Source organism: Macaca mulatta, chromosome 4 (genome assembly GCF_049350105.2).
Source record: "Macaca mulatta isolate MMU2019108-1 chromosome 4, T2T-MMU8v2.0, whole genome shotgun sequence".
NCBI classification, from domain to species: Eukaryota; Metazoa; Chordata; class Mammalia; order Primates; family Cercopithecidae; genus Macaca; species Macaca mulatta.
In genome coordinates, this window is record NC_133409.1 from 156,258,379 (window position 1) to 156,319,326 (window position 60,948).

The 60,948-nt window shown below is 40.0% G+C and overlaps 1 long non-coding RNA gene and 4 other non-coding genes across 5 annotated transcripts; 2 read left to right on the forward strand and 3 right to left on the reverse strand.

Moving 5' to 3' along the window:
- Positions 1–15,557: 15,557 nt before the first annotated feature.
- Positions 15,558–15,651, reverse strand: TRNAI-UAU (transfer RNA isoleucine (anticodon UAU)). Its single transcript has 2 exons — positions 15,614–15,651; positions 15,558–15,593 (listed from the first exon to the last, which is right to left on the reverse strand). It is a non-coding gene; the product is annotated as a tRNA-Ile (tRNA).
- A 42-nt stretch (positions 15,652–15,693) lies between these two features.
- Positions 15,694–18,356, reverse strand: LOC144340546 (uncharacterized). The gene is made up of 2 exons (XR_013416775.1): positions 15,942–18,356; positions 15,694–15,831 (listed from the first exon to the last, which is right to left on the reverse strand). It is a non-coding gene; the product is annotated as an uncharacterized LOC144340546 (long non-coding RNA).
- Positions 18,357–44,800: 26,444 nt separating this feature from the next.
- On the forward strand, positions 44,801–44,873 carry TRNAM-CAU (transfer RNA methionine (anticodon CAU)). The gene has a single exon. It is a non-coding gene; the product is annotated as a tRNA-Met (tRNA).
- Positions 44,874–48,694: 3,821 nt separating this feature from the next.
- Positions 48,695–48,767, forward strand: TRNAA-AGC (transfer RNA alanine (anticodon AGC)). Its single transcript has one exon. It is a non-coding gene; the product is annotated as a tRNA-Ala (tRNA).
- An 8,856-nt stretch (positions 48,768–57,623) lies between these two features.
- On the reverse strand, positions 57,624–57,697 carry TRNAI-AAU (transfer RNA isoleucine (anticodon AAU)). The gene has a single exon. It is a non-coding gene; the product is annotated as a tRNA-Ile (tRNA).
- Positions 57,698–60,948: the final 3,251 nt, after the last annotated feature.

Here is a 60,948-nt window from a genome sequence, read left to right on the forward strand (position 1 = left end):
ACTAAGGCTTTCATAAGATTTCATTTTACCTTTCATAGTAGGAGAACAGAACAACCATCAGACTCTCTTTTTGACTCCCTTTTTACTAACTTCTTTGGACAACTTTGATTCTCTCTCTCTGCCAACCCTTCCCCTCTCCCTCTCTCTCTCCCTTTCCCTCTCTTCTCTCTTCTCACTCTGTTGTATCTTTCCACCTTGCTCTTACTTCTAGAACCTTATTAAATTGATCTTGTAACTCCACTTAGATGATTTGAATGAGTTGAAAGAAAAAGTCTCTTCAAGGAGTCTGCTAAAAATCCAGAGAACAATATGTTAAATAAGGATAAAATTGAGGAATATCTTGCAAAATCATCTCAACATTTGAAATATTAATGCCAGAAATGCTTACCTCCCAATGGCCCTGCCCTCAAATACCATCACATTGAAGGTAGGGATTTCAACATATGAATTTTGTGGAAAGACAATCCCCCATATAGACAATTCAGTCCATAACAGATGTGATGAGAAGGGTACTTTACCTCTGTGGTATTCTGCCCCCAAACTCATAACCTTAGTTTAACCATAAAGAAACTATCTGGATGAGCCCAATGTAATCATATAAATTCTTAAAAACAGAACTTTCTCTGTTTAGAAGAAAGAGATGAGACAAAAAGAGAAGTCAGAGAGATTCTTCATGCATTGTTCATTCTTTGAAGAAGTGGCCAACATGATGAGGAATACAGGCAGCCTAAAGGATATAAGAGATGTTCCTGGCTAATAGCAAGAAAAAAGTGAACTTCAGTTCTACCAACACAGGGAACTGAATTCTGTCAACAGCCTAATTAAGCTTAGAAACAGATTGCCCCTCAGAGCCTCCAGATAAATCTCAAATTAGCCAACACCTTGACTTCAGCCTTCTAACAACTGGAGCAGAAAAGGCAGCCAATCCCACTGAACATCTGACCTACAGAATGTGAGGCTGGAGGCATGGAGCCTTAACATGGACTCCCAGGTCAGTTCTTCTGGACATGATTAGAAATTCTCCTCTCTTCCCTCCTTTTTTTTTTTTCTACCACTTACCTAACTCAGCTGACACAAGAACAATGCTCTTGTGGTTAGAAAAATATTCACTTGAACTTTAGGTCTCAGCTGCTTGTACTCACTTCAGCATATTCCTTCGCAGGGGGAACTATACTGCCCCCTCAGAAGAGAAGGGTATGCATGGAGACCATGTGCTAAACATGCCTGTTTCTTGCAGGCATGGCTTTAATGACACAACCACAATGTGAAAGTTTAAGAAGTTTTGGTTCTTACACCTCTGAGGGATACATGGTACACCTGGAGGCCACACACAAAGGTCAGGGAGCAAAGGAAGGGAGAGAGAGAAAGGGACCTGTGGACCAATGCCTTTATTGGGTCCAGAGTGTTACCTAAACAGATTTTTTTTTTTTTTGGAGAGTTTTAATTGACAGATTTAAAGCAGGTAGGAAAGAATTCCAGGAGATGAAGTCACAGTGACTGAAAGGTGGTCACTGGGCATATCCATACAGTCTATGCGAGGTGTGAGGGTCAGTGGGGCCAGTGAAACAGGCTGCATTTAGCTGTCCCATTGGGAGGTGGTCACCAGGGAGCAGTTATATAAAGCAGATATCTGGAAAAACCACACTGAGGAACTAGGCATAGGGAGGGGATAGATATAGCTGCAAACTGCGTCAAGGGTGACTGAACCCTGCTAGTATGAGAAGGTCCGGCTTATATTTTAAATGGATGGCAAGGCAACATAAAATTATAAGGATTCACTACAAGTGTTCTCAGGAGAAGTGGAGAGAAAAACAGGATAGGCAGGAGAAAAAATAATTAGCTTCCATCTGATCTCATCCACATGGGAGATTGGGATGACAAATTTTACCATGGAGTTAGTCCCACCTTCAGGCAAGGGGCTGGACTTTTCGACTCCCCTACTTCTGTGTTAGTTATTGACCTAAGTCTATGCACGGGGTGTGGGGAGAGGAGTAAGCCACATGGCCTTTCCTGTGAAACTCCTCTCATTTGGCCAAGTACAATTCTTTGGAGTAGCTGTGATTCTTTGTTGGTTTGCTCCTCATTTGAGGGATGACTGTCTACAGGCTGGAAAAAAGGATCGAGGTGGGGCACAAATGCAGTCCACTAGAGCAAGGTAATTTATCAAATGTACATAATGAAAGGGAGGAGACATGGAAGACAATACCCAGGATCATGGCTTAGAAATTGACAAAGTGATGTTGCCCTTTGCTTAGCTTTTGTCCCGGGAAAAACTGTCATGTAAATTTTAGACATGAGAAATACATAGAAGGATCTCTTGGAAAGGCAGGTGAATGTGTATGAGTATGGAGTGTATGTTTAAATTGTAGTTATCTCCGTATCAATGGCAGCAAGAAGAAAAGAAGAAAGAGATCAAAAAATGAGATGAGGGGTTTGCTAGGACAGAATCATGTACACTTACATATTTCATAATTGAAACTGTTCTTTTCTCTGAAATTAACACAGAGAAAAACCACAGACCTGAAACATGTCATTTTTATTTCTTTGTGTTTCTCAAAAGGTTTTTTTTCTAGCTCTGTCCATGATGTCAGAAGATGATTTAGAGTAACCTCATCCAGGCAATAGTCTTCCTTTTCCTTACTGGACCTGGATTTGTGGGAAACTTCCTTATATTTGTAGGACATGTATATTACTTTTGTCATGGGTTCTGAGAAAAATACCCATAGAACTTATCCTTCTTCATTTGGCTTTCTCAAATGTAATCATTATTTATACTACAAGTAGCAGAAATATAACTGCAGTTTTTAGTTTCAGAAACTTCCTAGGTAATGTTGGTTGTAAAACTTCAATTTATTTAGGGAGGGTCGCTCGGGGCCTTTCCATCTGCACCACCTGTCTCCTCATCGTGGTCCAGGCCATCACCATCAGTCCCAGGACCACCTTGTGGAGAAAGCTCAAACTATGGACTGCACGGCAAGTTCTTCCTTATCTCTTCCTCTTTTGGATCTTTAATTTTCTGATAAGCTCCAACTTGCTCTACTATATTAGAACAGTTAATAGCATGAACAGGTCTGAAATTAGACCACATATTAGTTATTGCTATATGCTACCCTCTAAGCAAATAGGTGGGTTTTTCTCACTCTCATGGCTCTTCGGGATATCATCTTTCAGAATCTCATGGGCTGGAGCAGTGGGTACATGGCTTATTGTCTGTATAAATATCACAAGCGTGTCTCCTACCTTCAGAGCTCCAGGTTTGCAAATAATTCCAGTCCAGAGATCAGAGCTACTCAAAGTACTTTCACTCTCATGACCTGTTTCCTTTTCTTTTATTGGGCAGATTTTATTTTCTCCTTCTACATAGGTTCCATCTTGACAAATGATTCTGCTATATTAATTATTCAAACATTTCTAATATTTGGTTATGCCAGTCTCAGCCCCTTTGTGCTGATCAGCAGAGATGTCTGCATTGCTAAATGCTGGAGTGCTCACCTAGGAAATTGGGGGAAATTACTTTCTGCAATGATTCCCCCAGGAACTAAGGGTGTATACTTTAGGGGTTGCTTTTGCCTGCATATGTCAGAGTATTAACTTAATCAAGGCTTTAAAAATAGATTTACTTTTTGTTTTAAGAAGAATCCTGGTACTAGGCAATCTAAGGCTTGTGCAGAGGTTCCAGGAAGTTGTAAAGACAGATTCTTTCTGGCCTTTCATTCTGTCATTCCTGTCATAGGCTTTTATCTTCTGGCTGGCACAATTATTGCTCAGTTATTTAACCAGCATTCTAAGTACAGAGAGAAAGGGTAAAGCAACAAAGAAAAATATATTATAGAGACTACATACATACATAATTTAGGAAAACAAAACTTTTACAGACATCCCTGTAAAATATTTGAATTGATTGGTAAAATTATATTACTTAGCCATCTCTAAAGGCAAAGTTGACTAAGGAATATTACTTTTATTGGGACACATTCCTTTCCTCAAGATAATTTAATCAGACAACTAGCTGTTTATATGGAGAATTATGTGATGGATAACTCCCATTTGATCAGTCACTTCAGAATGAATACCACTTTGAGAGAAAATACAAGGGTAAGACTGTTCTCAATCTGTGTTCCTGGAATACAAAAATCTTTCCTCAAAAGCTTTTCATTATCTGAGCTCTGTCTAAAAAAAAATCTAAATTGTCTGGCAGAGTGACTGATCTATCATGATACTGAATTAATTATTTAGTCATTAATACTGACTCAGGTTAGACACGGAGAAGGAAAGGAAGTTTAACTGCAATAAATACTTAAATCAAAAGCCATGATGAAACTATGGGTAGACAGGAAGGTGTGAGGTGAGTTGGGGAATGTTGTGTGAGTTGAGACATGAGCAAGTGAAGTATTGACATGGACTTGAATCCTCAGGGCTGAGCAGGCATTGTGATGTTACAGTATTCTACTACATCTACAGGGTACTACTTCTTTTGACACAGTTCGGGTAGATCTGGGGTTTCTGGGCACTGTGCTCTCTGGACATTGAAGGAATGTCAGTATCATATGGCAATTACTGACTTTAGGCCAGTATCTCAGTGCTCATAAAACATTCCCAGCCAACTTTCTTTAGTCAGAGCACTATAGCAATAATAAATGGCCCTGCATTTTATTAGCTTAATTTTCAATCTCTTGGGACAATAATTTCCTTGAGGAAAGGATAGTTGTTCCACAATGATATGACATTGCTTCTAATGACACTATGATCAATCTTTATAAATTAGGGCAAAGATAGGTGTGACCCTCGGCCTGAAGTATATCATGAACTTGTGACAGAAAATGACCATAAGAAAAGACATAAATGCAGACTCTTTCATCTTTATGAATCAAGATAATGCTGACAGGAAAGAAAAGAAACAAAAGGTCCCACTTTTGTTTCTGTATATGAAGATCAGTGTAATTCTGCACTATTCTTTGTGTTAAACTCAAACTGCAACCTTAGAAAAATTTCAATATAATAATATACGTGCCCTAATTATCTACAAAATATTTTAAAAATCATATTCTTTAAGTTTATTACTAAACTTTCTACAGTATTACTTTTAGTCTATAAAATTAAAGGCCTGTCAGTTGAGGAAGACTAAAAACATTTATTCCTTTTTTCCCCTCATAATCCACATTAAAATGGTAGTAATGGAACTAAAAAGCAATCAACAGTAAAAGGTAAGGATAATGGAGTAGCAGTAGGGTAGGTAAAATATTTCAGTAATTTTTTTGAAAACAGAGAGAAGGTGCATCTAATAGAATGAGATGGAAAACACAGCAGCAATCTGAAGTGTGAGAATAGGAGGGTATTAATAAGAGGAAAGCATGTAGTCACATCTCAATGCCTGTGGAGAATTCTCCAGAATTGTGAGAAAATAATTTCTATTGTTTAAGTCACCCAGACTGTGGTACTTTGTTATGGCAACCCTAGTAAACTAATACACTGGCCTTAACAGGATTTCATGATTTTTTAAATTTTAAGTTTTGTTTTTATTTTTTGTATGGTCTACAATACCTTAAGCAAAAAAAAATCCTTTTTGAAGCATGAAACTTGAACCCAGGTATTAGAGAATTCCCACAGATATAGTGCAATGGTAGATGCTCACATTCAAAAATTCAAAATACACAAGGAAATAGAGAAGCTGGAGTAAAAGTGAGGAGAAAGAGTGTCAATAGGAAATCCACAAATATTCATATAGTTATACATTTAGAATACAAAATATTTATATTAAATAAGGAAAAGCTGGCCAGGCGCGTTGGCTCATGCCTGTAATCCCAGCACTTCGGGAGGCCAAGTCAGGCAGATCACCTGAGGTCAGGAGTTAGAAACCTGCCTGATCAACACAGTGAAAGCCCATCTCTACTAAAACACAAGAAAATGAGCTGGGTGAGGTGGCAGGCACTTGTAATCCCAGCTACTCGGGAGGCTGAGGCAGAAGAATTGCTTGAGCCCAGGAGGCGGAGGTTGCAGTGAGCTGAGATAGCACCACTGCACTCCAGCCTGGGTGACAGAGTGAGACTCCATCTCAAAAAAAAAAAAAAAAAAAAAAAAATATATATATATATATATATATATATTTTCCATATATATATATGGAAAAGCCACAGAGACCTACTTCAAAAAAAAAAAAAAAAAAAACTACAGGCTAATATTCTTCATGAAGATAAGTGCAGTAACCATCAACTGAACATTAACAAAATCCAGAAATATATAAAAAGTATTATACACCATGATTAAGTGAAATTTATTCCAGGAATGTAAGGTTGGTTTAATATCTGAAAATCAATTAATATAAAGCACCATATTAATAGAAGGCTAAAAAAAATCACTGATCATCTTAATAGATACAAAGCATTTGACAAAATCCAATCCCTATTCCCTGTAAAAAATCTCATTAAACTTGGAATATAAGGAAATTCTATAGCCTAATAAAGGGCTTCTATGAAAAACCTGAAGTTAATGTCATACTAAATAATAAGAAACTGAATGCTTTCTCCCTAAGATTGAGAACAAATCAAGTATGTCTGCTCTTGCCACTTTTGTTTCCTATTGTACTGTATATTCTAGCTTGTACAATCAGGAGAGAAAAAGAAATGAAAGCATACATACTTGAGAGAAAGAAATAAAATCATCTATATTCACAGATGACATGATCCTATATGCCAAAAATTTCAGAAAATACACACATACACACACACACTCACACATGCACACACACACATACATTGAACAAATAAGAGTTTTAGCAAAGTTGAAGGATACAAGATCAATATCTAAAAATTAACTGTATTTCTACATTCTATCAATGAACAACCTGAAAATGAAATTAAGAAAAAAATTCTATTCACAATAGCATTCAAAAGAATATAATTCTTAAGAACAAATATAACAAAATATGTATAAAGCCCTTTGCTGAAAACTATAAAACATTGCTGAGAGAAATTATAAAAGATCTAAATAAATGAAGAGGTAGTCCATGTTCATGGAACATGAACACAGATTAAAAGACTCAGTATGACCCATATTGTTAAGGTGGCAATTCTCCTTAAATTACCCTATAGATTCAATGCAATTCTTATAGAAATCCTGCAAAAACTGGCAAGTATATCTTAAAATTTATTTAAAATTGTGGAGGATCTAGAAGAGTAGAAGCAACTTGAAAAAAGAAGAACAAAAGCTAAGAACTTAAACTTCCAGGTTTTAAAATGGAAGATCATATGCTGAGGGAATCAAGACAGTATAGCCCTGTCATAAAGGTAGATAAACGGAACAGAATTGACAGTCTAGAAGTAAACTCTTTTTTTTTTTTTTTTTTTTTTTTTTTTGAGACGGAGTCATGCTCTGTCGCCCAGGCTGGAGTGCAGTGGCCGGATCTCAGCTCACTGCAAGCTCCGCCTCCCGGGTTCACGACATTCTCTTGCCTCAGCCTCCCAAGTAGCTGGGACTACAGGCGCCTGCCACTTCGCCCGGCTAGTTTTTTGTATTTTTTAGTAGAGACGGGGTTTCACCGTGTTAGCCAGGATGGTCTCGATCTCCTGACCTCGTGATCCGCCCGTCTCGGCCTCCCAAAGTGCTGGGATTACAGGCTTGAGCCACCGCGCCCGGCCTAGAAGTAAACTCTTACCTTTGTGTTCCATTCATTTTCAACCAAGTTGCCAAGGCAGTTGGGAAAAAAAAAAACCAGTTGTTTTGTTTTGTTTTGTTTTAACAAATACTGCTGGGATAATTGGATATTCACATGCAACAACAACAATAACAAAGATAAATTTAGACCCTTAACTCACACCACATAAAACATTAACTCAAAATGGATAGAAGACCTAACTATAAGAGTTAAAACTCTGAAACATTTAGAAGAAAGAATAGGAGAAAATCATCATGATTTTAAATTAGGCAAAAAGGTCTAAGATATATACTAAAATCACAATTCACAAAAAAACAAAAATTGATAAATTGGACTTCATCAAAATTAAAATCATTTGCACTTTTAAAAGCACCATTATGAAAATGAAAAGACATGCCACAGACTAAGGGAAAACATTTAAAAATCATATATCTGATAAAGAACTTGCATCCTGAATATATAGAGAACTCATAACTCAATAAGAAAAAAACTTAATTTAAAACTGAGCAAAATATTCTAATAGATAGGCTCACCAAAGAAGACATATGAATGAGTATTAAGCACATGAAAAAAAAATCTCAACATCATTAGTCATTAGGGCAATGCAGTTGACAACCACAATGAGTACTACTTCGTACCCACCTGCATAGCTATTTTTTAAAAAACACAGGACAGACAATAACAAAGTTGGTGAGAATGTGGAAAAGCTGGAACCCTCATCTAGTGCTTGTGGAAATGTAAAACGGAACAGCCTATTTGGAAAGCAGTTCCTTTAAGATAATCATAAATTTGGCCGGGCGCGGTGGCTCAAGCCTGTAATCCCAGCACTTTGGGAGGCCGAGACGGGCGGATCACGAGGTCAGGAGATCGAGACCATCCTGGCTAACACGGTGAAACCCCGTCTCTACTAAAAAATACAAAAAACTAGCCGGGCGCGGTGGCAGGCGCCTGTAGTCCCAACTACTCGGGAGGCTGAGGCAGGAGAATGGCGTGAACCCGGGAGGCGGAGCTTGCAGTGAGCTGAGATCCGGCCACTGCACTCCAGCCTGGGTGGCAGAGCGAGACTCCGTCTCAAAAAAAAAAAAAAAAAAAAAAGATAATCATAAATTTATCATATGGTTCTGCAATTCTATTCCCAGGTATCCAAGAGAAATGAAAACACGTCACACAAAAATTTGTATGCAAATGTTCATAGCAGTATTATTCATAGTAGCCAAAATATGGATGGATGCAATCCAAATGTCCATCTACGGGTGAATGGATAGGTAAAAGGAGTGTATCCATACAATGAAATACTGCTTAGCAATAAAGTGTAACAAATTACTGATACCTGCTACAACACTGACGAACTTCAAAAACATTATGTTAAGTGAAAGAGTCCAGATGCAAAAGACCACGTATTACTTATTTCATTTACACAAAATTTCCAGAAAATGCAAATTTGTAGAGACAGAAAGTAGATTAGAGATTGCCTGGGGTTGGAGGTAAAATTGACTGTAAATGGGCATGAGGGAGAGATTGGAAATCTCTCTTTTGGGGAGATGTAAGTGTTCTAAACTGATTCATAATGATAATTGCACAACTCTGTAAGTTTACTAAAAGTTATTAAATTGTACAGTTAAAATTAGTGAATTTTATGATATGTAAATTATACCTCAATGAAGCTGTTAACAAAATAAGGAGTAGTCAGTAAAGGCCTGTCTAAAGAGGTGACAGTTGAGCTATGAATCAAATGATTAAAAAATTCTGACATGTTAGCATCACCTTTGTAATAGGATAAGGCTTGAAAGCACAGGGAATACCAACAGTAAAGGGCCTGAGGCAGGAATGAGGGGGGGGGGGGTGGCGGTTAGAAAAACAGAAAGAAGGAATGTATGGTGGTGACAAACTGAGGGAGAAAAGAATGGCAGAAGATAACCTCAGACTGGGCATGGTGTCTCATGCCTGTAATTCCAGTACTTTGAGAGGCTGAGGCAGGAGGATCACTGGAGGCCATGAGTTCAAGACCAGCCTAGGTAACATAGCAATACTCCATCTCTCTGTGGCACAGCTCTGTAGTCCTAGCCATTAGGGAGTTTGAGGCAGGAAGACCATGGGAGCCCAGGCGGTGGAGGTTATAGTGAACTATGATTGTGCCCCAGAACTCCAGCCTGGGTGGCGGAGTGAGACCTTGCCTCTGGAAAAACAAAAAACAAAAAACAAAAAAGCCCAAAAACTTCAGTGAAGAAATTAGGAAAGACAGAATTTAGTGAACAATTAAATGTAAAGGAACTTAGACCTGTGGAAGGTCTAAGTTTCCATCTTCAGTGGTAGGACTGTGGTAATTTACTGAGGAAGTGAATAGTGGAGAAGAGCAGGTTTCAGGGAGAATATTATAGATAAAGTTTAGACATATTAATTTTGAAATACCTGTATGTGATGGTTCATCTTATACTTCAACTTGGCTGGGATATGGTACCCAGACATTTGGTCAAATGCTAGTCTAGATGTTGCTGTGAAGACATGTTTTAGATGAAACTAACATTTGAATTAGTATACTTTAAGTAAAGCAGATTACCTTATATAACACGGGCAGGCTTCATCTAATCAGTTGAAGGCCTTACGATAAAGAGACTGGAGTTTCCCAAGGAAGAGGGAATTCTGCTTCCAGGATGCCTTCATACTCAAGCTGCAACATGAATGCTTTCCTGAGTCTTCAGTCTGCTGGCCTACCCTGCAGATTTTGTACTTGCCAGATACCACAGTCATGTGAGCCACTATCTTGAAATAAATGCCAATTTATCTATTTATCTACCTCTCTCTTTATACATATATATAAAATCTCCAGTTGGTTATGTTTCTCTGGAGAACCCTTAGTAATACAATGTGGAATGTGGAAGTGGAGATACCAAGAAGTAAGTCAGAAATAAGAATTTGGAGCACAAGAAGATGGCTCTCCTGAATATTGGTATAAAATGTAACTTAAACAATGAAGATTATGTAATATAGACTCACGATTCTTAATCTTGTGCAGTGGTTTACATACATAAAAGAAATACACAAAATTTTAGCAAGTTACATATCTCTGAAATTTATCAGTATAGATTTAATTTAGCTTAATATTAAAAAGCAGACCAATGACTGAATCTTGGGGGAAAACTCATATTTACAAAGGAAAGGGGAGAGCTGAAAGAACTGGAGAGTTGGAGATACCAAGGAGTAAAACTTCACCTACAAAAGATTAGTCAACCATCAAATATTGTTGAGTACAAGTTAGAAAAAAAGTCTAAAACTGTCTTGGTGAGGATGTCATCTCAGTAGCCTTAACAAAGCAGTTTGGTAAAATGGTAGGTGGATGCTAGATTGCGGTGGGTTGAAGACTGGAAGGAAAGGAAAGGTATTCATCCAGGTTTCTCTTTCTGGAAGTACATGTTGAGGGGAAGGAGTAAAAAAGAGCAGTCTCTTGAGAGTAGTCATATAGATCTTTGGATCATGCAGAGTGTGAGTGTATATGTCCATTTAAAGATGACAGACTGTGTGTTTATACATATTTTATTTTAAGGTTAAGTCATCATGGGGAGTTGGCATTTGGAGGTGCAGATGAAGAGTTTAGTCTTTAAAGAACAGAGAGACATCCCTAAAAAAATTAGGCAAGCAATAAAGCTGGTAACTGATGCTGATGAATTATAAATGTATGTAAAGAAGAGGGAAATGATGTAAATCAGAGGAGAGTCTAGATTCTTTGTGAAGTAAAATGTAAGATTATCTGCTAAGAATGAAGCATTATCATGGAGTTTGGCTATTAAGGAGATAGGGGAAATTATGCAAAAACAGTCCTGGGTGGATGAGGAAATTATTAGGTCTAAGGTTACCCATAGGCTTTGAGGTTACAGACCACAATTTTGCAAAGGACATGAAATTTGCTTGCTTCCCTTTTATTCCTCAGAAAGGGTAGGGTAAATATTGATGAGAAAATATGGATAAAGTGATATTGGTGTGTTGGAAACTTGATCCCCAGTGGGGCAGTATTGGAAAGTGGGATCTTCAAAAAGTGTTTAAATTATGAGGGTTCCACCCTCATGAGTGGATTAATGCCATTATCTTGGGACTGAGTTTCTTATAAAATGAAGAGTTCTGCCACTTCTTGTTCTCTCCCCTGCCCCCCACCCCCACCCACTCTTTGACCTTCTGCCATAAGGTGAGGCAACAAGAAGTCTCTTGCCAGATGCTAGTCCCTTGATTTTGAACTTCCCTGCTTCCAAGACCATGAGCCAATAAATTTCTGTTCATTATAAACTTCCCAGTCTTAGGTATTTTGCTATAGCAGCACAAAATGAACTAAAACAGATGCTTTTCATATTCTCTGTTCTATTCCTAATGACTTTGTGATCATGCCTGAATAATTGAATTGTGAACTCCTATTAAGATGTAATAGTTTAACAAAAACAGGGTGAAAGAATCAACAATTACTGCATAACGAACTATCTTCAAAGCTCAAGGTCACATAACAATAAGCATTTATTTCATACAGGCTTACTGGAGAAGTCAGCTGGTCTAGGCTGGGCTCAGCTGGATGGATCTTCTTCAATCTGTAGGCAGCAGAGGCAGCCAGAAAATTTTTCTCTTTGTCTCTCATCCTCCTCTTTAGACCAGTGTGTGATCTGGGGTTTGTTTTTCTTGTGACAATAGCAGAGGTACAAGAAGGCAAGTGGAAATAGGCAAAGCCTTTTAAGGCCTAGGCTGGGAATAAGCACACCACCACTTCTACCCCATTCCATTGGCCAAGGTAGTTGAGTGGCCAAGTCTAAGTCAAGGGACTTTGTTTTTCAGTTATCTATTGCTGTATAACAAACCATCTCAAATGCAGTGGCTTAAAACACTACGCTCAAATGTAGTAACTTGAAGCAACCATTATTATTTATTTGCTTATGATTTTACAATTTTGACAGAGAATGACAGAGATAGCTTATCTCTGCACTATGTGGCGTCTGCTAGAGTTGTAAGGTATGAGATGGCTTTTTCACTCACAGGTTTGACGTCTTAGAATAGTTGGAATAGTTGAGGGTTGGCAAGGAATATCTCTCCATGTCTTTCCATGTGGTTAGCTTGAGCCTCTGCACACCATCACAGTCTCTAGGCATTTGAACTTCTTACATGGGAGCTGGCTTCTCCTTAAAGGTAAAAATGTTTTCTTAATGCCTGGGCTGAGAAATCACAAAATGTTATTTTTGCTGCATTCCATTGCTCAAATTAGTTACAAACCCAAACCAAACTCAAGGTGAAGGGAAATAGACTCTACTTCTAGCTGGGGAGGTGCCAAGGTCACATTGCAGAAGGGACTGACGGATACTGTTTCAGTCATTTTCAGGAATCCAATCTACCACAAGTGAAGACAAACACTCCACCCACAAAAAGGTTGTGGATATAGAGAAGGAGCAATGATTTAATCAACTATACTGTATAATACAAATGTGTATATTAAAATGATTTTAAATGATTCTAGGGTCAGTCCCTTGCCCTGGTATCACAGTCTGGGGGATTGTCATTTAACATAATAAACAAAACCACACTGCTGAAGTGCCCACTAAAAGTACTTCAGTTTTCTTTATTTTTGATAAACACCAGAGGCTGTCATAATTAGCATAATGGAATATTGGATACTGGGTTTCTTTGATGAAATTTGTCCTTGTTAATTAGTTAATTAATATATTAGAAACAAAGATCCCATGGGACGAAGGGAACAAATATTAGAAATATAGTCTCCCTGGGTAAATTAGTGGTTCCCAAAATGAATTAAATATTTAAGAGATACTGTTCAAAGGGAATAAAAATTAAATGAGCTCTGTAGCCTTTAACTTGAGGGATGGTGCCCTAGGCTGGAGCTGTCAGTATTCCTGTGTCCTGCTGTGTCCAGAGGTTTTCTTCTTAGAGATGTTTGGCTGAATCTCGATTCTGAAATATTGTTGCATTTGCCTCAAGCAAAGCTTTTATGAAAGGTAGTTTTGGAGTTAGTAAAACAACAATGACAACAACAAAAACAAATGACAAAACCATAGGAACTTCTTTGAGCTTAGAGAACAGGTTTTGTGACTGTTTTTTGCTTGCTTTCTAATAAGTGACTATATATGTACAAAATTTTGTTGAAGATCTGCTATCACTATAACTTGTTGGTATCTTGTAGCTAACTATCCTTTACTTTATACTATAAAGTAAGCTGCTGACGGACATCTACCAAAAGCAACAAAAGTTGTCTATCACAAAATTGGCTTAAGCCAGTTCACAAAAATTCTTTATGGCAAAAGTCAACATTTTTTAAACACTCTCTGCAGATACTCAATAATACCCTCAATTGATCAGGAACAGAGATAAAATAATTGAATTAAGGTGCTAAATCTATTCAGAAAAAAAATAAGGCAAAAAAAGATATTAGTACTCTTTCAAAATAATACTAGAGCATTGTCTAACAAGCCCACTGAAGGGGCAAGTAATCCTCTGAGTTATGCAACTTTTGGAGGTCACTATTTACTATTGATTAGAAAATAGATTACAAGGTTAAATGTCATTATGTAGAAGATTAAGTTTTGAATGATTTTTACCCAGTAAAGATGCAACTAGTTTCTGTCTTTTAGAAAAAAAAATCCCAAAGGCCATAGTTTTCACTGCCCCATAGGACATTAGCTAGTTTTTTACTCAAACTTGCAATCTCTTGCATTATTTTTCCCCCACTGACCATACATTTACCAGCCTTTTCTATTGTTATTGCAATCAGTTTACCATACTCCTCCTTTCCTCATTAGTGACTTAAATAAATATTTGATGATTAGTTACTATATATATATTTGAAGATTATGCTTTGATAGCTTTTAAGGTACTCCAGTGGCTTACCAAGCGCTACAAAGTGAGAAAGTGTTCACTTTATTATCATCTGGTGCGTTCCTGAATGGGATCTCCCTAACCTTTCTCAGGAGATACTCTGTGATTGGACAATGTCCAGATACATGCAAGACCCATTTAGGAATACAGACCTCAAGAGAGAGTTATCTGTGCTCAGCTTAATTCCACTCACCTCTGTGACATGTCCCAAGTGGGACACATGTGCTTTCAGGTTTATGGCAATCTTTATAGCTAGGAAAACAACTCCAAATTACTCAGTTCAATTCCCTCTCTTGGTGAAGAGTTGGGAAGCATATGATAAAAGCTATATCCAGGCAAACCCCAGGTGTCATAGGGAGGGGAAGCATATTTTAAAGTCAAAATCCCTATCTACGTCCTACCCAACTCACCCACAACAACATGCTTATTCTTGTAATGCTGTTCTAAAGATTTCAGGCTTCTGGGTCTATTATCACTCATCCTTTTTCAAGTCCAGGTAGTTGAATGCCTGGGGACACCAGGTGCTGTTTCTCACTTGATAAAAGCTGCTAGATCGTCCATGACTGTTGATTTTATCAGGGTAAAATCAAGTGGGGGAAAATACTGGAGGGGAAACTGCCGTCAGAAATCAGTCCTCCCCCTCCCCTCAATCAGAGTTTTAATCGACAGGAAACTTTTACTATTTCCCACTTTTAAGTTTCCTTAAATGGAGTTCAATGCTTATCACCTGATGGGAGTTTCTTACCAGTAAGTATGTGCCAGGGGCTTCCCGAGGAACGATGATGGATGATCCTAACAGCAAAGTGGAAAGAAGGATGTAAAGAGATGATGTTCTTTACCTCAGATCGACATGCAGGACAAAGTGGAGATAGAAGGTAGATAACTCACTGCACCGCAATGGATTTTTTGGTAATTGGCATTGCTTGGTTCTAAAAGGGCTAAGGAAACCAATAACAATAAACTGTGTACACAATTCCAAACACGTTAAAGACGGTGGAGTAGGATTACAGGGGGGAAGGCACTTCAAGTGATGCTATCTTGGGTTGGAAAACAATGCTCCAGGTGAGGCTCGAACTCACAACCTCGGCATCACTCGCACACATACTGCCTTATAAGTACCGCGCGCTAACCGATTGCGCCACTGGAGCACACAGCCCCTACTTCCGGTCACTGGTTACACGGCCTACACAGGAACATCCGCCGTGTTGGCTCTGGTCGTCACATCACAAGTTCCTCGGCCGCGCGCCCTGAGTCCCGGGGCCGCTTCTCCCTCAGACGCGTGCGAAGCGGACTGGGTTCAGCTGCGGACTCCACGGGAGCCACCGGTCCTGAAAGCGCAGAGCATCCTTTGTTTGCGGAAACGAAAGCGAATACTTCTTTCCAAGGAAACCTGGGAAAGGGCGGACGCTCCCACTGCCTCAGGCGTTCCCTGGAGGACCTTCAGTGGCCGCCGCGTGGGCGGGCTAGCGTCCCGCTACTGCGCTGGTTCCGGAGCCCTTCCCTTGCCTCTCCCAGGGTCCTTCTCCCAGCGTCGGAGGAAGGCCCGCCGTCTGCGCGTGGAGTGCGGGTGGTGGGAATCCCTGGGAGGATTACGAAATCCTTCAAGTGGGATTTACCAAAGCCGTTCCTTTCCGCTCGCTTCCGTTCCCGCTTAGCAAACGTGTTGGAAACGGGTTGCTACTGAAAGGAAGTGGTGCTGGGCTGCATTTTCTGCGGCTAGTCTGCGAGAAACAGCCCTGGAATGGGCCTCTATTTCTTCCTTGGAGCATCCCTCCCTGGGACCTGGGAGTTGAAATCTCTAGGCTAAAGCAACTGAAGCAGGCCCCGTACTGGGCCTCTATGCTGGATTAAACCAGGTTTTTCAGAAAGTGCCTTACTAGGCTAAAGACCCTGTGCTTCAGAGTGTTTTAAGGGGAGAGGATGGGGAAAAGGGCTGTCTCTAGAAGGTAAATGTGTATTGGAGATGGGGAGTGTGTGTTTACACGGAGTATCGGGTGTCTTTCTTATGGGTGGACATTGTGGATGAGAATGAGAGATTAAGGCAGAATTAGCTGGTCTTTTAATCCCAAACAGTGTTCTAAAAATAAAAACTGTATCTTCAAGGTGTACAACATGATGTTTTGATACATGTACACAGTGAAATGATTTCTACAGTCAAGCTAATTAACATAATACATATCTTCACAGTTACTATTTTGTGTAAGTGGTGAGAGCACATGAAATGTACTCTTCACAAGTTTCCAATGCACAATGCAGTATTAACTATAGTTATGCTATGCATTACGCCTCTAGACTTATTCATCCTACAGAATTGCAACTTTGTATCCTTTGACCAACATTTCAACCATTTCCACACGTCTCCACCCCTGGTAACCACTGTTCTACTCTGCTTCTATGTATTTGACTTTTTTATAATCCACATATGAAATCATGCAGTATTTTTCTTTCTGTATCTGGCTTGTTTCACTTAGCATAATGACATCCAGGTTCATCCATGTTGCAAACAGCAGGATCTTCTTTATTAAGGATGAATAATATCCTATTGTGTATATAAACCATATGTGCTTTATCCATTCGTTGGTGGACACACACTTAGGTTGATTCTATGTCTTAGTTATTGTGAATAATGTTTCAGTGAACATGGGCATGCAGTTATTGCTTCGAGATCCTGATTTCATTTACTTTGGGGATATGAACCCTGAAAATTTGAGACAGGCCTCAGTTAATTTAGAAAGTTAATTTTGCCAAGGTTGAGGACACACCCCTATGACACAGCCTTAGGAAGTTCTGACTACATGTGCCCAAGGTGGTCGGGGCACAGCTTAGTTTTATACGTTTTAGGGAGACATGAGACATCAATCAATATATGTAAGAAGTACATTGGTTCCTTCCAGAAAGGCGGGGATGAAGCAGGGAGGGGGCTGCCAGGTCGCAGGTAGGGGAGAGACAAATGGTTGCATTCTTTTGAGTTTATGATAAACCTTTCCAAAGGAGGCAATCAGAGTATGCATCTATCTCAGTGAGCGGAGGGATGACTTTGAATAGAATGGGAGGCAAATTTGCCCTGAGCACTTTCCAGCTTGAATTTTCCTTTTGTGATTTTGGGGGCATAAGATATTTTACTTTCACATTATATACCCAGAAAAGGTACTGCTGGATCATGTGGTATTTCTATTTGTAATTTTCTGAGGAACAGCCATACTGCTGTTTTCCGTAAAGGCTGTACTAATTTACATTCCCACCCACAATGTAAAAGGGTTCCCTTTTCTCTCCATTGCCAACACTTGTTATTTTTTTATATTTTTAAATTGGTGATTCTAACAGGTGTGAGATGATGTCTCATTGTGGGTTTAATTTGCATTTCCGTGATGATTAGAAATGTTGAGCATTTTTTCTATTGGCCATTTTTATGTATCCTTGGGAAAATATCTGTTCAGGTTATTTACCTATTTTTTAATCAGATTTGGTTTTCTTGCTATTGAGCAGTCCAATATGTTTTGGACATACCTTATATGTTTTGGATATTAACTCCTTATCAGATACATCATTTACAAATATTTTCTGCCAACCAATAGTTGCCTTTTCGTTTTGCCCATGTTTTCTTCTCTGTGCAGATATTTTGTTTGATGTATTCTCATTTGTTTACTTTCACTTTTGTTTCCTGAGCTTTTGGTGTCCTGTCCAAGAAATCATTACAAAGGCCCGTGTCAAGGAGGTTTTCCCTTATATTTTCTTCTAGGATTTTTACAATTTCAGGTCTTCTGTTTGTGTCTTTAACCTATTTCGAGTTGAATTTTATGTAAGGTGTAAGATAAGGGTGTAATCTTACTATTTTGTATGTGGGTTCCCAATTTTCCCAACACCATTTATTGAAGAGGCTGTCTTTTGCCCAGTGTGTATTTTTGTCGCCCTTGTCAAAAATCAGTTGACTGTAAATGTGTAGATTTCTTTCTGGGCTCTCTATTTTGTTCCATCGGTCTATGTGTCTGTTTTCATGTCAGTGCCCTGCTGTTTCGATTGTATAGCTTTGTATAGTACATTCTGAAGTCAGGTAGTGTGATGCCTCCAACTTTGTTTTCCTTTCCCAAGATTGCTTTGGATATTTAAGGTCTTTTGTGGTTTTATGCAAGTTTCAGAATGTTTTTATTTCTGTGGAAAATATTGGAATTTTGATATTGTGTTGAATCTGTATATTGCTTTGAGTATTATGGACATTTTAACAATATTAATTATTTTGATCCAGAAGTCTTTTCATTTACTTTGTCTTTTTCAGTTTCGTTCATCAACGTTTTAGTTTTCAGTGTACAAATCTTTTACCTCCTTGGTTAAATTTATTCCTAAGTATTTAAATTTTTGTACCAATCGTAGTAGATATTTTTTAAAATTTCTTTTTAGGTAGATTGTTTGTGTAAAGAAACACAACTGACTTTTGTATGTTAATTTTATATCCTACAGCTTTGTTTAATTATTAATTTTAATAGATTTTTGGGTGGAGTTTTTATCAATTTCTACATATAGACTCATGCCATGTGCAAACAGTTTTACTTCTTCTTTTCCAACTTGGATGCCCTTTATTTCTTTTTCTTGTCTAATTGCTTTTGCTAGAACTTCCAGTGCTATGTTGAATAGAAATGGAGATGGTGGTAATCTGTGCCTTGCACCAGATCTTAGAGGAAAAGTTTTCAGTTTTTCCCTATTGATTATGATGTTAGTTGTGGGATATTAATAAATGGCCCTCTTGTGTTGAGGTAATTTTCTTCTGTACCTATTTTGTTGAGAGTTTTTATCTTGAGTGGATGTTGAACTTTGTCAAATGCTTTTTCTGCATCTATGATGATATGGTTTTTATCTTTCACTCTGTTAATGTGATATATTGCATTGATTGATTTGGGTATTTTAAGCCACCCTTGTATCCCAGGGATAAACCCCACCTGATCACAGTGTATAGTCTTTTTGATATGTTGTTGAATTCAGTTTTCTATTATTTTATTGAGGATTTTTGCATCTATGTTCACCCAGAGATATTGGCCTATAGTTTAGTTTTCTTGTGGAGGCTTTGTCTGGCTTTGGTATCAGAGTGATGCTAGCCTCATAAAATGAGTTTGGAAATATTACCTCTACTTCTATTTTTGGAAGGGTTTAAGAAGGATTGGTATTAATTTTTCTTTAAATATATGTCACAATTCAGCTGTGAAGCCATCTGGTCTTGAACTTCTCTTTTTTTGGGAGGTGCTATATGGTTTGTATGTAGTTTGTCCCCCAAAAACTCACACTCAAAGTTAATTGCCAATGTAATGGTGCTAAGAGGTGGGACTTTTAAAAGGCCTTTGGATCATGGAGGGATTAATGCAGTCATGAAGGGTTTAATGCAGTCTCAGTTATCATGAGAGCAGGTTATTATAAAGTGAGGCTGCCTTTTGTGTTTCATCTCTTTTTACACACTCACTTCCCCTTTGTTCTGCTTTCCACCATTAGTTGAAGCAGCACAAGGCCCTCACCAGATGGGATGCTTGATTTTGGACTTCCCAGCCTGCCAAACTGAGCTAAATAAACCTCTTTTTTTTTTTTTTTTTTTTTTTTGTCTTAAAATAAGTTACTCATCCTCAATTATTCTGTTACAGCAACACAAAACAGACTATGACAGGAGGTTTTAAAATTATTATTACTTCTATCTCCGTATTTGCTATTAAAATGTTTAGGCTTTGTATTCTTGATCCAGTCTTGGTAAGCTATTTATTCTAGGAATTCATCCATTCTTTCTGGGTTATTTAATTTGTTCACATATAATTGTTCATAATAATCCCTTATGATCTTTTCTGTTTCTGAGGCATCTGTTGTAATGCCCTCTTTCATTTTTTATTTTATTTATGAGTTTCTCTTTTTTTCCTTATCTAGCTAAGGGTCTGTCAATTTTGTTTATATTTAAAAAACTCTTGGTTTTGTTTATTATTTTTCTATTGTTTTCTAGTCTCTGATTTATTTCTGTACTGATCTTTATTATTTTCTTTCTTCTGCTAACTTTGTGTTTAGTTTGTTCTTCTTTCTAGTCCCTTGAAATCTAGTTTATTTATTTGAGAGCTTTCTTGTTTTGTAATGTGGCATTTGTCACTATAAACTTCCCTCTTAGTATTGCTTTTGCTATATCCGATAAGTTTTGGTAAGTTGTATTTTCATTTTTGTTTGTCTGGAGTTTTCTTAAAATTTTATTTTGATCTCCTACTGAACCCAGTGGTTGTTCAAGATTATGTTATTTAGTTTCTACGTGTTTGTGAATTTTCCTGTTTTCTTGCTGTTAATGATTTTTGGCTTCATTCCATTGTGGTTGGAAAAGGCACTTCGTATGATTTCTCTTTTCGAATTTGTTAAGACTTGTTTTGTGACTTAAAATATGATCTATCCTGGAGAATGTTCCATGTGTGCTTCTGAAATATTCTCCTGCTTTTGAGTGAAAAGTTCTAAATATGTTTGTAGGTCTATTTGGCCTATAGCACTTTTCAAGTTAGCTGTTTATTGATTTTTCTGTCCACATGCCACATGTTCTATCCATTATTCAAAGTGGGGTATTGAAATCTATTACTATTGTATTGCTGTCAGTTGATCACCTTGCTGGTGTCTCATATGTCCCTTAAGCTATGTTGACTCTTTTTCAATTTTTCTTTTTTTCCCTCTGATTGTATCATTTCTAATGACCTGTCTTCAAGTTCACTGATCCTTTTCTTCTGCTAGATCTAGTCTGCTGTTGAACCCTGCTATTGAATTTTTTAGTTCAGTTATTGTATACTTTAGTGCTGTGATTTCTGTTTGTTACTATTTAATTTTTTAATCTCTCTGTTGAAATTCTCATTCTGGTCATGAATTTATCTCTTGACCCCAGTGAGCATCTTTTTTTGTTTTTTTTGGATTGTCCATCATTTTTTATTGTTTCATAAGAGTTTTTCTTTCTTTCTTTCTTTTTTATTATACTTTAATTTCTAGGGTACATGTGCACAACGTGCAGTCTTGTTACATATGTATACATGTGCCATGTTGGTGTGCTGCATCTATCGACTTGTTGTTTACATTAGATATTTCTCCTAATGCTATCCCTTCCCCTCCCCCAACCCTATGACAGGCCCCGGTGTGTGATGTTCTCCACCCTGTGTCCAAGTGTTTTCATTGTTCAATTCCCACCTATAAGTGAGAACATGCGGTGTTTGGTTTTCTGTCCTTGTGATAGTTTGCTCAGAATGATGATTTCCAGCTTCATCCATGTCCCTACAAAGGACATGAACTCATCCTTTTTTTAGGCTGCATAGTATTCCATGGTGTATATGTGATACATTTTCTTAATCCAATCTGTCATTGATGGACATTTGGGTTGGTTCCAAGTCTTTGCTATTGTGAATAGTGCTGCACTAAACATTTGTGTGCATGTGTCTTTATAGCAGCATGATTTATAATCCTTTGGGCATATACCCAGTAGTGGGATAGCTGGGTCAAATGGTATTTCTAGTTCTAGATCCTTGAGGAATTGCCACACTGTCTTCCACAATGGCTGAACTAGTTTACAACCCACCAACAGTGTAAAAGTATTCCTATTTCTCCACATCCTCTCCAGCATCTGTTGTTTCCTGACTTTTTAAATGATTGCCATTCTAACGGGTGTGAGATGGTATCTAATTGTGGTTTAGATTTGGATTGCTGTGATAGCCAGTGATGATGAGCATTTTTTCATGTGTCTGTTGGCTGCATAAATGTCTTCTTTTGAGAAATGTTTGTTCATATCCTTTGCCCACTTTTTGATGGGGTTGTTTGATTTTTTCTTGTAAATTTAAGTTCTTTGTAGATTCTGGATATTAGCCCTTTGTCAGATGGGTAGATTGTGAAAATTTTCTCCCATTCTGCAGGTTGCCTGTTCACTCTGATGGTAGTTTCTTTTCCTGTGCAGAAGCTCTTTAGTTTAATTAGATCCTATTTGTCTATTTTGGCTTTTGTTGCCATTGTTTTTGCTGTTTTAGTCATGAAGTCCTTGCCCATGCCTATGTCCTGAATGGTACTGCCTAGGTTTTCTTCTAGGGTTTTTATGGTTTTTGTATAAGGTGTAAGGAAGGGATCCAGTTTCAGCTTTCTATATATGGCTAGCCAGTTTTCCCAGCACCATTTATTTATTAAATAGGGAATCCTTTCCCCATTTCTTGTTTTTCTCAGGTTTGTCAAAGATCAGATGGTTGTAGATGTGTGGTATTATTTCTGAGTGTTCTGTTCTGTTCCATTGGTCTATATCTCTGTTTTGGTACTAGTACCAAGCTGTTTTGGTTACTGTAGCCTTGTAGTATAGTTTGAAGTCAGGTAGCGTGATGCCTCCAGCTTTGTTCTTTTTGCTTAGGATTGTCTTGGCAATGCAGGCTCTTTTTTTTGTTCCGTATGAACTTTAAAGTTGTTTTTTCCAATTCTGTGAAGAAAGTCGTTGGTAGCTTGATGGGGTTGGCATTGAATCTGTAAGTTACGTTGGGCAGTATGGCCATTTTCATGATATTGATTCTTCCTATCCATGAACATGGAATGTTCTTCCATTTGTTTGTGTCCTCTTTTATTTTGTTGAGCAGTGGTTTGTAGTTCTCCTTGAAGAGGTCCTTCACATCCCTTCTAAGTTGGATTCCTAGGCATTTTATTCTCTTTGAAGCAATTGTGAATGGGAGTTCAGTCATAATTTGGCTCTCTGTTTGTCTGTTATTGGTGTATAGGAATGCTTGTGATTTTTGCACATTGATTATGTATCCTGAGACTTTGCTGAAGTTGCTTATCAGCTTAAGGAGATTTTGGGCTGAGATGATGGGGTTTTATAAATATGCAATAATGTCATCTGCAAACAGAGACAATTTGATTTCCTCTTTTCCTATTTGAATACCCTTTATTTCTTTCTCTTGCCTGATTGCCCTGGCCAAAACTTTCAACATTATGTTGAATAGGAGAGGAGTTTTTGCCTCTGAGGCTTTTTGCATGAGAGATGGGTCTCCTGACTACAGCACACCAATGGGCCTTTACTCTTTATCCAATTTGCCAGTCTGTGTCTTTTGTCTTTTAATTGGGGCATTTAGCCCATTTACATTTAAGGTTAATATTGTTATGTGTTAATTTGATTCTGTCATTATGATATCAGCTGGTTATTTTGCCCATTAATTGATGCAGTTTCTTTAAAATGCTGATGGTCCTTACAATTTGGCGTGTTTTTGTGGTGGCTGGTACTGATTGTTTCTTTCCATGTTTAGTGCTTCCTTCAGGGGCTCTTGTAAGGCAGGCCTGGTGGTGACAAAGTCTCTCAGCATTTGCTTGTCTGTAAAGGATTTTATTTCTCCTTCACTTATGAAGCTTAGTTTGGCTGGATATGAAATTCTGGGTTGGAAATTCTTTCCTTTAAGAATGTTGAATATTGGCCCCCACTCTTTTCTGGCTTGTAGAGTTTCTGCTGACAGATCTGCTGTAAGTCTGATGGGCTTCCCTTTGTGGGTTACCTGACCTTTCTCTCTGGCTGCCCTTAATATTTTTTCCCTCATTTCAACCTTGGTGAATGCCAATTATGTGTCTTAGGGTTGCTCTTCTCGAGGAGTATCTTTGTGGCATCCTCTGTATTTCCTGAATTTGAATGTTGGCCTGCCTTGCTATGTTGGGGAAGTTCTCCTGGATAATATCCTGAAGAGTGTGTTCCAACTTGGTTCCATTCTCCCCGTCACTTTCAGGTACACCAATCAGACGTAGATTTGGTCTTTTCACATAGTCCCATATTTCTTGGAGGCTTTGTTCGTTTCTTTTTACTCTTTTTTCTCTAAATTTCTCTTCTTGCTTCATTTCATTCATTTGATCTTCAGTCACTGACACCCTTTCTTCCACTTGATCTAATCGGCTACTGAAGCTTGTGCATGCATCATGTAGTTCTCATGCCATGGTATTCAGCTCCATCAGGTCATTTAAGGTCTTTTCTATGCTGTTTATTCTAGTTAGCCATTTTTTAAATCTTTTTTCAAGGTTTTTAGCTTCTTTGCGATGGGTTCAAACATCCTCCTTTAGCTTGGAGAAGTTTGTTATTACCAATCATCTGAAGCCTTCTTCTCTCAGCTCATCAAAGTCATTCTCTGTCTAGCTTTGTTCCGTTGCTGGCAAGGAGCTGCATTCCTCTGGAGGAGAAGAAGCGCTCTGATATTTAGAATTTTTAGCTTTTCTACTCCGGTTTCTCCCTGTCTTTGTGATTTTATCTACCTTTGGTCTTTGATGATGGTGATGTACAGATGGGGTTTTGGTGTGGGCGTCCTTTCTGTTTGTTAGTTTTCCTTCTAACAGTCAGGACCCTTAGCTGCAGGTCTGTTGGAGTTTGCTGGAGGTCCACTCCAGATTCTGTTTGCCTGGGTATCACCAGCAGAAGCTGTAGAACAGTAAGTGTTGCTGTCTGATCCTTCCTCTGGAAGCTTTGTCTCAGAGGGGCACCTGGCCGTATGAGGTGTCAGTTGGCCCCTACTGGGTGGTGCCTCCCAGTTAGGCTACTCAGGGGTCAGGGACCCACTTGAGGAGGCAGTCTGTCCATTCTCAGATCTTGCTGGGAGAACCACTGCTTTCTTCAAAGCCATCAGACAGGGATGTTTAAGTCTGCAGAAGTTTCTGCTGCCTTTTGTTCAGCTATGCCCTGTCCCCAGAGGTGGAGTCTACAGAAGCAGGCAGGCCTCCTTGAGCTGTGGTGGGCTCCACCCAGTTTGAGCCTCCCGGCTGTGCTGTTTACCTAGTCAAGCCTCAACAATGGCAGATGCCCCTCCCCCAGCCTCGCTGCTACCTCGCCATTGGATCTCAGACTGCTGTGGTAGCAGTGAGCAAGGCTCCGTGGGTGTGGGATCCGCTGAACCAGGCACAGGATATAATCTCCTGGTGTGCCATTTGCTAAGGCCATTGGAAAAACGCAGTATTAGGGTGGGAGTGTCCTGATTTTCCAGCTACCATCTGTCACGGCTTCCCTTGGCTAGGAAAGGGAATTCCCCGACCTCTTGCGCTTCCCCGGGTGAGGTGATGCCTAGCCCTGCTTCAACTCACACTCCATGGGCTGCACCCACTGTCCAACAAGTCCCAGTAAGATGAACCTGGTACCTCAGGTGGAAATGCAGAAATCACCCATCTTCTACATCGCTCACACTGGGAGCTGTAGACTGGAACTGTTCCTATTCGGCCATCTTGAAACAAAGATTTTTTTTTTTTTTTTTTGAGACAGAGTCTCTCTCTGTTGCCCAGGCTGGAGCACAGCAGTGTGATCTCAGCTCACTGCAAGTCCCACCTCCTGGGTTCAAGCAATTCTCGTGCCTCAGCCTCCCAAGTAACTGGGATTGCAGGTGTGTGCCACAACACCTAGCTAATTTTTTTTGTATTTTTGGTAGAGATGGGGGTTTTACAACATGTGGTCAGGCTGATATTGAGCTCCTGACCTCAGGTGATCCACCTGCCTCGGCTTCCCAAAGTGTTAGGAATACAGGCATGAGCCAATACACCCAGCCCAGTGAGCATCTTTATGACCATTACTTTGAATTCTCCATGTGGTAAATCATTTATCTCCATTTCATTAGGGTCAATCTCTGGAGATTTGTCTTTTTCTTTTGTTTAGAACATATTTTTTTATTTCTTTACTTTTCTTGACTGTGTATTGGTTTCTGCACATTAAACAACCACCTCTCCCAGTCTTCACAGACTGGCCTAATATAGAAGAAACTCACCAGTCAGTCCAACCAGAGGTACTGGATGCCTCTCAAATCTTTTTTTTTTTTTTTTTTTTTTTTTGGAGATGGAGTCTTGCTATGTTGCTCTGGCTGAAGTGCACTGGCGCAGTCTCGGCTCATTGCAACCTCCGCCTCCTGGGTTTAAACAATTCTCCTGACTCAGCCTTGCCAGTAGATAGGACTACAGGTGCACGCCACCACACCCGGCTAATTTTTTTTGTATTTTAGTAGAGACAGGGTTTCACTGTGTTACCCAGGCTGGTCTCGAAATCCTGAGCTCAGGCAATCTGCCCGCCTCAGCCTCCCAAGCCTCTCAAATCTTTATTGTCATACAGACCATCATCTTTGTTCTTATTGACCCCCAGAAGACTAGAGTACGCCAAGTCCCATTAGTGTCCTGAAACAGTCAAGACAGGAGCCAGTCCCTCCTGTAGCAGCTAGAAAAGTTGGGATGTTAGGTGTGTAATCCAATCCTTTCTCTCCTCAAGTAGAAGCTGTAAGCTGGAGTTTATCATCATTTGCTCAGCACTGAGCCAGGAGGGTAGCTGGGGCAAATACCTACACTCTCAAACTGCACATTTTTCAAACCATTACTTTGCTGTCTGTCACCTCCAGGGGCCTAGCAAATGCTGGCTGATAACTCTGAGAGACAAGCAGGTTAACTGGAGGCTTGTTTCTGTCTCTGGAGTGAGCCCCGGAAAGGAGCTGCAGGAGGTGCCCACACACCTATTCAGGCTCCCAGAAGACTACTAATTGTCTGCTCTCTCACCTCCTAGATGCAGGCTGGTTAGAAGTTAGACCCTCAGGCAGCAGCTGGAAAAGTCTGGATGTTAGATGTGTAGTCTAACTCTTTCCATGGATATACTGGCCGCTGGGCATTATTGCCTGCTCTGTCTGCACTGAGCCAGAGGGAATAGCCTGTGGAAATATTCCTGTACCCATTTAAAACCACCTGTTTGTTTTCTGTGGTCTCTGGGGACTTGAGAATGGCAAGCCTCATCATCTCTCAGAGCTAGGTGATTTAGGAGCTAGCCACTCAGCTGCTAACTGTAAAAGTTAGGGGAGTAGATGTGTAGTCCAAATTCTTTGCTTTTTATGGAGAAGTTGGGAGTTGGGGGTTCCCTACCAATTACAAGGCACTGTGCCCAGGGTTAGATTTATGGCACTAGTGTGTCTCAGCTGCAATGTGGTTATTATCTCAGTTGCCCACTAGGTAGGAATCTCTCAACTAGTTTCTGGATTTCTCTCAAAGGGAATTAATTCATGTCTAGGTATTTATTCTGTGTGCTTGTGGGATTAAGGAAAGTTAGGAGCTTCCTATTCCACTGTCTTGCTGATGTCCTCTTTGTTTTGTTTTCTAATTACCATTTGCCATGTATATGTGGGTATGATGTGTCAAAAAAATAACGTGTTGGTTGGGCATGGTGGCTCATGCCTATAATCCCACCACTTTGGGAGGCTGAGGCGGGCGGATCACTTGTGTACAGGAGTTCGAGACCAGCCTGGCCAACATGGCAAAACCTCGTCTCTACTAAAAATACAAAATTAGCTGCGTGTGGTGGAGTGCATCTGTAATCCCAGCGACTCAGGGGGCTGAGGCAGGAGAATTGCTTGAACCCGGGAGGCAGAGGTTGCAGTGAGATGGAGATCATACCATCGCATTCCAGCCTGGGTGATGGAGCAAGACTCCATCTTGAAAAAAAAAAAGAAAGTGGACTTGGATTGATTGTAAATATTTGTTGCAAACACAAGAATAATCACCAAAAAGGTTTAAAAAGAGATATATAATTGATATATTAAGAAAGGATAAAAATGGAATCTTACAAAATAAAACCAGAAAAGAGAGGAAAAAGTGGAAGACAAAAAAAAAAAAAAAAAAAAAAGAAGAAGAAGAAACTAAGGACAAGGACAATGAATAGAAAACAGTAACAAATATGGTAGATATCAATCCAGCTATATAAATAATCACTTTAAATGTCAATATTTTGAATATATCAATTAAAATATAGAGACTTAGCTGGGCATGGTGGCACATACCTAAAGGCCCAGCAACTCAGGCAAGACAGGGAGGGACTGAGGCAGGAGGATCTCCTGAGTGAGCCCAAGAGGTCGAGGCTGCAGTGAGCCATGGCACTCACCCTGGGTGACAGAGTGAGACCCTGTCTAAAAAACAAAAACAAGAAAAGAGACTCAATCAGTAAACAAGATCCAACTACCTGTATGTTACCTCCTAAAAATCCGCTTTAAATTTAAGACACATATAGATTAAAGTGATGGAGAAATATATACCATGTTAACACTAACCAAAAGAAGCTGCAGTAGCTAAATTGATATTAGACAAAGTCAACTTCAGATCAAGGATAAAGAGGAGCATTACATTACATTCTAGCATTATAATGATGGAAGTGTCAGTTCTCCCAGAAGACATACAAACCTTAATGTGTATGCACCTAACAAGAGAGCGTCAAAATATGAGGCTAAAGCCAATAGAACTGCAGTGAAAAATAGTGTATTAGAGATGGAGACTTCAACACCCATCTAACAGTAATTGACAGATCCAGCAGGCAGAAAATCAGTATGGATATAGCAGAACTGAACAGCACCATCATTCCACTGGATCTAACTGACATTTATTAACTATTTCATTCGAAACAAAATTCCATTCTCAAGCTCACATAAAATATTCATCAAGATAGACCACATTCTGGATCATAAAACACAATTTAACAAATTATAAGACTAGAAATCATACAAAATATGCTATCAGACCACAATAGAATTAAATGAGAAATCAATAACAGAAAGAAAGCTAGAAAACTTCAAAATACTTGCAGAATAAACAATACACTTCTAAATAACACATAGGTCAGAGAAGAATTTTTAAGAGAAAATTTCAAAATAGCTCAAACTAAATAAAAATTAAGATACAGCTTATAAATTTGTAGGATGCAGTGAAATCAGTGCTTAGAGGGAAATTTATAGTACTGAATGCATATATCAGAAAAGAAAAATATAAAATCAGTAATTTAAGCTTCCAGTTAGAAAACTAAAAAGAATATGTTTCAACCCAAAGTAAGCAGAAGAAAAGAAATAAAAATTGGAGCAAATGCCAATGAAATTGAAAAGAAGAAATAGAGAAAAATCAACAAAACCAAAAGCTGATTCTTTGAGAAGATCAAAAAACTTGATAAAACTCTAACCAGGTTAACTAAGAGAAAAAGAAGACACAAATTACTAATATCAGAAATGGAAGAGGGATCATCACTATTTATTCCATGGATATTAAAGGGATAGTGGAGTAATATGAGCAACTGTGCTCATGAATTGATAACCTAGATGAAATGATCTAATTCTATGAAAGATGCAATCTACCAAAACTCACACAAGGAGAAATAGGCCTATGTCTATTTAAAAATGGAATTAATAATATCTTAGGCAATTAGAACAGGCCTGTATCTATTTAAAAGTGGAATTAATAATATCTTGCCCAAAGAGAAAAACCAGGCCCTGATGGATTCACTGGTGAATTCTACCAAACATTTAAGGAAGAAATTATACCAATTATCTATATTCTTTTCCAGAAAATAGATGCACAGTAAATATTTCCTAATTCATTCTAGGAGGCCAACATTGCCCTAATACCATAACCAGACACAGATGTTACAAGAAAGGAAAACAACAGATCAATGTCTTTCATAACACAGATGCAAAAATTCTGAACAAAATATTAGCAAATTGAATCCAACAATGTATAAAAAAAATTATAGACTATGACCAAGTGGAATTTATTCCAGGTATATAAGGTTGATTCCACATCCAGAATCAATATATCACACCAACAGGCTAAAGAAGAAAAATTATATAATCATATTAATGGATACAGAAAAGTATTTGACAAATTTAAGATAATTATAGTCTCTCACATTTTTTAATTTTTAGTATTATTATTATTTTTGAGATGGAGTGTCACGCTGTCACCCAGATTGCGATCTTGGCTTACTACAGCCTTCCCCTCCTGGTTCAGGTGATTCACTTGCCTCAGCCTCCCGAGTACCTGGGATTACAGGCATGCACCACCCATGCCCGGCTAATTTTTGTATTTTTAGTAGAGTTCGGGTTTCACTATGTTGGCCAGGCTGGTCTGAAACTCCTGGCCTCAAGTGATCCACTGGCCTTGGCCTTCCAAAGTATTGGGATTACAGGCATGAGCCACTGTGCCCGGCCTGATTTTGTCTTAATCTTGATAAAAAATTTTAATTTTTCTAGCAATGTAGACGAAATAGAACTGTGATTTATTATACATGATTTACACAAGTGGATGAGCCGTGTGTTTGTTTTTTTCTTTTTCAAATTTTTATCCTTTCTTCACTCTGCATATACATCCCAGGATGCCTGTCCTCTCAGTGCTATGTTTATGTCATCAGTGTTTGCCAGAAGAGAATGTCTTAGGTAAGGGTATCCAATCATTGTTTTTATCAGGCTAACTGTCCTGAAGAACTGTTGTTCTATTGTTTGTGTTTTCTTGCTATGAATTTATACTCATCTTATTTACATTTGACTTTGTTGGTGGATAACATATAGAAAGAGAATGAACTCTTGATCTGCTTTACAGTTTTATTTTGCTATAAATTAACAAAATACCATTCTTATTACAATTTGACTTTTAGTGCCGCTTCCCTGTGAGCAAAGAATGTACAGACCCGCAACTTTAGTGTTGCAAACCCCTTGACAATTTTATTTCACATTGAACATTTATGGATTTGTAATCTACTTAGTATCTGTGTGGTTGGTTGATGTACTCCTGTGAGACAGCCTCACTCAGTTTGTTGATAAAATCATATGTCAGAGCTTATGAGAGAGAACCAGAAGTGACTTCACTAAGGAAACTGCCTATGCAGCCATTACCCTTCTCCAGGAGGCATCACCTCTGTCTTATTGAGCAACACCTGGAAATTTCTATCTCAAGAGAGTACTACAAGGCATAAATGAGATGATTTATATCAAATGCCTGGAATAATACTTATTAAATAACATATTATTATTATTATTCATTATTTCCTTCCTTGTAAGCTAGCCATCTAAGCCTATCATAGATTGTGTATTGAGCATAAAATGATAGCAAGGGGAGTCCCATAATTCATGGCACTAGGTTTCAGTAATGGAAAACATCAATTCCTAGAAAGAGATCTTCATGCAAGTAATACATGATTTTATTTCCATAATCTGAGAAATTCAATCTGTTGGCAGTCATCTGTCTTACTCACTTAGAATTTTGTCTATTGGGAAGGCAAAATTGTCTCTTCAGGTTAAACATTTTATATTTGTTTTGATACATTTTGTCTGTATATGCTCTGGGAAAAATATTTTTCCAAGGTTTTGTTTTTCCTATGTCTTGCCTAGGAAACTTTGGTGCATCCTTTGCTTATGAAATGAAATTTGTTTCTTATTGAATGTCTGGAAAGTTCCTTAAATGTACTGTTTGGATAACTTTAGAAAATAATATTTGAATCAAAAATGGATTTGTATCATTGGTCAGCTGTAGTGCAGTTGACTTTGAAATATTCTGAATCTGGGCAATAAATATAGTTTCAAATATATATACAATGATAACTTGTCCTAGCCTATGTGCAGCTAGTTTTAAAATTAGAGTAAGAATAGAAACTTAGTGTATAAATTTTTACATTTTCCTAAGTGATTATTTTAAAAACTCATTCTAGTTAGAATGAGACAAGAGGAATCTCCATAGAGTGATACATAATATCCAATTTTGGTGTGATGTTTAAAAATAAGGCAAAGGATTTAAATTTCCAATAATAATTATAATGAAGAAGCATTTATATGGAGTCTCATTTTTAAAAATACTTTTACATTTGTTTTCTAAATATAGTTTTATAGCAATTCTATAGGGGTAGGTATTATTTTTATTAAAATAATGCATAGTCAAGCAACAGTCTTTGATCACTTATGTGACTAATAAAATGAGTATACGTAAACAAAACAACCTCTTGTAGAGTTTGTATCTGAGAGACCTGGAAAAGTTATACCATCTAAAATGAAACATATCAGTGAGCACAACTGAATGTAATAGAGAGCAGGTGACATTTTCAATCTGGTGAGCAGCGTTTTTAAGAGAAAGAGAAATTAGCTTTTAGCCCGTTGGGTGACTGAGATGTCAAATTTATATTTTTTAAACTTCTTATGATGGAAAATTTTAAACACAAAAGTTGATATAATTAGTTAACAAACTTCCCAGTACTCAGTTTTGCCAATCCTGTTTTCTCTGTTTCCCCATCACATTTTTTGTGGAGAGAGGGTGAGGTGGAGGGAGTGTTTTAAAGTGAAATCCAGACATAACATTTCACTTTAAATTTCTCAGTTTGTATGTCTTAGACATAAGGATTCTTTTGTTTTGTTTATATAGGCACATACTATTATCACATTCAGCAAGTTTAGCAGTAATCCCTTACTATAGGAAGTGACTTGGTCAAATAGTAAGTGGAAAACTATGATTTGAATACAGGTTTTCTGGTTCCAGCTTTTGCTATTTGATTCTTTTATATACCATTTTAAGCAAAGAACAGTTTTCTCACTTTAAAAGAGTATATGCTTTAAAGGGAGTATGGATTGAAGAGTTATGATTTTAATATATTGATTGAGACTTCATATATAAGGGAAAGAGTAGGTGACTGCTGTAGGCAGTGAAGAGTTTGCTTGCTAAATATATTTATAGTTTTCCTTTATTTCTCTTCTGACATCAGTAAAAATATATTTGCCCATCATCTTTGTTTTCCTGGGTCAATTCATAGCTCAGGAGAAAATAGGCACTCTTCTCAATGGGGTCCCCACCAACCTTGAGATTTAAAGATATTACCTTATAATATCTGTTCTTTGTAAGTCTCAGGGATGAGTTTCCATGAGCACATTATTGGCAGAAGCAATCTTTACCTAGGTGAATTACTTCTGACTTTCTGCTGTAAATATCCCTTCTCTCCCCCAGCCAATGGCATTAGTATGCTACCCTCTTTCGTCAGCCAGTGTCCAACATAGTTTCAAATATGTATACAATGATAACTCATCCTAGCCTGTGTGCTGCTAGTTTTAAAATTTGGTTAAGAATACAAACTATTTGGTGTATAAATTTTTACACTGTCCTAAGTTATTTTTGTAAACACTCATTCTAGTTAGTTTTTAAAATTTAATGAGACATGTATTGCTGTTGCACACTCTAAATCCTAGTTAATCCTATACATATATTAGCATAATACATATCCAACAGAAACAGTCAACCAGGGGAAACTGGCAGATATGCCAACCTTCTCTTCTGATGATGAGCCTTTTGTTCCTGGATCAGTCATTCATTCATTACACAAATATTTATATAGCACTTGTCTTGTGCCAGATAGTATTTTAGATGCTCAGAACACATAAGTGAATAAAATAGACAAAAATCAGCTGGGTGTGGTGGCTCATGCCTGTAATCCCAACACTTTGGAAGGCTGAGGCAGGGGGATCAGGAGGTCAAGAGATCAAGACCATCCTGGCCAACATGGTGAAACTCTGTCTCTACTAAAAATACAAAAAATTAGCTGGGCGTGGTGGTGTGTGCCTGTAGTCCCAGCTACTTAGGAGGCTAAGCCAGGAGGATCGCTTGAACCCGGGAGGTGGAGGTTGCAGTGGGCCGAGATAATACCACTAAAAATCATCCCAGTTTCCTGGAGCTTACATTTGGTAAACTTCAATGGGGGATTTTAGCAACGGTCTGATTTTTCAGCTTGTGTTCATTTACCCACTTATTTGCTAATTCCTTCATCGGCATTACATATCTTAACATTATTCTGGTAGAGTGCAAAGGATGTAGTATATCCCATTGTTCTTTAACACATAATTGGTTTCCACTTACATCTTCCCAGATATTGTCCAGATTATTCTGTATTCTCTCTCAAGTGTCCTTCATTCTTGTAGGAATACAGTATTCCTACCCAGTCAGTATTAGAAGTTAGAACTAAGGGCGCAAGCTGTAGTTCTGGGGGCATGCAAGTGCCAAGAGAAACAGAGCCATGCTGGATTGAAGAGTATGGGAGGTGTTTTGAAAAAACAAGGGGAGCAAGGTAGGATCTCACGCTTGGGGGGCAGAGTTCACATACTTATGATGTCACTAAATTTCCTGCCAATAGAGAGAGAGGAAAGAATCACAGGGTTCTACTCTTGAGGAGAAGGCTAGGATAGGCCTCAGTGTAAAAAGGCGCTATCGAAAACAGAGCATAACCAAATGATGAAAGCTGAAGGAGAACACTCCTGGCAGGCAGAAACAGAAAGAAGGTTAAGAGAAGAAATAAAAGAGAAGGTAAGCTGGGAACATAAACAGTAGAAGTGAAAAAAAGGCTGTGATTTGAGGGGAGAAGTCAGAAGGGGAATGTTGAGTATACAGAGCACCAGAAAAAAATTTTACTTCTCTTGACATCACCAAGGAATGTATTTGGCATGTGGTGTGGCTTTTTATTTTTCCTTGCTGTTAACAGATACTCACTGAGATCCTGCTACATGTAAAGAAAGCACTGTGATAAATGTGGTGGGAAATGAAGAATTCAGGATAATTGTCCTCTAGAGACTTTTTTTTTTTTTTTTTTTTTTTTTTTTTGAGACGGAGTCTCACTCTGCCGCCCAGGCTGGAGTGCAGTGGCCGGATCTCAGCTCACTGCAAGCTCCGCCTCCCGGGTTCACGCCATTCTCCTGCCTCAGCCTCCCGAGTAGCTGGGATTACAGGTGCCCGCCACCTCGCCCGGCTAGTTTTTTGTATTTTTTAGTAGAGACGGGGTTTCACCGTGTCAGCCAGGATGGTCTCGATCTCCTGACCTTGTGATCCGCCCGTCTCGGCCTCCCAAAGTGCTGGGATTACAGGCTTGAGCCACCGCGCCCGGCCGAGACTTTTAATCTAGATGGAGAGACAAGATATATGCCCAGGAAAAGCTTAGTAACAATACAAAGCTGTGTATGATTGTGTGCAAGTAAGTGATTCACATAAAAAGTTGAGATTAAAGAGAAAGATCTCAGTTCTTGCTGGTGAGGGACAGAGGGTCAGTCTGTGGCCCCAAGAGGATTTGGTTGGGGTATAATAAGAAGGAGGGAGAATCCTAGAAACTAAGTAGGAGTCAAGACAAGGAGGCAGGCCTTGATGGGTGTTTAAGAATGGGAAGAAATCCCAAAGGGACTGAGGAAATCTTAATTCATTTGACGTCTTTTCCTTTTTTCACTCAGTGCTTGTTTGTGTGAAACCTGGGATAATTAGACTATATGGCATTCTAATCCTCATCTGCACTCTCACTGGTTCTGCCCTTCTGTGGTTGGCCTTCAACCTCTTGACCTGGGTGAATATGGAAATCCCAGGCAGTTCCCAAGTCTGCTTAGTATTCTCTTTGCAGTCTGCAGTGGTGAGGTCACGTGTTGGATTCCTCTATCAAAATCAAGTAAGTTCTGTTCTTGAAAGAGAGGGTCCAGCTCCAATCCAGTCCCTTCCAGAAATTGTCAGCCTCTTTTTCTGCCCTAGTTTACCTGAAGGAAACATTCGTACCAGTAATAGGAACTCATTTCAAAGCATATCTTATCCAGGGGCCCTCTAGGAATACAGCTCAGGTAGACTCATGATTCTAGATATTTTTGCAGCATTCTTCTCCCTCTACCCCTGCACTTCCCCTGAGCTGCCATTTATTCCTGTTTTAAAGTCCCTGAACTGCATCTTTTAGCTGTCTGGGCACTCAGACTCAGATAGGAGGCCCTAGAGAGCTGTTAGCCTTTCTTCTCTCTCCTTCGTGAATTCAGACTACTTCATATTTGGTTGAATTTTCATGATCAGCACCCTTCTTCTCTCCCTAAGCTTCATACTCCTGGCCTTTCCTCATTTCTTTCATGATACCTGGAAATGCACCTTATCTGCACAATCACCTTCATCATTATAGGTAAGAAATAGGAGGAAGGAGATTCCCTCAATAGTCCTGATTCTGGGTGGGGTGGCGTTCCATTAGATATAGTCTCTTGGAAACTGCTCAGGGACTGCTAAGGAAAAGGAGGATTCAGGGAAAAAGGAGAAAAAGAAACCAGAGTAGGGGGAGCTAAAATGACGACTTAAGGTTCTGGGAATTAGCCCTTAGGCAGTAGACTAAGCTAACTAGGTGATGGATCATCACCTTTTTTCTTTTTTTGAGTAACAGGTATCTGTGCGTTCCTTGCATTACTGCTGCGCTCTTTGTAGGCTTTGAAAGTAAATAAGTTATACAAGAAAGTGAAAACCACCCCTCTCTTCCCGCCTTTCATCCTTTGATGCAGTGCCGCACTATTTCCCTTATCTGGTAAGTGTTCTTGGGCCTTTGCGAGTAGAAGTTGGGGTAGGTCCTGAATCTATGACCATCATATCTATCAGTTTCAACTGTTTGCCTTGCTAGTTTCTAGGCATTATTTGGTACAATGGCTTCTCATTTGCTCGTCACGGCTGTTCTTACTCTGTTAGAATTCTGCCTTCATAGAAGGCAAAGAATCTATTTCTCTTATAAATTCTGATAGAACCAAGTCTTGGAGATAAGAGAATTTGTAAAATAAATTGTAGTAGGGCAAGGGCTGGGATAAAGAAATGGGATTAATAGAGTAACCTATACTTATTTTTTAACTTTTTAATTTGTATTTTTTCCTGATCTCCTACTACCAGCATAACCTGTACTTTACCTAAACAACATTCTCATTTGTTAAGCCCGTTTAAAAACTGTAATTTTAAAATAAATATCAAATGTTGTAGTCATTTTCATCTATATCATTTCTTTCCTTAGGAATTCTCTGCTTCTTCAGCTTTCTTCCTTGTTGGCTTCGATGTGCTTTACTGCAACCAATCCAAGTGCAACCCGTGTAAATATCGGTAACCAATGTGAATCCAATATCAAACAGAGAGGAAACTGGGTAGAGATGGCTAGGCTAACCTTGGCAGTGGTGACAAGGGTAACTTCTGAAAGTTCATATCTAGCCTGTCGTTCAAGACTTCACAGTCACACGCACACCCTAGTTTAATAACTGTGTAAGACTGAAAAGAGTTGGCCTTTCACTAATCATTGTTCAAATATGGATTAGGAGTCTAGGAACCTGGGTTTTTACAGGAGAGAAGACACAGTTGTGTGGGAGAAGATGAATGCATCTTTGGCTCTTGGAGACTGATAATGAAAAACTTTCTCCTCACCTTGTAGACTCCCTAGGCCCATCCCACCCCCACTGTTATTTGTGGTCCCTGGCAGGAGTTTCTAATAGTGACAAAGCTTTTTCTTCACCTATGAAGCCTGAGTTTTTATAAAATTCTCTGCCTTCTGGGAGTTTCATGACTGGGATCTTTTCACAATGTGAGAGAAAATCTACTGGAGATCATATAGGACAAGTTTTCCTCAACAAGAGATACAAGGAAGAGGTCAATTTGTTTGTTTTTCTGAAATTTATCATGAGACTGTGAGAGTTTGAGGCACTGCAGGGGAACCAGCCAAAACATGAGACCCATATGTTGAGAGTGACAGAGTGCAAAGTTCAAAAAACTCAAAATATTTAAAGATTTATCATGGGTCTTGATGGCATGATGGAACCTCTCTACTCTCTGGACTTACTAGGTGTGGTAATAAATCTACTTTGTTTAAGCCAGTTGAGTGGTTTTAATGTTGTAGAGCTGTTGCTGAGAGTTTCCCGAGTTTTTTTCTAGTAATGTAGAGATCTTTGTGCTAAATATTTCATTAACAAGTTTGGTGGGTATTGTGTTCTAAATCCTAATCACTAGCATTAACTCAAACCAGCCACATAAACGGTATGAAAAATGTCTGTCTGGCATGCACTTGGTTCACTAAGCTTTTACTTTCCTGTCAATAAATAAGACATTCTCTTCACTTAGGAGGCCAACTTCTCAGCCACTGGCTCCGACCTAGCCCTATGGTCTGTCAGTGGCTTTAGGTTTAATTGACACATGCCCAGTGCCAACTCTCTCCTACCTTAAGGATATAAGAGCCACTGTGAGCCTCAAAGTTATTATATCCAAGAAATCCAGAAAACCACTTTTGTATATAGCAGTCCACTGTTTTTTCATTTAAACGTGTTGGTTGGAATAGTACAGGATCATACACCTGTGAGCCTACCTGTTTTAAGAGTTAAACCTTTTTCCTGATGCTTGCAATCATTTTTCTCACTCAACCCTTCATGCATGTGTGCAGACTTTTAATGTAAAATTACTTTTTGTAGACCCCGAATGTGCTGCCCGCAAGGAATATTACAATGGAGTAGGGAAGACAGTTGAGGAAACACCTGTTTACAATTGTAATAAAAGTCACAATTGAGATGCATACTTTGCACACTAGAAGTACAGAAAGGAACACCACTCTCAAGAATTAGTAGCCTGATTGTGTTTACCAGTGTTTCTGTTATTTCATTTGTTTATACTGGTCCCTGACACCTGGTTTCCTTTTCCAACAACAAAATCCTAAAATCTCCATCATCTGCTGCTTTCAGGTTCCTCACCACTGAGGTCAAGGACCTGAGGCTGGCAGGAAATGAACTAACGATGCTTCAAGTAGACCGTGAATCTTTACATTTTTTCAGCTGGAAAGCTGACAGTGGACAAATGGGACGGAGGCCAAGTGCTATCAACCACATTTAGAAATTTTATTTAATCTGCATATCTTTATTTGGTAGAAAGTTTTACAAATAAAATTTAACACAATACGATTTTTTTGAAAAACTATGTTGACTTAATTAAGCAGGGCCAATGATGCAATGCATCATGTATCAGAAGATTCCCAATTCAACTGCTAGCTTGAAGTTGCCCCCTCCTTGTGTTCTGGAAAGATGGGGTGTTATTTCTGATCCACATATCAAAAAGTAAACAGAAAACGATATTTCTGAAAACTTTATGAGGAGGTCTTCATAAAACTTACATTATTACTCTTTTTGGATCCTCACACACCTGAGAAAGATTGCGTGGGGGAAGGTGAAGAAGGCTGGAAAAGATTTACAACAGAATAAAACAAGAATCTGGTACAAATTGACTAATAGTATCTTCTGCATCAGCCCATTTCGAGTGAAAAGCCCCCCGTTTTAGAACTTTTGGCTCTTCATTTTAATGCTCCCTCCTGAGAATCAACAAAAATTTTGATTATTCTGGGCACACTACCTGGTTGGCCTGCTCCGCAAAGAGCAGTAATATATATTAAAAATATATATTACATGTATAATATATATTACATGTATAATATAATATATATGTTATATATATATTTATTTTTTACACACACACACACACACACACACACACACACACATTTTCGGGGAATCCTGCCTAATTTCTTCCGAAGTTCAGCTATATCAGTTCACACCAAAACAAGTTACACAATTTCATAACGGATAGAGGACAGAAGCTTAAGGAGGGAGGGCCGAACGCACCGGGATCCCCAGTCAAGTGTAAGAAATCATCACGAGCGAGGCGAAGCAGGTCGTGGGGGACGAGATCTTCACTCAGGAACGGGGACGATGTGAATTGTGTTTCTATCGAGTGGCTGGGGGACCGGGTTGGGATCAGCCGGGAGCAGGTAGCCACACAAGCTGGGTCTCCCGCGCAGACATCTGCTGGACAGCGACCCAGCGCCGCGCAGGCGCTCACGGCCCGACTCCAGAGCTGCGGGTGGCGAGTCCCTGCCGCCACCCGGCGCTCGCCGTCGGGGAAGGACCGACGCCTCGCGACGGACGCAGACGCACCAGTGGGCCGGTCAGTTCGCGGAAGAGAAGCAGGAGACAAATTCCAGGCAGTGAATGGTCGGGTTTTTCTATCCTGTTCGAATGAGGGCAACGCTGAAAGCGTGCGGGAGGCGGCTGAAATAACTCCGGCGACAGAAAACGGAAAAGGAGTCGGAGACAGGGAGGGCGACCCGGATTCTCTGAACAGGGCCTTATCTCCTGGCTCTGTCGTGACCTTGTAGGTTAATAGAGCTCAAGTATTCTTTCTAAACGTTTAGAAGGTGAGATACGCTTCAGGGGTGAAAAGACAGACGCCACTAATACCACTGCCCAGGTTGCCCCGTCACTGACAACCACTTTCAGTAGCACTGTGGGTGCGCGCAGGAGAAAAGTATTTATGAATTTGCTTTCGCATTCTCTTCCTGCTTGCAAAATCATTGGTACAAGATCGCCTGTTATAGTTACGCTTCACTTTGTCTTGGGATTTCTAACAAGGTAATATTACTCCCTAGGCGCTGAAGACAGCCCATGGTAACAAACTGAACTACAAGAATACTAACAGCTTTGATCAGATCTCTAAGGCGTTTCCCTGAATGGTCAATAATAATACGTACTTCAGAGTTACTTTTCGCCTCCTCAGGTTCATTACTAAGACAAAAGTTTATCTTCTCCTCTTTGTATCTAGCCTGAAATTTTGGTCTCTATGAAACTCTACAGTAGGAAACTTCAGATGTCACCTGCTTAGTGTGATGACCCTTGTTACAATGCAACGTACCCTGCTACCCCCATATCCTCGTCTGTCTCTAGACCTTCTTCCTGCTTTATCTCCACAGTACTTTGATGATCCTCAGAGGCTGACTGAAGATAAAATTTCCTCCTTTTCCCAACCTATCAGGTTGAGGAAAGTTGCAAAGGTGCAAAGGCAAAGAAGCACACATTCAGCCTCTCTGCTCCTGGATTCTCTCCCAGTTCCAACTTTTAACTCTACCGATTTTTCCAAAAGGGAAATACTCTGATTCTCCTGAAATGTGCACCAACTTCTGGTTGCAGATCCAACCTGCTTTTATAAAAGGAATTGTGGAAGTACAGATGCTCCATAACTTACAGAGAGGTTACATTCCAATAAATGCATCATAAATTGAAAATGCATTTAATACACCTAGGGAAACATCATAGCTTAGCCTAGCCTACTTTAAGTGTGGCCAGAGCACTTTGGCCTACATTTGGGCAAAATCATCTGGCAACACATTACACTGTAGCCTATCAGTTTTTTACCTTTATGATCACGTGGCTGACTGGAAGCTGTGACTTACTGCCGCTACCCAGCATCAAAAGAGAGGATCATACCACATATCACTAGTCCAAGAAAACATTAAAATGTAAAATTTGATGTAGGGTTTCCACTGTATGCATATCACATTTGCACCATTGTAACATTGAAAAATTTTAAGTTGAACCATCCTAAATGAGGGACTGTATATGTTTGCTTAACATCTGTGTTGATTGGATTCATATTCTTGTTAATCAGATAAGTGAATTGACATTTTATGCACAGAAAAATGAACTTGCTTTAAACCCCCACACCAGGATCTTCAGATTAAGAAAGGAAAGTTCTACCAATTCCCCCAGTCAATCAACAGATGAGGTTGTCACATTCAACTTCAAAACTTAGACTTAATTTCTCTTCCTGTGTACCATATACTGTTTTACAGAATGCTATTTCTCCATGTAGAGAAACAGTGGTTCCTTGGAATCTCCCCATATAATTCCACATGAGATTAAATTATGAAAGAGCCTCATACTTGTGACTCATGGGTCAATGTCATCTAGCAACCGTTCAATGGCTGAATCCTCAGACTGGCACTCAGCGTCCCCAGAGCCTAGGGGCATACCATACGCCCCCACATAAAGATTCGTTGAATGAATGAAGGTGTCTCACTCCATTGCCCTGCCCTGTTAAAGATGTATACTTTCTCTGCCTAGACCATTGTGGTAATGCTCTGACCTTCCTCATGATCTTTGCACTCAACTCTCAACTCTGTGCCCTAATGGAATGATACTGAAATGCAAATTCAGTTACAGTCTGTCCTAAATTCATTTACCAGCAAACTTTGCTTATAGTGCTTAAACATTTTATCCTGACATTCAAAGCCCTTCGTAAAAACCTGGCCTGTCTTCCAGCTTTACTCCTGGAATTCAATCCTATGCACACTCTCAGAAAACAAAATCATTGTTAATTCAGCTTCAAAACCTGTTGTTTTATTCTTCTGAGACTTTGCCAATACCTTTGAGCAAGGCGTCTGGATAGCTCCTCATTTTTAAATGTAACTGTGGATACTGCCTTGAGTGGAGATAGAGAGAAAAGGGAAGCTGAAGGATAATGGATTGTAAAAATCTATGCTTTATCATTCTTGTCTGGTTTGATAATCAGTGCCTAGAAAGGAGTCAAAGAAGGTTTTCTTTCTACATCTAAATAACACAAAACCTAGCTCCCCATTAAAGCCTTAGAATCAGTTTCTGGGATTGAAAAAAAAAAACAAAGCAGTAGATTTCAGACTGCCATATTCAGATTCCCACAGATGTGGCAGCCACAATGCAGAATACTAACCACTGTATGATCATGGCAGGCCACTGGGAAAAGCTGATGACTTCTATTTATTACAAATTTGTCATGCCAATTGCGTTTTCCTCAAACTAGTAAGAGCTCAAAAGGGCATACTTTATGATTACAAAGTAGAAATAACTGCGAAATCTTCATGGGTAGATTGATCTTGCTTCTTTTCACCTGTGACCAATTATCTTGCTCATTCCAGAAAAGCTCACAGCTTGCCATCTTATCTTGGTTTAAGAATTCTTTTTGAACTTACCCTATGAAAGAAAACACACAGAAGAAAGCTTTCCCTCTGCATGTCATTGATTTCTGAACAGGAAAATACAAGAAAGTATCATCACAACTGTAGACGCTGGGCATAAACTGGGAAATCTAGATTGTCAGCTTTTCAAGAAACTTATATTCCAGGGGAGAGATCGAAAATAAAAAATAATTTAAGATGCTTTCCAATTTATTAAAAATTTTATTTAAAAGATGGAGAGAGAGGCAGGACATTGATTCAGCCAGAGAGGTCAAAGAAGGACTCTCTGAGACAGTGACATTTGAGTTGTGGCCTCAGTGATGAAAATGAGTCCACTGTTCTGGGTCTGGAGCAAGACTGGTAGAGTGCAGAGGCCTACAGCTGGGGTCTGGGCCTCTGTGGGCAATCAGAAGACGAGCCAATGGAGGACCCCAGTTACCAGACTGACAGCAGAGCCAAATATGAAAATGTTCTTTTTCTCTCAAGCCTTGAGACTGCACACCAAAGTCCCGAGCAATCAAGGTCACTCCATTTCCAGAGGACCCTTGTATCAGAGCTTCATCTCAGTTCCTTGCAGACTTTTCCTGAGGTGAAATGCAGGGACGGTCCCTCTGCTCAGCTCAATGTGGATCATCACCTTCCTGCCCTTCCCCTTTAGCTCACCCTCACCAGATTCTGAGGATTGATGAGGAAGGAATTGCTTTACAGCATGTTCTGCTGAGCATTTACTGCAAGATTAGGTCGATGTCCAGCTCATTGTCCACTTAGAGAAAAAAAAATCTGCCAGGTTTCATGTGTGACCCTGAAAAATGTCCTCATTTGTTCTGTTTGTAATATAGGAGGTTATCCAGAGGAATTTTCCCTGGATGTTATTACATTAAATAGTAGACAGGGTACTGCAATGGTGAGGCCCAAGGCAGATGGAAATAACCACAGTTCACTGCCTGCTGCCACATACACCCTATTCCTGATCTGCCTGTGGGACCTTTTTCTAAGAATTGAGTTTGTGCCAAATCCTTCATTCCCTGACTCTGGCTTTCTGTCTGACAAATTCAAAAGAGATGTGCAAGAATAATTTTCAGTATTTGGCAAATCATTGAATGTGGTGTTTGAAGGAGGACAATGAGTCAAAGATGACTTGGAAGTCTAGGCCCAGGAGGAGGCTGAGAATTTGGTGTATGCATGAATGGACTACTGTGGACCACTGTGGAGAAAAACAGGCAGAGAGATAATGAACAGGAGCAGAGAAAAGACTCCCATTTTGGAATCTAAAATAAATCTACTTCTCAGTTCAGGGTTTGCCACCTAGCATCTGTGGCACCTTAGAAACAATAATTATCTGAGAATCCATTACATCTAGAAAGTGCACATTAGGGCACATGGTTTCGTTAGCGAAATTCAATGGGACCACGTAAACGTAATAAATCTCGTAGTGTAATTAATAGCACACAGGAAAAAACAAAGGAGTAAGAAACAAGGACGGTACTATTATAAGCGGTTTGTGCTTTTTGTAGCGGCAATGTCTTCAGTCGTGTAGATGCAAGTGGAGATATGAAGGAAGACAGTAGTATGGTCAAGAGACATGTTTGATGACCATTTCTTCATTCACTTATCCAGGTGGTCAGTGAACTATCATGAACTGAGAACCTCGTGTCTTTTTTCAACAGAGGAGACCATGGAAAGTGTAAGAGTGACTAAGATCTCTGAGGGAAGGAAAAGCCGTATCACTGGGCTGCAAGAGGGAAAAAGAGTAGCAAAAGACAGGTACAATTGATCCTGGTAACGCAGAACCCAGACGGTCCTATGAAATACTGGAAAGGCGTAGACCCCTCTGGTCTTGGGTGTGGAATCTTCCTAGTGCGGCATGGATTGATACGGAGTAACTTTCAAGTAGAATTGATTGTGGTTTTTAAAAGCTGAAACCGTAAAGCAGGTGGGAAATGAACTTTGATAAGTTGGATGTTGTAAAACTATAAACGGGAGCCCTCTTAGCGCAGCTGGCAGCGCGTCAGTCTCATAATCTGAAGGTCCTGAGTTCAAGCCTCAGAGAGGGCATTGTTTTAGTATATTAGTTCCATACACTAAATATCGGAACATAAATGCTGTACCAGATAAGGATTTGAAGACTGACCCGATATTCGTAGAAAATGGAAAGATTATTTAAGTTTTCTTGTTTCTTCGACTTTCCACTGGTTGGGGTAAAATGAGTGGTGAAAACAGAGGAGTAGATTACACCAGAAACTACAAGCTATGTCATATCATCGGTCTTTCTAGCTGACACAGGAAGCAGGGGAAACTTCTCTTCCAACTTCCCGCTCTCAGGTTCATCTAACAGTAATTATTGGGTGGATTGGTGAAGTCATTTATTCTTTTCATCATCCAACAAATATTTCTTGAACACGTATCTCGTTAAGAGGCTGTTTTGGGTCAAGAGTGAACACAACGCAAACATTCCCACCTTTGTGAAACTATGTCCTAGTTGAGAGGAGTGGGGAGAAAGTGTATACAACACAAATATTCCTACCATTGTGAAACTACATCCTACCTGGGAGGAGTGGGGAGAAACAGACAGGAAACAACACAAAATACGTAAGAAGTGATTTGACGATGTCTACTGTGAGGGAATCGCTAGGCAGTAAAGTGTTTGGGAATGTGGAGGTGGCACATTCAGCTTTCAGGAGGACAATCAGGGACTCTGTCACCTTGACAACTTTAGCCTCGCCTTCTTCTAGTCATCTTGCCGGGACACCTGTGCTCATGTTTTTCTAACACTGTCTTCAGAGTACTTTTACCATCAAGGCAACCGGGGGTTAGGAGAGCTTTTTGCACAGAAGGCTACTTGGCTTCGTTGGAAAACTGATGATACATGAGGACTGGGGTGGTCAATCCCTCGCATGCTTCTTCGTATGAAAAATGAGGACTGTGGGATTCTCTGGCTGGTTCTCAGCACCTAGAGGTGGATCTGGGCAGTAGGAACTGCTCAGCCAAGTGTTAGCTACTGCTTTTGTTGCTTTCTCCCTGTGGAATTCTGGCCTCTCCCACTGAATTTGTATATACATAGGCATTCATGAGGGCCTTGACTGTATCAATATCTGATGAGAGGTTTTAGTGAAGTTCTGTTGTCATGGCTGATTTGCTCATTTGGTAGCTAGCATCCAGCTTCTTGTGAACATTGAAATAAAATAAAATAAAATAAACTATGGAGGAATAGAATACAGATATATAGTAAGGTATTATTTTCCAGACAAAAAGGATTTGGATAAAAGAATCTAAGAATTTGTGCATGGTTCTTTTAAAATTTCTTTGAGGTTTTTTTTTTTTTTTTTTTTTTTTTTTTGCCTGTTTTTCAAGTCTCCAATTTTTGTCACCCTTCACCCATCAGGTCAGAGAGACAGCCAACGGTCAGAAGGAATCTGCCAGCAACTACCATAGCGCTTTCGCCTGCCTGAAGATGCCTCTTTTTATTCAGCCTTCATGGGAAGTAGCAGCACCATCCGTTCTCAGAGAGTAAGCTCTGGAGTAGCTGAGCTAACCCCAGTTGTTAATCTGAGCTAATCCCAGTTACCCCAGCAGATTTACAGATTGAGGTTAGAACCCAGTAGGGTTCTCTTCCTGAAAAGAATAGGCTTCCCTCTAAGGTTTCACATAGATACTGGGTGAGGAAAGAGCCCTAAATGGCTTGAAAAATTGAATGCTCTTTGGGCAAAGCAGGAAGCCCTGCTATGGAAGAGCATCATTTGAACATAAATCAGGGTCTCAGTACAAACAGAGTGCTCGGGAGGTCAAGATGGTTAAGCAGACAGTCTGACCAGAATATCCATGGTGAAGAGAAACAATCTTGTTGGAAGAAGGATGACGATAATGGGGGACTTAGAATAAAGGCTAAAAATGATTCCAAGAGAATGCAAAAAGAATCAGGCACAAATCCTTTACTATATTCTGTGGTGCAAATCTCACCTTACGATGTGTTTGTATTCTATTCCTCCGCAATCTTTATTTTATTTTATGTTCACAGAGACTTCTTGGTGCCAACTAAATGAGCACAACAGCCGGTGACAACAGAGCTGCACTAAAATAGTCCCTCATCAGCTCTTGAGAGCAGGTTCCTTAAAGGTGAACAACATTCCACATACAAGGACTTTTCAGCACCACGCATTAGAAATGGAAGTGAATGTTTATTATTCTTTATATAAGTTGGTTGATGTGTCTTTTCAGTTTCCCTCAGTAACATTATCCAAATTTTGTAGATGACACTAAAGCTCGGAGGAGTTCAACCATTTTCCTCAAATTATGTAGTTTTAAACAGGAAAACCAGATATGAAAAGCAGATTTCTTTCTAAATTAAAAAACAAAACCAAAAAAACTTGAGCTCTTGCTTTACCCTAGCACATAGTCTCACCATCTGTTTTCTCCACACCAGGGCATTCCTGTAACATTCATTCACATAACAAATACAAATGAATGAGTGGATTCATTCATCAGATATTAATTCAGAATCTCTTTTGTGTCTACCACACTAGGTCAAACTTCCCAGTGCCTTTGTCTCCTCTCCCTCAAATCTCTCCACCCAATGTCTTGACACATACTGTAGATCCTTCCTGCACAACGTCCCCAGAATCTTTTTCTTCATTTTCATTCACCTCTGTCATCATCCGTGCTACACTATTTATGCAGGATGTTTCTGCACCCTGAAGTGTGATGGGCACTGGTGCTGCGGAAAGACTCCTGCTGTCCACCTCAGGAGCTGACACGATAAATGTAGATAAATCTCAATCCTTTAATATCTTTATGACTTCTTTCCCTTTCTCCCCAGTTCCTGTTTTCTCATGTTCGAGCTCGGACATTCAAAACTAAATACCTTTCTCTAACATGTTGCTTGAATTATTTAAGCATTTTGCCTGGGATTTTTTCAATTTATCTTAAGTTTTCATAAAACTCTCCCAACATATTTCTAAGGGGCCAGGCTTTTCAATCACTGCTTCCCTCCATGTGTATTTCTCTCTCTCTCTCTCTCTCTCTCTCTCTCTCTCTCACAAACACACACACACACACACACACACACACACACACACACACACACACACTCCACTTAAATCGAACAGATTTATTTCTTCCCACAGGAATTCCTAAAAACAGCCCGGTTTTCTCCAACGTATGTCCACTCCTTCTCTGCATAGCTCAATTTTGATTCTTACACTCTGATATTATACATATTCTTACACTCTGATATGATCTTGTCTCTTATTCTTCATGGCTCTGCTCTGTAATTTTGTTGTTGTTGTTCTGACGTATAGTTGGACACGTAACTTGTACATGCAAGGAGGCAACCCATATCTCAGATGTAAGTGAAAGAAGCACTCTTCAGGGGTTTCCTAGGGGAGTGGTCAGCACACTGGCCTCATTCGTGAAAGGGCCTAGTTATGAAAACAACAGGAGCTTTCTGCCTTCCAGAAATGCGTACCATCTCACAACCCCCAGACAGTCTCAGCTACAAGGAACAAGTGATAATGCCATCCCACTTTTATAAACACACACACACACACACACACACACACGCACACACATAAAATCATTTAATCATTTTTTATCATTTAATCCTTTTTTAAAAATCTGTGACACCTTAGCTGGGCAGGTCTAGGCAGGTCCTCCTTTGCTGGGATGTGCCTTTTTCATTTTGGAAGCACGTGTTTTCCCTTTGTGATTTTCTCCTTTTTCCCTTTTCTCCTTCTTTGCAGAGAATGAGTAGCCACTGGGCCTTGCCCTGGGCTATCAATGAGAAGATCTGCTCTTAGTAGAGTCCTGCTTTTGCGCTGAAGTCCCTGAAATCACCTGTGTTCCATGCCACCCACTAAGGATAAATAAAGCTCCCCTGATGTGGGGAGTTAGCTCAAGTGGTAGAGCGCTTGCTTAGCATGCAAGAGGTAGTGGGATCGATGCCCACATTCTCCAAGCTTTATTATTCGGACCTTGGGTCTCCAAAAACTCAGATCTCCAAACCCAAGTTAGTGTCTGAGAGGAGGATGCTGCTTTGGTTCAAGACATAGGAGCAGCAACAATACAGGGCTGGTGACGGCTCCCTCCTGGCATTCAGTATAGTGTAGATCTACTGTGTAATTCATTTTCTGTTTCTTCAAGGAGCTGTGAAGCCAAGGGACATATACACCTGTTCTTTTCTCCCTGTTTCTGCCTGCAGCTTGGTCCTAAATGTGAGACAATTGTGAAAAGTGCAGGGCAGCGCCACCTGGGTAAATACCACCCCGGCTTTCTGGTCAGGGGACTGAAACCAGGATGTGTCAAGTAACTAGAATGTGCCTGGACAGATACTATAGAAAGCAAACCCATAAAGTTGTTCATGAGCTTGTGGACGCACCTGCCAGCTGTGAATAAGTGGCTCTAATCCCAAACAGCTTACCAAAAAATAGCCTGAGAGCTGAACTGCGCAATGGTCAACTTTCCAGTCCTCACTGACCACTGGGTTGCACACATTCCGGAGATCTCAGAACAGCAGTGCAAAGGCTTTGCAAATAGGGTTATCTTTGAAACAACAACACATGGAAGGCTGGTTGGTACTTGGAACTTGGAACTTGAATACAAGGCAATTTTTGTGTCTGCAAAAACAAAAATAGCAATATTATTCTTAAGATTTCAACAAAACACAGCGTCTCATCACATAATCCAAAGAAGTCCAGGTTACAAGCCCCAAAATATTCAGCATTATGAAAAATCAGGGCGATCTTAATTCACATGGCAAAGAGACTCCTCGAATAACTATACTGAGAGGACACAGATGTCAAAATCATCAGACGCATACATTAGAGCAGTCATGATAACAATGCTCCTAGAATTAGGGGATAACATTCGTGAAGTGAATGGAAAGTTGGAAAGTGTCAGCAAATATCTGGAATATATAAAACCAATTTTAAACTTAAGAATTAAAAAAAAATGTATTAACCAAAACTCTTAGGGGAAATAAAAAGCTTAACTGGATGATCTCAATAACAGAATGCAGATGCTAAGAAAAAGCCAACGAACTTGAAAACAGAACAAGAATACCTACATAATCTGAATGATAGAGAGAAAGGAGGATTTTTGTAAATGAACAGAGCCTCAGGGACAAATAAAAACAACAAATCTAACATTCACATTATTGTAATCTGAAAAGAAGAGGACAAAGAGGACTTTGTGGGATAGAACTTTGAAGAATTAATGGCTGAAAATGTATCCAATTTGTCAAAAGATATAAACCAGGTTTTTAAAGTTCGGCAAAGGTCAAGCAGGACAAACCCAAAGAAACCCATTGCAAAACATATCATAATCAAACTGCTGAAAACGAGGAAAGCACAAAACAATCTTGAAAGTGGTCAAAGGAAAATGGAAAAGAAACTACCATGTGAATGAGTGTAGATTTCTCTTCAGGAACCACAGGGGCCAGAAAAAAAATGTCATAGTATTTAGTAAGTAACAAAAGAAAAAGACCTATCAACCCAGAATACTATGCGGAGCAAAAGTATCTTTCAGACATAAAGGCAAATAAATGCATTCTCATTGGAAGGTGAGTAAATCCATTCTCATTCTTAGCGAGAATGCTAGAAAATAATTAGCAAAGATTTGAGATGAGAAAAGTGATACCAGAAGGAAACTTAGAACGTCATCAATGAAGGAACAACAGCAGAAATAGAAAATGTCTGGGTAGACATAACAGACTCTTATTCTTCTCTTGAGTTCCTTAAGGTATGTTTGGTGATTGAACGCGAAAATTGTAACTCTATCAGAAACAGTTGTCATTGTATGTAGACGTACTACATAAATAAGACAAAAGGGTAAGTGTAATGGGCCTAACTCTTGATGAAGTTTCTATATTCAACTTGAGTGGTAAAATATTGCTTCTAAGTATATTGTGAAAAGTTACATATGTGTATGGTAATCCCTAGACCACTTACTAACCAGATTTAAATAAACCAAAACAAGACAGAAAGGGGAACATAGAAGAATTAAAACGGAGGGAACAAAGGTGAATAAATTATTAAATAGCAGATCTATCTAAAAACTTATCTATAATAGCATTACATGTAAATGATCTAAGTACTTCATTAAAAACTAGAGATCATCAGAATGTATTAAAAATAAATATGCTGACTATAAGAAAGCCACCTACAGTACACTTATATATAAGAATAAAAGTTATATAGCAGATTGAAGGAAAAGAGTGGAAGAGATACCTCATGCAAGCATTAATCAAAGACAGCTGTGATGTTTACATTAAAATCGGACAAAGTAGATTTGAAAGCCGAGAAACTGTTCAGGAATAATGAGGGCTGCTAAATAACTACGATTGTCCATTCTCCGGGTAATACTGTTCCAAATGTATATGAGGACACAGATTTTCAAAACACATAAACAAAATTAGATAAGCCAGGTAAAAATAGCAACATCCAATTAAAGTTGAAGACACTAAAACTCCTCTCTCAGTAATTGGTAGACTTAGTAGACAACAAATCGACAAACATGTTGGAGAACTGAACCACACCATCCACCAATGGATCTAATCAACTTCATAACGCAAAATAAAAATTTAGCCAGAAAGCAAAGACAAAAATTAAAAGAAAAGTAAGATCATGTTATAACCAGGAAATTAAGAGTGGTCCAGCACACAGAAGGGTGCTATTACTGAAAGAGTTGGAAATAGTGACTTAGTTATTTTGAAACATTTTTGAAGGTGTTATTTAGCTGGAAATGACAGAAAGACTGACGATGGTGAATCTGGAGGTGGATCTTCCGTTGTCTGTATTTATCTTGTCTTCTTTTGAGGTCTGGGGTGTCTATACTTCCTCTGAATTACCTGACCGTACTACAGTGTCTGGCACAGAGCATCTCCCCAGTGAAGATGTATTAAATGAGTGGATAGTGATTGATAGATTCAAAAGAGTTGTGCAAGAATAGTGTCCGTTATTTGGCAAATCATCGAATGTGGTGTTTGAAGGAAGACAATGAATCAAGGTTGACTAGAAAGGTAAGCCCAAGGCCAGACGTGGTGGCTCATTACTGTAATCCCAGCCCTTTGGGAGGCCGAGATGGGCGGATCCCTTGACGCCAGGAGTTTGAGACCAGCCTGGGCAACACAGTGAAACCCTGTCTCTACAAAAAAAAATACAAAAATCAGCCGGGTGTGGTGGTATGCATCTGTAGTTCCAGCTACTCAGGAGGCTGAGGTGGGAGGATCCCTTGACCCGGGAGGCGGAGGTTGCAGTGAACAGAGATCGCACCGGTGCCCTGGCAATAAAGTGAGACCCTGTCTTAAAATAAAATAAAATGTAAAAGTTAAGCCCAGGCCGGGCGCGGTGGCTCACACCTGTAATCCCAGCACTTTGGGAGCCCAATGCAGGCGGATCACCTGAGGTCAGGAGTTTGAGACCAGCCTGGCCAACATGGTGGAACCCCATCTGCACTAAAAATACAAAAATTAGCCAGGCACCTGTAGTCGTAGCTACTTGGGAGGCTGAGGCAGGAGAATCACTTGAACCCGGGAGGCAGAGGTTGCAGTGCGCCAAGATTGCGCCATTATGGCGACCCCTAGACCCCTGGGATGGTGATCCCTAGACCACTTACGAACCAGATTTAAATAAACTGAAATAAACTAGGAACAAGAACATACAAGAATTGAGACAAGGGGAACAAATGATTAATAGATCATTAAAAAGTAGATCTATGGGCGCGGTGGCTCACGCCTGTAATAACAGCACTTTGGGAGGCCCAGGCAGGTGGATCACCTGAGGTCAGGAGATTGAGACCAGCCTGGCCAGCATGGTGAAACCCCGTCTCTACTAAGAATACAAAAAAATTAGCCAGGCATGGGGCCGGGTGCCTGTAATCCCAACTACTCGGGAGGCTGAGACAGGAGAATCACTTGAACCTGGGATGCGGAGGTTGCAGTGAGGGGAGATTGTGCCATTGCACTCCAGCCTGGGTGACAAGAGCAAGACTCCACCTCAAAAAGAAAAACAGTGGATCTATCTAAAAACTTATGTATAAAAACATTAAATGTAAATGATCTAAACCCATGAGTTGAAAACCAGAAATTGTCAGAATGTGTTATAAATGAATATGCTGACTATAGGAAAGTCACTAGTAATATGCTTATATATGACATTAAAAGTTACATAGCATATTGAAAGTAAAGAATGCGAAAAGACATGTCATTTAGGCATTACTCAAAGAAAGCTGTGGTGGATATATTCAAATCAGACAAACCAGATTTTAAATTGTAGAAAACTTCCAGGGATAAAGCTGTTACATAATTAGAGGTGTCAACACACCAGAGAAATAATGTCCCAAATGCATATAAGGACACAGGGCTTCAAAACTCATAAGCAAAATTGGATAATCCAGATAAAAACAGAAAAATCCAATTACATTTGCAGACGTTAACACTCCTCTCTCAGTAATTGATAGATCCAGCAGATAATAAACCAGTAAACACATTTGAGAACTGAACAACACTCATCCAGCAATGGATCTAATCAATCAACTTTCTAAAGCAAAATCACAATTTGGGTAGAAAGAAGAGGAAAAAAAATCAAAGAAAAGCAGGATCATGTTATAACTAGGAAATCAGGAATGTTCAGAGTGCAAAAGAGTGATATATTGAAACTGACATTTTTGAAAGCGTTATTTAGCTGTAAATGACACGGAGACTGAAATGGTATCTTCCCTTGTCCATATTTATCCTGCCTTCTCTTGAGGACTGGGCTGCTTGAATCTTTAGAATCTCCTGAACTTACAACAGTGTCTGGCACAGAGCATCTTCCCTGTGAAAGTGTACTGAATCAACGGAAAGGAATTGACAGATTCAAAAATGTTTTGCGGGAATAATGTTTACTCTTTGACAAATCACTGAATGTGGTGTTTGAAGGAGAAAAATGTGTCAAAAGTTGACTTGGAAACGAAGCCCAAAAGGTAAGTAAAGGGGATTTGGGGAATGAGATATTTGGTGTGTGAATGAATGCGGTGCTGTGGAGAGGAGTAGGCAGTAAGATTGTGAACTGGAGCAGAGAAAGAATCACGTTTTAAAATCTAAAACATCTTCTCCGTTCAAGCTTTGATACTTAGCAGCTCTGGCACCTTAGAAACGAAACTTATCTGAGGTTCCATTACTTCTAGAAAGTGCAGATTAGGACACATAGTTTTGTTGGTGAAGTTCCATTGGACTATATGAAGTAAACTCAATAAATCTCTCAGTATAATGAATGGCATACATGATTTGCTTTACGCTTTTTGTAGCAGGATTGTCTCCAGTCATGTAGATGCAAGTGGAGATAGAGAGTAAGACAAAGTAGTATGGACAGGAGACACCTTTAAAGACTATTTTTTCATTCCTTCATTCATTCAGTTGGTCAGTCAGTGAACTATTATGGACTGAACATGTCCTGTGTGTCTTTTCAAAAAAGGAGACCATGGGAGGTGTAAGAGTGACTAAGATCTCTGAAGGAGGGAGAAGCCAGATGACTGGGCCACAAGAGGGAAAAAGTCAGCAAAACAGGTGCAATTGTTCCTGGCCTCTTGCCTCAAGATGGTTGTATTGTTAGGTGAATACTAGAAATGGGTAGATTCCGCCTGTCCTGAGGAAAAAATTCTTTGGTTGCAGGATTGGATTGGCTGATAGTGATTTCCAAGCACCATTGATTGTGTTCTTTGAAAGTTAGGAACTGATAAAGCAGCAGTGCTTGGGAAATAACATGTGGGATGTCAACTCTTAGGCGAGAACTGCCTTCTTTCTGCAGGAGGCCCCACGTCAATCTCAAAATCTAAAGGTTTTGAGTTTGAACATCAGAGGGGATACAGTTTTTGCTGCTATTTTGGTTGAGGGAAACAAAATGGGTGCACTAAATAATGAAATGCAAATGCTATGAGATAGCAATTTGAAGACTGACTCAGTGTTAGCTTAGAATGGAAAAGTGATTTAGGTTTTCTTTGTTTTTTGGGGTTTTTTTTTGGCTTGTCAGTGTAAAATGAGTGGTAAAGGGATATAGATGACACAAGAAACTGCAAGCTATATCATATAATTGGTCTTTCTCGCTAGCTGATGGAAGAAACAGGAACTTTTTCATCCAAATTCCTGCTCTCAAGGTTACCTAATTGTAATTATGAGGTGAGTGGGTGAAGTCATTTCTTTTAACCTACATGTATTTCTCGAGCACATATCTTGTTAAGGGACTGTTTGGGGACACAGCCGTTTAACAGTGAAAAAACACATATATTCCCACCTTTGTGAAACTACCTTCTAGTGGATAGGAGTGAGGGGAGAAACAGAGCAGAAGCAAACAAGAAAAATACATAAGATGTTATGTGACAATGTCTACTGGGAAGGAATCCGTAGGCGGTAAGGGACTTGGGAGTGTGGAGGTGGCCCATTCAGAAGCTTTTAGGAGCGGAATCTGAGAAGTTGTCACCTTGAAGACATCCTTTACCCACTCCCCATCCCCTTCCCCACTCCCCACTCCTGCTTCTTCCTTCAATCATCTTTCTTCACATGGGAAATGAGGACTCTGGGATTCACTGGCTGGATCGCAGCACCTAGAGATGGATCTGATCAGTAAGAACTGCTCAGTAAGCATTAGCTACTGCTTTGGTTGCCTTCCCCCTGTGGAGTGCTGGCCTCTTGGATTGAGCTTGCATCATAGGTGTTCAGTAGGAGCTTGCTTAGTGGACTTACAGGTTGAGGTTAGAACTCACCAGGATTCTTCTCCTGGGAAGAACAGGCTTCCCTCTAAGGCTTCCACAGACGGTGGGTGAGGAAAGAGCCCTAAATTGCTTGAAAAATTGATTGCTCTTTGGGCAAAGCAAGAAACCCTCCTACGGAAGGGCATCATTTGGGCATCTATCGGGGTCTCAGTACAAAGATGAGTGCTCAAGAGGTCAAGATGCTCAAGCGGAGAATCTGACCAGAATGTTCGTGGTACAGAGAAGCAATCCTGTTGGGAGAAGGAAGACAATTGAGGCCTTGGAATATAAGCTAAAGAAGCTTCAAAGGGAATACTAAAAAGATTCAGGCACAAATCCTTTACTACATTCTTTTGTACAAATCAAATTTTGCCTAGAAAATCATACCTTACTATACATCCCTATTGTGTTCCTCCACCATCTATTTTATTTTTTTAAGCGTTATTTCATTTTTATGTTCACAGAAGCTTGTTGCTACAACTAAATGAGCAAAACAGCCAGTAGCAACAGAAATGCGTTAATCTCTCTCCTCAGACCTTGAAAGCATTTTCCTTAAAGGTGAACAATATTCCACATACAAGGACTTTTACAGCACTCTGTGCCAGAAATTATACTGAATGTTTATTAATTTTTACGTAAGTCGGTCAATACAGTTTTTCAGCTTCTCCCAGTATTATTACTCCAGTGTTATAAATGACACTGAAGTAAAGGACATATCGCTCTCTTTATTCTGTGTATGTGTGTCTGCTTACAGCTAAGGACTTCCCAAATTATAGTTTTGTAAACATTAGTTCTAAATCATGCCGATCACTTGAATTTTGAAAACGTCAAAGCCAATCACATTAGTGTAGTAGAAAATACGGGTTTGCGGTGCATTGGCTCACTGTTTTATTCGCTATGGATCAGTGGAGTAGAAATTCCCAACGCGGAAAGGGGTTCATTCCTGTCTCTCAGCCTCAGCAAAGTTAAGACATTTCAGACCTTTCCTGACTTTGGATCTATTGCGCATGCTCTGTCCTTTACCACTATCCAATCCTAGGGGCATATAGAGCCACTCAGAGCCTTAGAAGTACATTCAGCGAAATGGAACCAATCACCATATAGTGTAGCCTATTGTTCTTCAGATCAAAACGCACCGTGTTGAGATAGCATGAATTCTACAGGCCCGTGAAGTCCATGTGGACCACAAGACACTCTTTCCATCCTGCCTGCACACATATCCCTCACTCTTCATTGATTCATGCAGACTTTTAAAAGTGTTTAGCAATAAGCATCCTACCCCCAAGAAGCTTATGATCTCATGGAGAAGATGGCCAAGCAACAGACAATCACAACGTGGTGAATGCCACAAAACAAATTGTACCTGGATCTCCGTGAGTGCTAGGAGGAAGGCAACCCAAACTCAGAAAACTAGGAGAGGTGTCAGGGAAGACATTTCCCAGAAGATGGTGTTGTGTCTAACAAAGCCGTGAGACCAGCAAAGAGGAGGTGAAAGGCTCAGCGTTCTGTGGGACATTTCCTTAAGTCCAGTATCTCTAGAATTGAGTGTGGGAAGCTAAAAGAGCGGAAATAGAAACGAAAAATGGGAGTTCTTGAGAGGCTTTTTTACCCTGCACAAGCCAAGGACTGGTCTGCAGGAAGTAAGCAGATGCACAGTTAAGAAAGCCCATATCAGGAGTTAGTCATGATAGAGAAGGATTTGTACACTTTGGAAATCGTAAAAGAATGAAAAGCCCAGGTCTTTATTTCCGTGTTTTCGCCTCTGTTTTTCACGTTCCTCCCGGATTTCAATTTCCTTCTGGAATCTCAGCTCTCTTCATCATCTGCTCTTGCAGGAACACTAAACTGCAAACGCAACCCTACGATTCAGGGAACTACGTCCCATCAAGATTAGTGGGTACGTATATATTTTCTTTCTTGTTCTCTTGCGACTTTCTATACCACTGCACACAATTGTTACCGTGAAATAAGCATTAAGAGTCTGCGTAGATTACCGGGTACATATACATTTACTTTCTTGCTCTCTCGTGACTTTCGATATCACTGCGCACAATTGTTACTGTGAGATAGACATTAAAACAGTGCGTGTGGCCCGTACGGGGATCGAACCCGCGACCTTGGCGTTATTAGCACCACGCTCTAACCAACTGAGCTAACCGGCCCCGCTGACGGAGAGGCACCCTGCGTCTTATGAGAGGCTTAAAGGCGAACGTTATTCCAGTCACCAAAGGAAGTTTCCTGAAAGTTCTCGGAGCTGGAAAGAACCTACGGTCTTTGCTAACTTCTTTACGATCCTCGGCAAATTTCTTCGAACCCTGCAATTTCATTTAAAATACAACTCGGCGGAAGGAAAGTTCAAATGTCACCTGCTTCAGTGTTTCATGACGAGGGGTTTTAGTGACCACCCTTTTAAATGCAACGCCATCACCTTCCGCTGGTACTGTAGCCCGACCCTATCACTCCTTTCTACTTTGCTTCCGTAGCTTCTGAGCGACCCTTGAAGAAATTGACGGAAAACGGGAGGAATTACCGCCAGTTCCTCTCCACGGGCGGTCAAGGCCAATATGAGTCTCCACCCCGGCTCCTCTGCTCGTAACTTCTAGCACAGTTCCCACTGTGTTCGCCCATGTTTCCCGAAAGTGAATATTTGATCCCTACCCCACCCCATTTTTAGCAAACTCAGGAAAACGCTCTCGTTTTTCTACCTGAAAAGGGCACTTTAGAGAAATACGTCCCGTTACAGTCTTTGTGTTCGCATTTTATTCCATCTCGATGAAACAGGTATAAGTTCGTTGGTATTTTATGCACAAGACAACTTTGAAGCCCGACTCATGGCCTTTGGCCTTTAGATTAGGAAACATTCTCCGGGAGCTCTGCTGATCGCTAGGTCTTACGAGGTTGACGCCTTCTGTCCCAAAGAGAACTATTTCTCTGCGTGTTTCCGCCTGGCTGCCCACTTCTCCAGTAGAGAAACGGCTGTTCCTCGGGATTCATTTTTGGAAGTGCTTTGGGTCCTGGGTAATGAGGCCGCATCCTGCAGCATCGACAAGGTGGTTGAATACGCAGGAGCACCCACAGTACCCAGGGACCAATAAATAGCTCAGTAGACCCATTTCGAATAATTGAATAAAGGAAGTCTCAACCAACCCCCTTGCTGTATTACAGATGGTCCACCTCTCTGCCTAGACTATTGTGCTGACGTCCTGTTCCTTCTCCTGGCTTTTGAACTAGATTCTCACCTCTCTCCAATCCATCTTTCGCGGGGCTGGCCTGTCTTTCCGCCTCACTTCTGAAATTCTATCCATTGCCGCCTCTATGCAAACCGACTCTGGTTAATACTTCACTCGGTATGGCTCCCCTCTTCCTTCCGCACTTTGCACTGCGAGAAATGCCCTTCCTTGAGTCAGCTGGAGGCCTCCTTCTGCTGAGAGCTTAGTTGTGGACACAGCCTGGAGTAGAGGCGAAAAGGAAAGAAGGCCGGGAGATAATCGGGGAAACACACACACCTTTCGTGTGGTTTGAAAGCTGGTGCCCGAAAAGGGGAGCGAAAGAAACAAGAAAAAAAACACGCTCCAGAAGTGTCTGAGATTGCTGCGGCCATAAAGGAGAGAGCACTAACCGCGGTACGGATACGGGAGGGGAGGAGGGCTCCACCCCCGGGCCTGTGCCCACGGACCTAGGTGAGGACGGGCACTCCTGCCTCCGCGCCCAAATGTTGCATTTCCCAAGAGCACCCCGGCCCGCCACGACCCCATCCCGTGCCTATAAAAACCCCCGAGACCCTAGCGGGCACAGACACAAGCGGCTGGATGTGAAGAGGAACACGCCGGCGGGAGAACACAGAACACCCACCCTCTCTTTTAGTCACCCTGGAGGCGTCGGAGAAGGCGGTTTCAGGGATCCGTGAAGAGACCCTGAGTCTTTTACATCCCGGAGAATGACGAGAGAGAGAGAGAGTACCTAGGCGACGTTTACTTTCTGGGATTTCGGGAGATGCGGTTTTCTACACGCCAGGGGCCAAGCCTGAGAGATAGGTAGACGGCAGGGATAGGAGCTCTCTCCGCGCCCCAAACGCCCCTGTTCATACCTGGGTTCCTTGATTTTCCTGCCTATATAACCGAGCCTCCCATGGCCGGGCTCTGAGCTCTCATTCTGCGAACTGGGACAAAGAGGTTAACTGTGATGCGCTTTGTATAACCCCAGGATTCTGCACTTGCCCAAGGGCGAGGCGCAAATCCAAAACCAGGCACAACTGAACACCGAGATCAGCTGAGCCCTGAGTGTCTCACGACATAAAGTCCCTACGATTTTAACAAGGGCTGTATGTGTGCTAGTACTGTTACTGACAAACGCATGTCAGATCCCATCTGTCTTTAGCTCAATGTGTGACGTTAGACATGTCGTTTTGCTCCTCAACTTTCTTATTTGTAAAAAGAAAAAAAAAAAAGTGTTCTGGATTTGCAGAGGGCCTCTTCAGAGGTAAGTTCCAGTAGCTGTACTGTAAATTGATCTCTTGGGCAGTCCTGTTGGTGAGGAAAGAGGACAAATTGAGAAATGAACAAACAGAGAAGCTGCGAAAGTCTTGTGACTTACAGCACAGGACAAGTCTACAAACCATGCCACGCCGCACTAAGCTCTAATTGTTTTAACACCAGCTTACTCAGACCGGGTGATCCAAGATAAGACCAAAGCCAAACTGATCCAGCAACTCTGCACAGATCTTCATGTTCCGGCAGCTAAGTTCCGCTGAATAAACCTGTGATTCGCCTAGTTTAGAAATTCTGTCCAGTCCCTCCTGAGAAGGACCTTGCTAACTTTCCCCCTAAAACTGTCCTTTGAATATCTCCAGTCCCCAAACCCTGTAAATTCTGGTCTCTGACTCGCCCTTGTTTTAGGCAGTACTGGGACTCCACAGAGGTGGGGCTCTTTGCTCAGCAAGTTTAATAAATCCAAGGTAGTAGAATCGATTTGTTTTCTTGGTCGTCTTTTTTTGGGGAGTGGGTCTTCTAAATGTTGATTCTGATCCCCGCCTATGGATACTTATAAATAAATAGATATTTGCACTCCATCATTATGTGGAGCTAAAAGTGTTAAATTTAACTGTCTAATTACCTCTAAAATAATCATGAAATTCAACGATCTGAAACTTATCTAATGAGTTCCACATTCTGGAATGAAGGGATGTAATAGGTAATAACAGGTCTCAGTCCCGAATGGAGAAATAATCACACAGACACCAGGTGAAAGATGAGTAAAGTGGAAAGCAATAGGCAGAACAATAATTTGCTTTATGCTACGATTTTTGGAGTGAAGCAAGAAAATTAACCAAGGAAACAAAGAAGAAATCCAAGACATAGTAGTGTTGGAGTTGCGTTTTTGTCATATGACACTACTTCGATTCTACAGGATTCAC